Here is a 71,234-nt window from a genome sequence, read left to right on the forward strand (position 1 = left end):
TGGGATCTGTTTTAAAATAATAGTAAAGAGGGGCACCTGGGTGGCTCAGTGGGTTAAGCGTCCGACTCTTGGTTTCAGCTCAGGTCAGGATCTCAGGGTCCTGAGATAGAGCCCCACCTCAGGCTCCATGCTCAGCAGGGAGTCTGCTTAAGATGCTCTCTCTCTCCCTTTCCCTCCCCTGCCACTCGCACTCTCTTCCTCTCTCAAATAAATAGTCTTTAAAAAGTAATAGTAAAGAAATAAATAGATGAAAAATATATGAAGAAAATATGGCAAAATATTGTTAGTATGAGACCCAGGTGAGGGATATACAGGGAATCATTGTGCTATTCTGTTTTTATGTATGTCTGAAATTTTTCATAATAAAATGTAAACATATATGCATATAGATATGTGTGCTTAGAGAGAAAGAGTTCAGTCTTAAATCTCCTTTTCCCTCCCTCTTCCCCTCCTCCTCCTTCTTCATGTTGTTTCCTAATTGTCCCTTTAACTTGTCTCACTTACAAGGGTGTCCCCCTTTGGCCTGCTGTCTTTCTGAAGGATGTACCTATTAAATAATATTTTCAGGGGCGCCTGGGTGGCTCAGTCGGTTAAACGTCTGCCTTCGGCTCAGGTCATTGATCCCAGGGTCCTGGGATCAAGCCCTGCATCGGGCTCCTTGCTCAGCGGGAAGCCGGCTTCTCCCTCTCCCTCTGCTACGCCCCCCTGCTTGTGTTCTCTCTCTCTCTCTCTTTGACAAATCTTTTAAAAATAATACTAAATTAAATAAATAAATAATATTTGCAGAATTCTCTCCTCTTAAAAGAGGGATTTAAGCTGAAGCCCTGTGTGTCACGGAGTCTGGTGAGAGCGGACCCAGAGGCACGGGCACCTCCTTGCAGCAGGTCTGCCTGAGGCCCCGGGGCTGAAGTGTCCTGGAACAATGGCCCTTATTCGCAGCAGGGCTGCCTTTCAGGGGGCTGGGGTGCTCTCCTGGTGCCAACCCCAGCTGTCTTTTTCACCATTCTGAGCTCTCCTCCGCCACCTCGGCCGGGCCTTCATTCTTTCTCAGGAACCCCGCTCCTTGGGCAGAGGTCACGTGCTCCACTCAGGCCCCATCTGACAGCTGTGGCCCCTGCCTGGCCTGGCCCCACAGACGCTCACTGTTCCCTTTCATAGGCTCGGCGGTGCTCCTGCCAGAAAAGTCCACTTCCTTTACGCGTCCCTTTCTCATGGTGTCTCTCTTTTTGGCCTTGAGTGTCGTGCCAATTCCTTGCCCACTTGATGAAAGGATTCAGGGGCAGAGAACTTGAATCAATGGGGTCTTTTTAGTTTTGAACATCAGTAAAGAGCACGAATCAGTTCAATGAGTTCAGACTCCCAATTATTTCCATGCTTGCTGCAGTCTCTACCCAGCATTAAATCCCCCTGAAAATGCCTCTTGTTATCTCCAGCTAATGAAGAATGTCGCTCTTTTTTCTTGGTTTGAACACACTCCAAAACATTGGCCTGAAAGATCAATTTAACGCTGGAGAGCCCTGAATACGAGAATCTTTAACTTTCCCTTTTATACAGCTCACTGGCATTATTCTAATCGTTTTCTTTCCTCTGCATTTTGTTCTGCTCACTGACAGTATTTTTATGTTTGGTTGTGTAAAATGCAATCATTTATTTTAAGACTAATGAAGACATGCCAGATCTTTTCCATGGACTCAGTTACAAATGATTTAATTCGAGATTAAAAACCTCCAGCTCACCTGTTAACTTGTCAAAATGGACTCTGGTCACCGTCGTCATTCTCAATACCCAGGCCCAGGAAGAACACTTCGAAGCTTATCTGTGGCACCAGCAGAGAACATGGCCCTCTACATTTTTTACTTAAAAGTAGTCAGTGGGGGCGCCTGGGTGGCTCAGTTGGTTAGGCGACTGCCTTCGGCTCAAGTCATGATCCTGGAGTCCCAGGATCGAGTCCCGCATCGGGCTCCCTGCTCGGCGGGGGTTCTGCTGCTCCCTCTGACCCTCCCGACCCTCCCCCCTCTCATGCTCTCTCTCTGTCTCTCTCTCTCAAATAAATAAATAAAATCGTAAAAAAAAAAAGTAGTCAGTGGTATATTAATTTACTGAAAAATAAAACCACGGAGCAAACCTTTTTAAAAAAAGACTTAAAGCGAAAAAATCTGTGTATTGTCCCTTGTAATACCGACTGCCTCCATATTTGCAAAACATTAAGCCTTTTATCATTAATCCACTAATACCAGCAGCGTTAGTGGTGCAGGTGATATAGGGTGAAACCCTCAGCGCAGGGAGAGGATTCAGTGACAGATTCTGGAACCAGACTGCGGGAGTTCAAATTCCAGTTCCAGTACTTACTAGTTGTGTGACCTTGGACAAATCACCTCACCTCTCTGTGCCCTAGTCTTCTCTTCTGAAAAATCCGAACAATTAAAGTATCTACCCCAGGGGTGCCTGGGTGGCTCAGCCGGTTAAACCTCCGACTCTCGATTTTGGCTCAGGTCGTGATCTCAGAGTTGTGAGATCGAGCCCCGCATTGGGCTCCGAGCTCAGCGGGGAGTCTGCTTGAGATGCCTTCCCTCTCTCTCTCTCTCTCCCTCCACCCCATCCCCCCTTCCCTCTCTAAAAAGAAGTTTAAAAAACCCACAAAAACAAGCTACCCCAGGCAGGTTGCTATGAGGATGTAAAACACTTAGAATGTGGTCTAGTGTATGGAAAGCAATCAGCATTGTCATATCTGCCAATGTCATCTTGGGTGAATGACGTTCACTCTCTCCATCTGGCCTCACACCCCTGCCAGGATGGTCCTCCCCCAGCACTGCTCCAATCCTTCCTCACACTCTTGCTTCCTAACACCTACCCTGGTCTCACAAAAACCTCCGGCATTTTTTCATTCATCACGTGGTCCGCCGCTCCACCTACGAGGAAGCTGCTTTGCTGCGGCAAGATAAATTAGCAAACTTTCACTTGGAAGGCAGGCATGATCAGGACACCCCAGGTCACAACATGAACCAGATCTGGTTTTTCAAGATGCTCATTACTTTAAAAAATATATATATTAACCTATATGAAGAGAGTTAATTTTATTCCTCCATTTGAGGTTATGTGCCTAGTATTGATCTCCACATGTCTGTTCCCTTGCTTTATTTAGTTATTTCTGTATTCTCTTATTCACTTTCCTCATTACCATATCCCCCCACCCACTGTTCTGTGTTTAAGGTGACTCTCAGTTTCCCAGTGTTTGGTAAAGGGGGTGTGCTGGGGAAAGCATGTGGCCTTCTATTAGGTAAATGTTGCCTGTACATTTTCCCTACAGTCTTTTTTTTTTTTTTTAAAGATTTTATTTATTCATTTGACAGAGAGAGAAACAGCGAGAGCAGGAACACAAGCAGGGGGAGTGGGAGAGTGAGAAGCAGGCTTCCCGCTGAGCAGGGAGCCCGATGCGGGACTCGATCCCAGGACCCTGGGATCGTGACCTGAGCCGAAGGCAGACGCTCAACGACTGAGCCACCCAGGCGCCCATTTTCCCTACAGTCTTAAGACTCCTGTGGCTATGAGGACTTCATATGTACCCTGGGTGCATACCCTGACATTTGACGCTCCCCTTCCCCGGGTGACAGCCAGGCTGCCCCCAACCATCCTCCACAACAATTTGGGGAAAAAAGGGGTTTCTCCAAAGATGATCTTGGGAAATCTTGCTACTATATGGATAAAAATAAAAGGGAATCACCACCTAACACTGCATACGAAGTGAACTGTAGCTCAATTAGAGACCAAAATCCAAAAGCTGAAACGATGGGATTAATAAAAGAAAGTGTGGGTAAATATCTCAGTGGCAGGGGCTGGGGGGAGAGCTTCTTCACCCATACTTCGAGAACATAAAAGTCTTTGAACATTTCTTCCATTCACATGGGTTTCCAGTCCTCTCCTATCTCTTAGCCCTTTTCAACTGCCCAGAGGTTTTCTTTTGTGTCAGGACAAAAGTGGAAGAACAACAAAACTTTAAAGCCTGTCTTTTCCCTACTTTTAGTTTTCCCTTCCTGTAAATCAAAAAGATTTCTTTTTTGTAAGCACCCCCTTTGCACAGCACAGGGGGTAATCTGCAGCCCATGGGCCAAATCCAGCCTATCTTCTAGTTAAGTACAGCCTGCTAAGAAAGGTTTTTTTATATCTTTAAATGGTCGAAGGGGAAAAAAGAACATTCTGTGACACTTGAACAATATGCAAAATACAAGTTTCAGTGTCCACAAAGAACTTGACCTCGTGTGCCCTCCACTTACAGGAGAGGAAAATATTCCCTGAGGCTCCCCAGCAGACCCCCCCCCCCCCATGGTATGAGCCAGAACCGATCACAGGGGCTGGATCTCCTGGTCTTGGAGAACTAGAGATCTCCCCCCAGAACTCAAACCGCATCAGGGAAGGAGGAATCAGAGAATGGCTTTAGGGTAGGCAATAAATAGTGTCTGCCCCAGGGCTAATAGGGAGGCTGATTTTTTACCTTGGCAAGGCAATCCAGAAATTTGAACGATTTGTTTTGAGCAGAACCAAGCAGTAGCTTAATTCCAATCTTTCCTAAGACTATAACTCGTTTTAAAATAGCATAACTTTCCCAGATAGTTTCAGATGGTTTTCAAACCATAGAAGCTCCAGAGTCAGCTGAGTAGCTTTTACAAGCTCTGCTTGGCCTTTTCTTTTCTTTTCTTTTCTTCTCTTTTTCTTTTCTTTTCTTTCCTCTTCTCTTTTCTCTTTTTTAAGATTTATTTATTTGAGAGGGAGAGACAGAGCACGTGAGCAGGAGGCACAGGGGGGTGGGAGGGTGGGGAGGGGCAGAGGGAGAGCTAGGCATGGAGCCTGCTTAAGATTCTCTCTCCGTCTCCCTCTACCCACCCCACCCCCTCGTGCTGAATGAATGAATGAGTGAACAAATGAATGAGTGAATGAATGCTAAGTACACGTGCAAGGGTGTTATTGTGCAAACCCAGTGAACTAAGAAAATGCAGAAGGTAAAGACGGCAAGCTGGGAAACTTCTGCAACGTAGCCTCTTAGAAAAACTGAACTGCTCTAACAAGGAAGAGAGGGTTCTTGTATGTGTGAGCTGTCTCCTTACATCTATGTAAATATTTTCAATGATATCACACTGTAAACATGTTCAGAATTTTCTCATATATAGTAAAATCAGAACAAGCTTGCTGCTTTTTACGTGAATGAAACTTTAATTTGTTTATAAAGTTCATGTGACAATTGGACTGGCCTCTCTTACTGACATAAGGCTTCCAAACCTCAATCAACGATGTTCCAGAGCCTACCCCATGCCTTGCCCTGTGCTAAGAGATTGGATATATCTCTGGTTAAATCATATCCTTTCCAATTTAATGAACTCAAAGTGATCAACAGTTACTGGAAGATGAGATGCACTGGAAAGGGAGTAATATCATTTACGAGGTATCCCTGCTCAAAATGCATAACCCGAACCTAAGTACAAGGAAGCATCGGACAACTCCAAAGTGAGGGGTGCTCCATAAAAAATTGGCCAATAGTCTTCACAAATAATGTGAAAGATAAAGTGGCCTGAGGGAATGTTCCAGATTAAAAGAGACTAAAGAGGCATGACAACTAAATACAAGGCATGATCTTGGATTGGATCCTGAATGGGGGAGGGGCAGGGGGGGAAATTGCTCTAAAGGATGTTATTGGAATAACAGGACAGATTTGAAAATAAACTAGGAATTAGATAGTATATATTATGTTAATGTTAGATTTCCTGATTTTGATAATTGCACTGTACTTATTGTTAACAGATTGCCCTTGATTTCAGGAAATACCGGCTGAAGAGAAGAAGGGTAAAGGAGCATAATGTCTGCAATTTGTTTCATAAAAAAATAATGACATGAAGAAATGTATATATATGTATATACGCCCAAGTATATGTAAATTCGCACACACATGTGGCAAAATGTTAAAATTGGTACATCTGGGTAAAGGGTATATGGGAGTTGTACTCTTCTTGTAACTCTTCTGTGTGTTTGCAATTATTTTGAAATGAAATTAAAGTTGAAGAAAGGTTATGGGAACATACCTTGCACTTCTGAAATCACTTGCCTTGAGAGATTCTGCTCTTGGTTAACACTGAAACATTATCTTGATCAAGACACTGATGATTAAGGTGAGATGAATAAGTTTTACAACCAAGTTTCGCAAGATTTATTTCCACTTTGAAAAGAAAGCTGGAGATGGACAGTCGGGGTGTTGGGGGCGGGGAAGAGTCATTAAATCAATTAAGTGTAATGACAACTCGACCACTTCTTTATCTCCTCTCCTGGGAAATCAGAGGAAAAACATACCAGATGTGCATTAAAACATACTCCCCACAACATTCAGTTTCCATCAGAATCTGGCTGCATGTCACCCTCAGAGCTGGCAGACCGCGCGCCCCTCCGGCCCCTGCTCCCCTCTGGGCCGTGGCCCCCACAAGCCCCAGGCCATGCCTCACCCCCTGGAGAAGCTTCTCCGGTCCCTCCCCAGCGGCACTGTCCCATATACCAGCCACCGGCCCATGGGCCAGTGAGCACTGCAACGTGCTGGGCTAAGTGACACACGGGCTCTAAGTGTGATTTCGAAGACTGCTGAAAAAAAAAACGTAAAAAATCTTGTTAATAATGTTATACAGGGGCACCTGGGTGGCTCCGTCGGTTAAGCAGCTGCCTTCGGCTCAGGTCATGATCCCAGGGTCCTGGAATCGAGCCCCGCATCGGGCTCCCTGCTCGGCGGGGAGCCTGCTTCTCCCTCTCCCTCTGCCTGCCACTCTGCCTACTTGTGTTCTCTCTCTCTGTCAAATAAATAAATAAAATCTTAAAAAAAAAAAAGACTAAGTCAACTCATACTTTCTCCATAAAGACTTCTCTGCATCTTTGTCTTCTCCAAACTCCTTTAGCTCTATCTACAAAACTTAATTTAAATGCCACACATCAGTGATATTTAAGATGGGTTCTAAAATAATCCAGCAGATAATGGTGTGGGGAGGAGGGTGAATGAGACAAGCTTGGTCAGATACTGATGGTCATTGACTGAAGATCTGGAGGTTGATTACGCCATTCCATTTTTGTGGATGTTTAAATGTTTCCAGGATAAAAAATTTCAAATAGCGTCTCACACTATTACCTGTTCTAGGTTAATATCTTACCCTCCCAGTGAGATCATATGCTCCTTTGAGGTCACAGATTGTCATTCATGCCTTGGTGGGTAATGGCCTAGAAAAGTAGACTGCCACCCATGTTTGTTGAATTAAATTCTATCTGAGGTGTTTAAAATTTTCATTGAGAAAAAACTGAATTTAGGTATAAGAATCAAGATACAAGATGCTGTTCTATCTTTAGCCTTCTGGCCTTTCTTCTATAGTCAAAATCCCTTTTGGTTTCTGTTCTAGCGTCTTCTTTCCTGGGCTTACAACTCATCTCTAATGAATGAGCAGAATGCACTTACTCCAGTATTCGGAACCATTTCTAGATAATCCCTAATTATAAAACTGGAAGCCAAGTTTCCATTCAGATTTCTATTTTGGCCCCTCCTTCCTTTCTTTCTCCATAGACCCATTCTGTTTCTCCCTTCTCTGTCCCACTATTCTGTGGGCACCAAAGCAGCATACTTATCTTTGCTTCTGCATTCACACAACAAACTTTCACATTTTATGTTCCTGTCACACTAAAAATACAGAGAAACTAGGACTTCAAAAGTGTGATAACCCATATGTTTCTACACGTACTGCTCTTTTTAATTTCAAATGGAGCCAGTAACTCCCTAAGAAGAGTCATGTCACACATTGTTTGCATGGGGCACCTGGGTGGCTCAATCCAACTCTTGATTTTGGCTCAGGTCATGATCTCAGCGTCATGAGATGGAGCCCCCCACCAGGCTCTGTGCTGGGCATGGAGCCTGCTTGAGATTCTCTCTCTACCTCTCCTTCTGCCCCTACACCCTCCCTCTCTAAAAAAAAAAAAGAAAGAAAGAAAAAAAAAAATATTTGCAGCCAGCGCTCAAGAAGAAAACGTTTTTGACCAAATCTAGTGTCCAATTCCTTCAGGTCGAAAATCAGGCTAAAAATACAACAACCACTGATGCTTTGTGATTTCAGAAGTGACCAGAAAAGAATGCATTGACTTGGTGATTCATTTTCTCTTCTTTCCCTGAAAGGCTAGGAAAAATATTTTGGAGGAAGAATAATTTCAAAATTTAGTAAACCTGGAAATAAGAGAGTTTAATTACTTATTCATGTGGAGAGCACCCAGACAGGAGAGACTAAAGAAGCAGACACAAAACAGAAGCCTCTGAGTCATTTGTTAATGCTTCAATCTGAAAACAATGACTCTGGTTATAACATGTTAAAAGGCCCACATTAGGACAAGGCAGTCACATGGGCTTTCTCTCTTTCTGAACTGATTCCTTTATCTTTAGTTTATTCTTGTTTTTCTGCTCTGCCAAATATCAAAGCCTTTGTTTCAACAAGTCTTGTAATCTTTGAGAGGTATTTCCCATGACTGCTCTCATCACAAACGCTTCTTCATAAACAGAATTTTTGTTAAGTCATCCGCTGTATAACTGTGATAAAGCAGAATCACGGCCCCTAAAGATGTCTGCATCCTAATCCCTGGAATTTGTGAATAGGTTCTATGGCAAGGGGGGATTAAGATTGCAGATGGAATAAGGTTGCTAATCAACTGACTTTGACACAAGGCAATTAATCTGGATCATCCAGATGAGTTTGGTGTAATCATAAGATTCCTTATAAGTGAGAGAGGAAGGAAGGAGAATCAGTGTCAAAATGATTCCCTGGGAGAAAGACTCGACTGGCCGTTGCTGGCTTTAACAATGGATGCAAGTTAGGAACCAGCCAGGAAATACGGGGAGGCCTCTAGAAGCCCGAAAATACAAGAAAACAGATTCTTCTAGAGCTTCCCTACTGACACTTGGATTTGGACCCAGTGAGACGTATTCCAGAATTTTGACTTCCCGAATACAAGGTAATAGACTGTGTTGTTTTAAGCTTCCAAGTTTCTGCAATTTGTTACGGTGGTAATACAACAGTTGTTTGTAAGAGTGGAAGAGAAAAGGACCTGAATTTTTATTATCTTGCTTAAAAACACCAGTCTGAACTGAGAAATTTCTAAAATTAAAAGTGGTGGGGCGCCTGGGTGGCTCAGTCGTTAAGCGGCTGCCTTCGGCTCAGGTCATGATCCCAGGGTCCTAGGATCGAGCCCCGCATCAGGCTCCCTGCTCCGCGGGAAGCCTGCTTCTCCCTCTCCCACTCCCCCTGCTTGTGTTCCCTCTCTCGCTGTCTCTCTCTGTGAAATAAATAAAATCTTTAAAAAAAAAAAAAAAAAAGTGGTAACTCCCTACCGCCTGCCACTGCCCACATTCCCCTTTGGGGGCTGCTATAATCACTACCCGTCAGGGCAGGACTTTGGCTACCATGAGGGGCTGTCAGGAACCAGGACGCTTAGAGGCAATTTAGTCCATTCTTAAAAGTTGACTATTTTTCAGCATCGTTTCCAAACAGAATAATCATGTTGATAATACCAAGTAAATGAGATGGCTCACTTCTTTCAGTGAACAAAACTTAATTCACGGTATGATTTAATTAAAAAAACCCTTGAGAAAATTTCTTATCCAAAATAACCCCGTATCTGAATCCTACAAAGTAAACTACTTTATATGCTCTCAACTGGTGATTATAAAGGCACAGATTCTCCATCCAATGTGTAGTGTTTTGGAATAAACAACTTCTGGTTTCTTTCTCACCTCCATCCAGCTGCCTCCCATTTTGCCTATTGTCCTAAGTCCTCATCATCTGCCGTTGAAGGAGCAGGAAGAAGACCTAAAAGAAAACTTGATCACTGTGTCTCTCTCCCTATTCACTTTTTTTTTTTTAACAGAAGAGTCTGACACTTACGCTCTTTACTTGGACACAGAGGTAGCTAATAATGTGGCCAAACATAAAAGCTAGAATTGAGGGATCCCTCAGTGGCTCAGTCGGTTGGGTGTCTATCTGCAACTCAGGTCATGATCTTAGGGTCCTGGGATCGAGCCCCATGTCAGGCTCCCTGCTCAGCGGGGAGTCTGCTTCTGACCTCTGCTTTCTCGCTCTGAAATAAACCCTTTAAAAAAAAAAGTTTTCCCTAAACTGAAAAGCCTTTATGATGTTACACATGTTGATTGTAAAAACAAAAAAATCCACAGAACTATATAGATTATTCACATTACATACAATAAATACTTCCATTGTTCATTTAACCATCTGAATTTGAAAATAGTTTTGTTTCTGTCATGAATGTTTCCCTGTGCTGTTTTTTTCTCTACATATGTGCTTCAAAGTCTGTAAAAAGAGCTTTAAAGAGCTGCACGTGGCCCTCGGGTAGGGAGCTGGCCACACCTGCTTGGCAGACTGCAGTTTCACAGACTTTCTTCCTATGCCTTGTTAGCACCACCGAAACAAATTAATACCCCAAACTTGACCCTCCCCCCAACTGGGACTTTTATATGCACTGAAGATGGTCATGTGGCTGTGACTTAGAGAAAGATCCCATGTTGTCAAGTGTTCGTGTTGCCACATTTTCTGCACATTCTATAACCAAAACGATTTATTCCAGGCAAGCTTGTTTTTTTCATTTAATGCCTGCTTTCTGTAACATGAAATAAACACGCAGTGTGTTTTATGCAATTGGCCTTGGAAGGTACAACACAGGAATGCTTGCAGAGCAGTTACCAGAAATTAGGCAGGTTGTTCCAAAAGTTGTATGGAACTGCACAGATGTCCTCAATGGGCTTGTAAGTGCATTTCTCAGCAATTGGAGGCCTGTGCGCGTGTTTCAAGCATCTCCAGGCATCACATACGCTATTATTACCCATATATGTAATCCCCAATTGCAAGTGATTGAAGCGCTACCCACCGCCCGCCCCCCCCGCCCCCAGCTGTGTCTCCTCTGGGGGGAAGGGAACGTACAAGCATTAGTTGGCCCTAGGAAGAGCGGGTCATCTAAATGAGCTGGGGGAATGGATGAGTAAAGGAACCGCCTCAAGTTGATAATCAATGAGGTTGGAGATTGAAATTTTATTTGGTGAAGGATATGGGTCCATAGGAAAGGAAATCCCTTTAACTAGAAATGTGGAATCACAACATCGAAACGGTGCGCCTGTAAAAAAAAGAAAATAGATGCTTAGAGTGAGTGAGTCAGAAGCACATGAGTTGTATGAGCTTGAACACCAGAGACCAGATCAGGCAAGACTGCTTAATACCATCACATGATCTGCCCCAGGCGCCCTGTATTTAATTAAAAGAAGGAGTGGGGCAGGGCCGAGCCAGAAGAGCACTGTTGTTCTTAGCGGGGGGAGCCAGAGGAGTTAAAAAGTTAAACCTTGATTGCCTGGGTCTGTGAGAATTCAGCATGGAATGTCTCTACTGTTTCCTGGGATTTCTGCTTCTGGCTGCAAGATTGCCACTTGATGCCGCCAAACGTGAGTACACGAGTCTCTGTTTTAACCCATTCTTTGTCAGCTAAAGTGGTGGGTTGTCTGAAGTATTGCTGTCCACGCCAGAAGGTTGGCTTCATGAAGATCCTCAGGAAGCTTTTGCGCTCACTCATTTCTCCTGGAAACCTTTGGGGATGTTGGAACTACAGCAGAATGCCTCCCATTCCATTCTTGGCTTCAGGCTCTCGGAAAGTGATAACCAGGCAGCCCCTCTCTTAGGGGTTTTTTTCCCATTGCGATCGCCCCCGTCTCTCTTCCCAGACACGGGGAGGGTGCACGTGTGAGGAGAATGGTCTCCGGCCTGAGAACAAAGCAATGCCACCCTCTATACTTCGTCTGGTTTCTGGTAGTAAACCGAGCTGCAGTGAAGCGGAGCCCAAGAGCCAGAGACCAGTTCACTGATCGTCATCCCAGCCCAGAAGCTGTTGCTAGTCCTGTTGGGAAGTTTTCACAGGCCTGTGGGAGCTTGCTGCCACTGGGGTGAGGTTACTGAGAGAAGAGCCAAAGCCCGGGGTCTCTATTCTAGTCCCACATTCGAGGTTGGGGACTTGCTAACAACTGATGCCCCATCGATTAAAGCAGACTCTTGGGAGATCAGTTTGGAACATCCTTGTTTAAAAAGCCCCTCTTGTGGGGCACCTGGGTGGCTCAGAGGGTTAAGCGTCCGACTCTCGATCTCAGCTCAGGTCTTGATCTCGGGGTCATGAGTTCAAGCCCCATGTTGAGCTCCACGCCGGGTGTGGAGCCTACTTTAAAAACAAAACCCTCCTCTAATGCAAAGCAAGGCTTTGGCCCATGTGTCCTGTCCAGGGGATCGGTGGCAATGGTGGGAGAAAGAAGTGAATTACATCACCCAGAAGGTCCACTCCACCTCCAACCGAACAGGGATACTCACTGGATGAAAAGTTTGAGGGTCTTGATTTTACCAGACAACTCCACGGTCGGGGGCGGGGGGGGGGGGGGAGGTGGATAGGTGTAGAGAAGGGGCCGGCATCTACCTCGTGGCCACCATGTACAGTCATTATGCCGGCTCCTGCACTTACATCCCACAGGTAAGCCCCACAACTGCCTTTGTGGGGCAGATGGGCCTCCCACCATTCAACAGGTGTGGAAACCAAGAACCCAGGTCTTGCTTTTCACCTGCTGGGCCCTGACGCTTGGGCCATGCTGGTCCCCAGAGACCCCTGTCCTTCCGTCTCCTGTGACTGGACCTGATGAGGGGGCCCAGACGCAGGGATTTCAGCAGGGGGCCAGGGCTGGGACCCGTTGGCCTCAGAACAGTGCCGGGAGGCTGGCACTGTGATGGTCATGTTTGCCAGACGAGGAAGGCAGCCGCAGACAAGGCAAGCGACTTGGCCCAGGCGACACAGCAATTAAGAGGAAGAAAGCCCAAGCCAACCACTGTCCTTCCTGCAGTTGGACAGACTTGGGTCCCCTGCCAGCTGGAGGGCTGGGCCACAAGCCACTTGGTGCCCTTGAGCTTTCATTTCCTCATTTGATAATGTGGGCGATGGGGTGCTTGTGAGATCAGCTAACAGATGGTGCTTGGGGTGGGAGTCCTACAAGGTAGCAATGGTCTTACCTCAGGGTAGGTCCCAGGACAGATTCCCTGCAGTCCCGGGAGATGGAGGGACAGTCAGTGGAGACCCTGTGCCTAATTCTAGCCGCCTTTCCAGCAGTGCTAATTTGCTCTGCTTAGTGAAACAGATTAGCCTGAGGTTAAATGTTGGCTGTCAGTTTGAGAGGAGTCCCAACCTATTAGGCAAAACGTAACAAAACCCACCATTCCTGTCTTCGCCTTGCCCTAGACTAAATATTCTAACCAGAAAAAATAAAATGGGTAGAATTTACCACCTAACACCAAGGGATTCCTTGCCACTTTCCAATCATAGCCCTGGTGAAAATGACAAGAGCGGGTGTTGACAAAGTAGTTAACAAACAACGTGGCCACTACCCCGCCCCCCTTTGCAGGTGGACGGAGCAGAGATTCTAGAATGGAGAGAGAAAAGCCACAGCAGTGCTGGGTGTGACTCCGTTTCCCTTCACTTCTAACACCCCCCCCCCATACACCTCTTTTTTTCTTCTAAAACCCGCTTACTCTTGGGTGTCTTTTCCGTTTTTTAACTCAAGTTTTTGAAGTCATTGTAGATTCACATGCAGTTTTGAGAAATAATGCAAAAAGGTTCCCCTGTATACCTTTCCCAGTTTCTCCCAATGGTAATATCTGGTAGAATTATCACACACTATCACAGCCAGGATATTGACACTGAAACAGTCAAAGTACCAAATGGTTCCATCCCCACAAGGGTCCTTCATACCCTTTTATAGCCAAACCAACTTCCCCTTCCCACCCCACCTCCTGCCCTGGCAACTACTAATCCATTCTCCATTCTTATAATTTTGTGACTTCAAGAACGTTATCATAAATAGAATCATTACAGTATGTAATTTAGGGGCATTGGCTTTTTTTACTCCACATTATTTAAGTGTTGCATGTATCAGTAGTTCTTTTTTATCACTAGGTAGTATTCCACAGTATGGATATACCACAGTTTGTTTAAACATTCACCCATTGTAAGACATCTGAATTGTTCCAGTTTGCACTACTATGAATAAAGTTGCTATGAACATTCATGTACAGGGTTTTGGGTGACCGTAAGTTTCCATTTCTTTGGGACAAATGTCCAAGAGTACAATGTTTTAGTTGTATATTAATTGCATGTTTAGGTTTTTTTAAAAATATTTGTCAGCACAAGCAGGGGGGAGCGGCAGGCAGGGCAGGCAGAGGGAAAAGAAGACTCCCCACCGAGCAAGGAGCCCGATGTGGGACTCAATCCCAGGACCCTGGGATCATGACCTGAGCTGAAGGCAGACACTTAACTGAGCCACCCAGGCGTCTCGGGAAGCATGTTTAATTTTACAAGAAACTGCCAAACTGTTTTCCAGAGTAGCTGTACCATTTTTCGTTCCCACCATAAATGTATGAGTGATCCAGTGTCTTCATATTCTTGCCTACATTCGATTCATCACTATTTTTTTATTTAGTCATTCTGATAGGTGTAAGTGATATCCCACTGTGGTTTTAATGTGCATTTCCCTACTGGTTAATGATACTGGACATCATTTCATGTGTCTCTTTGCCATCTGTATATCCTCTTCAGTGTAATGTTTGTTCAGGTCTTTTATCCATTTTCTTAATTGGATTGTTTTCTAATGTTGAGTATTGAAAATTCTTTATATATTCTAGATAGCAGTCCTTTACTGGAAATGTGGTTTGCAAATATTCTCTCCCAGTTTGTAATTTGCCTTTTCATCTTCTTCACATGCTGTTTCACAGAACAAACGTTTTTCATTTTAATGAGGTCGAATTTATCATTTTTTCCTTTTATGGATCATGTCTTGGGTGTCAAGTCAAAGAATTCTTGCCTAGCCTAGAGCCTAAAAATTTCTCCTATGCTTTTTACTTTCTGATAGCACCATTTGTTGAAAAGACTACCTTTTGAAACTCCATTGGGTTGTTTTTGCATCTCTGTCAAAAATCAGTAAGGCATATTTGTGCGGGTCTATTTCTACATTATCCATTCTGTTCCATGGACCCATGTAGCTATTCCTTGTCACTCTTTTAAGTTTGTATTTTTCCTTGACTTCTGACATTTAAAATCCGAGGAGAAACCTGTGTTTTGATTGTTTCTGGAACCACTCACTTTCTCTCAGGATCTGTGGAAGAGGAAGACTCTTCAGGACAGCGGAAAAAATCAGTCCTGGGAATCAAAAGATGTGAATCTTCATTCCCACTCCATTAAAAGTGACCCTGAGTAAATTCTGTCACTTCTGTAGGCCTAAATTTCTTCATATATAAAATGAAGTGATTTGAACTAATGTTTTTTCCAAATTGAATATTCTACCACTCTGTGCTCAATTTGAATGAATATCCAGTTATAAACATTTATTGATAAACCTACATTTCCTGCCCTCACTTAGTATCTGTTTCCAAATAAAACTAGTCCCACAGAATCATAAGACATTTGGTTCTTGTCTGATTTGGAGGCCCAGAGAAGACCTGGTCTGAGGGCAACACAGCCTGTTTAGTAACAAAATCAAGACTAGAAACATTCACCCATTTTTGAAACATTCACCCATTGTAGGACATCTAGATTGTTCAGTATTCATTTCAATATTTCCCATTCCATAGGTCTCCCTTATAAGAAGGAAACAACAGGCTTTTGCCTCCTTCTACCAAAAAGGAGAAATAGAAGAAAGATTTTAGTGGCATCCACTCAAAATGTCTTCTCTGAGCACCTGCCAAATACCACACCTTGTGGAAGTCCTCTTCCAGTATTTAAGAGAAGACAGTATTTCTGGCTCTATGGGTCCAGATGACACAAGACCATATGAATTGATGAGAGGACAGTTTATGATAATGTATGATTAGGGGGTGGCTGTGGGTTATAGACAGTTGACTTTTTGGCTGTAGCAGAATACTCAAATAGGTTGAGCAAGACACTTTTTACCTTAACCAGTCCAAAGGTGGGCAAGGCTAGAGCTAGAACTCGACAACATCGAGAACTCTTTCTTTGCATCCTTCCACTCTGACATCCTTGGTGTGTTGGCTGGCTTCTTCAGATTTGTGCCCTCATGGCTAAGTATGGCTATCCCAGCTCTGAGCATCACATCATTACATTGCTATCCCCAAAATCAATTCTTTTTTTTGTTGTTGTTAAAGATTTTATTTATTTATTTGACAGAGACACAGCGAAAGAAGGAACACAAGCAGGGAGAGTGGGAGAGGGAGAAGCAGGCTTCCCGCGGAGCAGGGAGCCCGATGTGGGGCTCGATCCCAGGACCCTGGGATCATGACCTGAGCCGAAGCCAGACGCTTAACAACTGAGCCACCCAGGCGCCCCTCCCCAAAATCAATTCTGATGTGAACAAAAATGGAGTTTGTTCTTTTTATATATATATTTATGAAGGGAGGAAAACTTCCCAGAAGCCCTCAAAAGACTTCCTCTCAGTTCTGATTGGCCAGGTTCTAATCAGCTGCTCCTGCCCATACTGTAAGGAAATCTAGGAAAGTGAGTCTTTGGAATTTTGAACTGTTATAGTAGAAGCTCTGCAATAAGGGGAAAAAAAGAGTAGGGGTGCAGCCTGGAAATGACTGTTAGGTAGGCAGCCAACCAGTCTGCTACAATCCTCAAAGAAAGGAGAGACCATGTGACCATTGGAGTTGTCAGGCAAGGTAAAAAGACATCAACTTGAGATTAGAAAGAATTTCAAAAGAGCAAGAATTTTATAAACCCTGGAGCAACTGCACAAAACAAAAAGATACAGCTAATAAGCCAGAAGTGGAGATAAAATGGACTCCAATAATAACCCCAAAAAAGTACAGGAAAAGAAGAAAAAGGAATAAAGAACAGATGGGACAAACAGAAAAATAACAAGATGGTAGACTTAAATCCCACAATATTAATAAATACTGTAAATGTAAATTATCTAAACACTCCAAACGAAGATTCACATCTTTTTGACTACATTAAAAAAAACAACCAATATACTGTCTACAAGAAACCCACTTCAAATGTAAAAATATATATCCATTTAAAATAATAGGATGGAAAAAGATGTACCAGTTAACCACTAAGCATTACTATCAAGTATTCTTCAGGACAAGGAATATTACCAGAGATAAAAGTCAATTCCTAATGGTAAGAGGATCAATTCATGAAGAAGACTCAGCAATTCTAAACAGAGCTTCAAAATACATTAAGTGAAAACTGAACAGAACCGGAAGAAGAAATTGGCAAATTTCTTTCGGGCAAGGCTCCCTGCTCCGGTGGGGAGTTTGCTTCTCCCTCTGCCTGCCACTCCCCCTGCTTGTGCTTGCATGCTCTCTCTCTCTCTCTCTCTCTCTCTCTCTCTCTCTCAAATAAATATTTTTTTAAGATTTTTGTTTGTTTATTTGACAGAGACACAGCAAGAGAGGGAACACAAGCAGGTGGAGTGGGAGAGGGAGAAACAGGCTTCCCACTGAGCAGGGAGCCCAATGAGGGGCTCGATCCCAGGACCCTGGGACCATGACCTGGGCCGAAGGCAGACGCTTAACAACTGAGCCACCCAGGTGCCCCTAAATAAAATATTTTTTTTTTTTTTTTAAATAGCCTTAGATTTATTTTTTTTTTAAAGATTTTATTTATTTATTTGAGAGAGAGAGTGAGAGAGAGAAAGAGCACAAGAGGGGGGAGTGGGAGATGGAGAAGCAGACTCCCTGCCGAGCAGGGAGCCCGATGCGGGACTCGATCCCGGGACTCCAGGATCATGACCTGAGCCGAAGGCAGTCGCTTAACCAACTGAGCCACCCAGGCGCCCTAAAATATTTTTTTAAAAAAAGATTTACTTAGAGAGAGCAAGCATGGGAGAGGGGGAGGCAGAGGGAAAGAGAGAGACAGTCTCAGGCAGACTCTGCACTGAGCACAGAGCCCAACATGGGGCTCGATCTCATGACTCTGAGATCAGGACCTGAGCAGAAACCAAGAGTCAGATGCTTAACCGCATGCACCACCCAGGTGCCCCTCATTTAAAATACATAAAGAGGGTTTGAATAGTTGTATTTAAGCTATTTCCAGTAGACATTAAAATAAAAACCTATTTGTTCGACTTATTGGAAATATTAAGTGTGACTTTCCAAACTTATGAAACAAGAAGTTGCTTTAACTACTGTTAGGTAAGTACTAAATGAGGAAAGGAGTAGACAAAATAATTTGTTTTTCAAATATTGATATAGGATTTCATGATGTGCTGAGCAATGAAAGAACTTCTGATTATATGAGGGAGCACAACCAACTGGCTGGTTGGTCTTCAGATGAAAATGAATGGAATGAAAAACTGTATCCAGTGTGGAAGAAGGAAGACCCAAGGTGGAAAAACTGCTGGAAAGGTAAATCAAATATTCAAGCCAAACAACTGTCATTTCCTATTTATCTTAGTCTCATAGATTATAGGCTTGGAGATCACATGGCTTATGTTGCTTCTGTGAATGATAGAACTCTAGTTACCAAGTGGGAGGCACTTAGATTTGGCAATCTTTCTTTATCTCAACATTGTCACTTTCTAAGTTACACACACACAACTTTAATCCACTTAGAAATTGACAAGTTTGTAGTTCTTGGAAGATTTTGGAGAGCAAACAGATTTAGCCTCAAACCTATTTATGGGAATGGTCTCTCAGAAGATCTGAGACACTAGCGCTGTTTTGACCACCTCAAAAGTGTGGTTTATCAGAAAGTGAGTATCTTTCCATTTGCATGAAAGAATGAGTCCTTTGGTCATCAGTTTTGAGTTTAAAAATACAAACCTTTAAAACTTGTTTGTTCAGTCCAGTTGAGCAGATTTTTTTTTTTTATTTTAAGTAAATGTTCTTTATCGTCAGAGAATTCTTTAATTGGTCTGACTTTTTTTTTCCTTCTAGAATGTTGTACTCTGAAAGCAAAAGTTAGGAATCCAGAAAATAACTTATTGTTAAGAGGCATAAAGATGGGAGGGCACCTCGCTGGCTCAGTCGGTAGAGCACACAACTCTTGATCTCTGGGTCATGAGTTCAAGCCCCACGCTGGGCATAGTGCTAACTTAAAAAAAAAAAAAAAAAGGCATTGGGATGCTCTGGTCCTTATTGGTGGATTAATTTATCAATGAAAGGAAAAAGATGCTTGATCATTAAACTGCACTATCTTTGTGCTAGGAGGCCATGTGCGGGCGATTCTGACCAGTGATTCACCAGCACTTGTGGGCTCAACTATCACGTTTGTGGTAGACCTGGTATTCCCCAGATGCCAAAAGGAAGATGTCAGTGGCAACATAGTCTATGAGAAGAACTGCAGAAATGGTAAGGAATGTTATTCATGCCACAGGAACAGGCTAGTTCTCCTAACTACTAGAGACCCATCTCATAAACCTAAAGCCTCACAGGTACTTACGTAAATGCAAGATGCCATCACCCGATGTCACCCCCTCCTCAAATTGGATGACAGGGAGGTGTTGCTCCATCCCAGTTCCTATATCAACATTAGCCAAACCCACTTGAGCAAACTGGTGGCTTTCTGCCACTTGGAACCTTCTTCAAGATATTGTCATGCTCAGCTTTTTCTTAGTGTCTAGTTGATTAGCCAGAGAACACCTTGTTGATTCTCAGATTTTGGTTTGATTACTTGGAATTCTTTTGGATACTCAAAGAAGAGCCAATTTGACAGATATTTGCTGATCAGATCAATTTTTGCTTCCAAGTATTGCTTAAGCAAATGTTGTGTAGCTGGTGCAAATACTAAGATGTGTATATTGTGGTTTTGCTTTGCCCTTAAAGCGGGTAAGCTCTTTGTACATGTTAAAGAGCACAAAGGAACACAAATGAGTCAAGGGAAATTATCTTGAGAACTGCACATTCTCAAAAACTTGGAGCTAATTACTGAGATTCTTCAGTGACAAGACTGTTAAATGCACTTATGATCTGATTTTATGACTTAGAACTTCTGTTAAACTGTCAGTGTGTTCATTCCTTATTGATTTATCAGGTCTAGGGCAGGGAAAGTACCAGGTGAGTCTGGCACATCTTAATGTGTCCAAGTAAGTAAATACTCAAGGACCAACGGGGACACATCACAAGGACACAGAAGCCAGCTTGAAGGGACTCCCCCTGGCTATTTGGGACAATTTAAGAACAAAAAATAAAAATGGCTCTAATACATTGATAAATAAAAAGATTCTTCAGAAATGTCAGTGACATAAAAAAACCAAGAGGGTGAGGGAACTGTTATAGATGAAAAGATATTGGTCATGACTTGTTTACAATGAAGTATGTTGGGGCGCCTGGCTGACTCAGTTGGGAGTGTGTGTTAACTCTTGATCTTGGGGTCATGAGTTCGAGCCCCACATTGGGTGTAAAGACTATTTAAAAAGAAAAAATGTCATACGTACAAAAAAGTTGAAATCAGGGTACACTGAGTACACCAAAACCTCCTACCTAGACTCAACAATTTTAACATTTTGCCATAGTTACTTCTATCTATCTGTTTTTTTCTGAATCATTTGAAGAGACAAAATAGCCAAATATAGTATGTGACCCTTGATTAGACGATAGGAAGAGTGGTAATGATATTGTGGTTATGTAGGTTAATGTCCTTATTTGTAGGAGATATATGCCAAAATCTTTAGGAGTTGAGAGTCATTTGATGCCAAATGACTCAGGGTAAAAAAGGGGGGGGGAAAAAGGCTACAGATAGCAGTATCAATGTAAAAAGATAAAGCATCCCTCAGTTTTGGTTTGAATACAGTTGTGATGTGGAGATCCATTATTAAAAATAAATATACTGTGGTATCTCTAGATTGGACCTTTCTGAATAATTGTTTTATATGAAACTTTTACTGAAATGTAATCCATAGGCAGAAAATGGACAGGTCATAAATATACAAAATTTGTATGAATTCTCAAAATTAGGGTTTTAGTTGCCCAACTATGTTTGTATTTATGAAAAATACGAAAAGATGTTTAATTCAATGATGAGCGTTGGGCATTCTGAGCCCAGATGACAAGACTGGCTTGTTTCTTTTTCTGTTTAGATATTGGTCCATCTCCTGACCTGTATGTTTACAACTGGACCGAGGAAGGTGGCTGGGGAAATAGCCCCAACCAACACCATCACCACGTGTACCCTGACGGGAAGCCTTTTCCTCACCACACTGGATGGAAGAGATGCAATTTTGTCTACGTCTTTCACACACTTGGTTGGACTTTTTACAAAACCTCCTTAGCTGCTGCTTTACCTGCCCTTAAAACTTTAACTTTTTTTCACTTTTCTTATTCTATAATCAAGAATGCTAACACTAAGAGTTTAACAACAGTTACTCTGTGAACTTTCCTTAGGTGGGGTGGAGGGTGCAAGTTAAAAAGAAAATCTTGTTTAGCCTTGACAAATCTTCAGAACACCAAAGAATTAGAAGAAGGGGAAAAAATTAATTCAGTTTTCATTTTTAAAAGAAAACTGTTCAATTTCTTTTTGTCTAAAACAGTAATATGAAAAATAGGAATATTTGAGGGGCACACAGATGGGTATTTGATTTTTTCTTTAATTTTTTATTGTCAAAAGATTTGTTAAGGAAGAGACTTATGCTCTTCGAAGGAAATTTAGGAAATGCAGAAAAGTACAAATGAAAAATAAGTCACCCATAATTAACACCAGAGATTATCACTGTTAACACGATGGTATTTTTTTTTTTTGCTAGTATTCCTTGATTAAGATTAGAATGTATACACATTTTTGTTAAATATCATGAGGACTTGACTATAGCATTAAAATTCTTTATGTACATTATTTTAATGACTGCATAATATTCCATTGGGTAGAAATAACATAATCTAACCACTATTCTCCTTTAACAAAACCTACCCTCTTTTTTTTTTTTTAAACACAAATGGTATCCACTTTTGTTTTATTATTGGTGAAGCGGTTATTTTTAGAAGGAGCAACTTTACGTTATGATTAGCAAAGCTGCTAAGTTCTTAAATATGTCACAGATGCCATCTGGCTCTGAATGTTTGAAAACTGCTACCAACCATGCAGGATCCAAACTTCTAAATGTTTTGTCTTTTTTCATAAATTAGAGTTTCTTTGTCCCATTAACTCGCTAATCAATCAAAACAACACACATTAAGCATAGACATCAGTTTAACAAAGTACAAAATAGCAGATAGTATGCCCATCTAGTTAAATCGGGGCTGAAGGCGGCCTTTGTTTCAGTGCCTTCACAGCTCCGTCAGTCAGCACCCCAAATGTCATGATTTCTTTGACCCGACCATTTGCATGGAGTTGTGTATGCTCACTAGCACTCCGATCTCTCTTTAGCCCTCTTTTTAGTTAAGAGATCTATTAAAATCAGCTTTTAGCCCAGAAATTGCTGTTTTTCTAACTAGACTGTTTTGAATTTCCATATTCTGAAGTCTCAGAGTTAACTGATATTCTCCTTCAACTGACAGTTGCTTATGTGGTCTCTCAATGCCAGGACTAACATTTTCCTCCCGTATAACTAACCCCGAGAGACCCCTCTTTCCCCTACAACCTCCAAAAGAACTGCCTCTGCATTTTGAGGTAAAGGGGAATCCAAACCACATATCCCTGAGAAGATTCGTATAATTTTCTGATACCTTTGACCTTGTAATAAACGTGGTCTTTAAACATCCCCACAAGCATCTGTCTCACCATCCGTGTTGTTTCAATCACACATCTGTGCTGGGCGCCTCAATAGGATTAGAAAAATCCTTGGGCCCTGAAGGTTAGGAATCATTTTTACTAGCTATAGCCAGTGGCAGTCAGATTTTGGTTAGGGCTGGAGAAAGAAAAAGAGTGAGTCAAGAATGTCCTAGAAATGTGTTTATAGAACCACTACGTTTCTTTTTACGCCTACCATACCCTACTTCGTTTTCATCACTTGCTGACTGTTTTTTTATATACAAATTCTATTAGAAAATGGAGGATTCTAGTCCCCTAAAAAAAAAAAAAGAAGAAGAAAGAAACTGCTTAATGATATAGCTGAAATGGTAATATTGTTACAACAATAAGGTAGATCTTTGGATAAATTTTTTTTTAACTCCTTTAGACACCTCACCATTGCATTGAATGGGTCTTCTCTGGGAAACACATGTATTTCAAGTGCCAGACCTCTTACTTATAAACATTTTTAATTTGTAAACTAAGGACTAGCGGTATTGTCCCACTAAACTGCTCTTTTCGTTTAACCAACTAACCAAACTATATTTATGTAACAGTGGGTTTGTGTTATAAGGTTTTACATAAAATGAGTACCATCTTCCTTTCTGAAGCGGCCAGGACCACATCCCCATCCTGTTTTTCCTTTTTCCAGAGTGTTCTCTAAGGGGCAGTCACTAGTCGTAAAGAAACAACAACTTCCTATAATGATCACATAATGTGGCCAATAACTAAAAATTTCCATCCTCTCAAAGGTCAGTATTTGCAGAAATTAGGACGGGGTTCAGCAAGAGTTTCTATAAACACAGCCAATGTGACACTTGGCCCTCAACTCATGGAAGTAATTGTTTACAGAAGACACCAACACGCATATGTCCCCGTCGCAAAAGTGAAAGACGTGTACGAGGTAACAGGTGAGTGGCGTGAACTCGAAGTTAACTGATGGTGAGGCACTTCGTTCTGGTGATGTTAGTGGGTTAAGAAAGAGTTAGAACCAAGTGTTCTGGGCTAGGTTAACGATTCATATGGGTTCCTTCCCTCGCTTATGTATTTAATTATATTGTACTCCATCTGTGTTTCCAGAATAACTTGGGAAAACCCTAGAAAACTTGTGTAGGAAAAGGGAAAATGATGCTGAATTATCCCTTGTTTTAATTTTTGAACCTAAAAGCATTATTGAAGTCATCTACTTAAAATCGAGCAATCGTGTGTTCTTTCTATTTTGGGGTATGTCTTTTAGATCACGTTCCTGTATTTGTGACTATGTATCAGAAGAATGATCGAAATTTATCTGATGAAACGTTCCTCAGGGACCTCCCCATTATGTTCAATGTCCTGATTCACGACCCTAGTCACTTCCTCAATGAGTCGGCCATTTACTACAAGTGGAACTTCGGGGATAATACTGGTCTGTTTGTTTCCAACAACCCAACTTTGAATCACACATACGTGCTCAACGGAACCTTCAGCCTTAACCTCACTGTACAGGCTGCGGTACCTGGACCTTGTCCTTCGCCTTCGCCCACACCTCCGAAACCCACCTCTCCTTTATGTAAGTGTTTTCCAAGTGATCTTTGAGGGGGGTTCCTTAACAGCTAAAAAAGGGGGGGGGGGGGCGCCTGGGTGGCTCCATTGGTTAAGCGACCGCCTTCGACTCGGGTCATGATCCTGGGGTCCCGGGATCGAGTCCCACATCGGGCTCCCTGCTCAGCAGGGGGGTCTGCTTCTCCCTCTCCCTCCGCTGCTCCCCCTGCTTGTGCTCTCTTGTGCTCTCTCTCTCTGTCAAATAACTAAATAAATAAAATCTTTAAAAAAAAATAACAAGAGGGGTGCCTGGGTGGCTCCGTTGGTTAAGCGACTGCCTTCGACTCAGGTCATGATCCTGGGGTCCCGGGATCAAGTCCCACATCGGGCTCCCTGCTCAGCAGGGAGTCTGCTTCTCCCTCTGACCCACCCCCCTCATGTGCTCCCTCTCTCTCTCTCATTCTCTCTCTCAAATAAATAAATAAAATCTTTAAAAAAAACCCTAATAATATAGGTTACATAATTAGATCCCTAGTTTAAAGGATTGTATGGAGAGTCTGCAGTGATCCCATTCTGTATCTGTCATTCTTTAGCCACTTTATCACCATTTTAAGCTGTTAGAATATGGAAGAAAGGAGAGTATGTTTAAAGTCACTTTGCAAGTAGAATTTCGTGACTTGAGTGCAGCTCTTTGACCTTCCTAATTTGTACTGGGCCTCCTTATGTGTACAGATGCTTTCCCTGTCTGCCCCATCACATTTCTGTTCCCCATTTTTTCTCATTATGAGAACACACCTTGGCCCTTTATAAGCATTCAGGCCATCCCCACTTTCTTTCTTCCCCCTCCCACATTTCTCCCCACTTCCATTCTCCTCCCTGCTCTGCCCATATCCACCTAGTGTCCTGCGAAAACACAGCCGTACTTGAAAGTAGTTTCCAGATGGCCCAAGAAAGAACGTACCTTGAGAGTATTTTTCGGCAAGCAAGCTGGAAAGACTTCTAGACATTAAGATTGTTCTGGATGTAAGGCATAATAAATTAAATCCCACTCTATACTAATAATATATGAGGCCATTTAAGAAGTTCTTAAGAGTCTACTTTGGAAAGTGTTAGCTTCCATCTGATGCCCCACCCTACCCCACTCTGCCATGAGTACTCAGCACCCCGATGTGAAGGGGATGGTAATAGACTGACATCCTCCCACTGGTCACAAGAGGGCGCCATCACCAAGCCCAGAGGAAATAACTCCAGCACGATGTCCAGACTTGGGGCAATTCTTGTTCTTACCAAAACCCGTTAGAAATAATAAATTGTTATAATAGTGTGTTATTAACAAAATGAGATCTCATTAAATCTGGCATATCTAAATCAAGACACTAAGTTATTACTGATGTTGATTCATTCTTTTTTGAAATGTTTTAAATTACAAAATTAATGCATGTTCCTTAATAAAAATTCAAACAATAGAGAAGCCTAGAATAAAAGTAAAAGTCCCTATTCACATTCTCCTCCCAAGAGTTAAACCTTGTTAAAAGTTGGGAGCGTTTCTTTCCCGATCTTTTTCTATGCCTTTACAAACCGTATAAATATATATAGGTGTTGTTGTTTTGATTTTTAAGTAAATGGGCTCATGCTGTATATATGGTTCTATAATTTGCTTTTCTTAACAAACATCATGGACATCTTTCCCTTGTCAGTACATAAAATTTAACTCACTTTATTCAATGGCTACATAGTATTTCATAGTATTATAAACTTAGTATATAAGTAATACAGTATGTATAAATGTATAATTTATTTAACCGTTCTCTTATTGATGGTTGATTCAGTTAATCCTAATTCCAGTTACAAATATAACTGCACTGAACAACTCTAATCATATAGCTTCATTCTTTCCTTTTATTTTAAGATTTTATTTCTTTATCTGACAGAGAGAGAGATCACAAGTAGGCAGGCAGGCAGTGGGAGCGGGAGAAGCAGGCTCCCTGCTGAGCACGGAGCCCAGTGTAGGGCTGGATCCCAGGACCCTGGGATCATGACCTGAGCTGAAGGCAGATGCTTAACCAACTGAGCCACCCAGGCGCCCCATATAGCTTCATTCTGATATTTCTGTAAGAGAATTTCTTTTTCTAGAAGTATCAACGGTCTTCTTTACAAATAAGGAGACCAGGTGTAAAATTCAAAATAAATTGCAGATGCCTGTAATATCTAGAACTGTCTAGAAATTCCTAAATGGTAAAGGGTTTAATGTTAGTTTATTTAACATTAGTCTATTTTTTAAAAGATTTTATTTATTTATTTGTGAGAGAGAGAGCACGTGAGCGAGAGGGAGAGAGAGAGAGAGAGCGTGTGCATGAGCATGCAAGGGGCTCGGATCATGACCTGAACCAAAACCAGATGCTTAACCAACTGAGCTACCCAGGCGCCCCTAAAATATGATTTTATCTATCACGGCCTGCTTGATTTCTTCATGATTGTTGTATCACACATTTTAATTTGGTTTCTCCCTTTCATTTGATTCCCATGTTTAAAGAAGATACAGGATTGTGTTCACTTACATAGTTTAATAATTATAACACCTCCTAGTTCTCACGTCTCTGTGAATCATTACATATTTAGTTCAAATTTCTGCAGTAACTTAATAGTGTAGGACTCTTGACATTTTTCTAAAGGGCAAGCAGATGTTTAGATTTGGGGTTATCATGTATTACGTACATCTTCTGCATTCTCAGCAACTCATCTAATGTTATTATCCCAACTCTCCAGCATCAGCCGGTGACAACCCCCTGGAGCTGAGGGAGACTCCTGATGAAACCTGCCACATTAACAGATACGGTTACTTTAGAGCCACCATCACGATTGTAGGTAGGAGCAGCAGGGGAAGGATGTTAGGATCTACCCCGGGCCACCCTCTCAGCCTCTTGACTCTGGAGGGGTGGGGGCAGGGGCCCCTACTCTCTGTTCAACGTCATACCGCGTGGGCACAAGCAAACACGCTGCCAGTTTCTAGATTCCGACTGGCCTACCCTAGCCTTCCTTAGACATTCTGGTGGAGATGAGCCCAGTGTGAGGCCCACCTACTGCTGAGCCTGCCCCGGGCCTAGAGCCCCCACCCTGTGCCTTCCAGAAATCTGAATGAATGTGCCTTGAACAAGGCCAGTAGCAAGTTCCCACAATTGCCACTTCCTTCCTCTGATTTCACAAAGTCCCACGTCTAGTGTGTAAGAAAGAGGGATGAACAGGGCTACCACAGATGGCTGTGTGTTGTGGGCACTGCCCACAGGCACCCCAGAGAAGATAGGTGGGGCCCGAAGCCCAGCCGAGGCACCCGGGTTCTGGAGATGGGGCTAAATCCCCAGCTGTGCACCCTGGGGCTGAGAGAAGCCGGCGCCCCCTGAGCCCAAGGGCTGCATCTTCCCTGGGGGCGGGGGGGGTCCCTTTCTCTGAAATTCCTGTCCAGAAGGAATGCAGCCTTCTAACACATAGACAAGCTCCAGAAATGAAGAGCCAGGTTGGAATGAGGAGTAATTCAGTTTGACTTTGAAAGTGCTGCGTAGACACGTATCCATGTTACAGGGTAGACTCCCAGATCTGGTGTGATTCTGGCATGTCAAGAACACCGTGTCTCCGTTCGGTGTGGCTTTCTGATTTATTAAGGAATGGTTGGGTCTGGTTTCTTCTGTGTTTTGATGTGTTTTTCTGTGGGGGGTGTTTTGTTAGACGGAATTCTGGCGGTCAACATCATCCAGATGACGGACGTTCTGGTGCCCGCGCCACAGCCTGACAACTCGCTGATGGATTTGGTCGTGACCTGCCAAGGGATGTGAGTACATCTCAGTCAGAGGACCGGGCCAAGGCCTGAGCAGGGGCCCTAACACCATTTCCCCTTCAAAGTTGATTTAGATTCCAGTTCATCAGTCAGCTGCGACAAGGAAGGGCCGCAGGAGGTGCTCAGAAGCACACTCTTATTTTGCTAGATGGAACAGTGCTCGTTACCTTTAAGCTGATGATGAAATTGAGTAGTAATTATTGATTGAATACTTACCATGTTCTTAACATCTTGCATCTGTTCTCCTATTGAATCCTTACCCAATCCTGAGTCTCCTCATTTTACCGATGGGTCCCCTGAGGCACGCAGTGATTACAGAACTTGCCCCCATAGATGGTGGGTACCTGCAGAGCATGGTTCACAGGCTATGGTCTGGCTCAGAGCCCAGCCCTTAGGCTCCCTGAGGCCCCTCCAAGTGGTGGGAAGCCACTGTGGAATGGCCATGTCCTTGCATGAATTAATATCAATGCCCAATAATCCTCTCTCTCTAAACTTTACAAAGCTTTTTCTTCCTTTTTTTTTTTTTGTTTTCTTTTTTAATTTTTAGATTTTTTTAATGATTTTATTTATTTGAAAGAGAGAGAGAGTGAGCCTGAGAGAGAGAGAGCAAGCACAAGGTGGGCAGAGGGAGAGGGAGAAGAAGGCTCCCCAGTGAGCAAGGAGCCCGATGCGGGGCTCGATCCCAGGACCCCGGGATCATGACCTGAGCCGAAGGCAGTCGCTTAACAACTGAGTCACCCAGGCGCCCCTACAAAGCTTGCATTACATAATTTGACTTCTTACGGTTTGGTTAGAACTATATAATAGACTAAATATAAGTTAATATATAAATTCACAAATTTACGTGTAATAGGTAAATTAAGTAATTAAAATGTATGTGTGTAAATGTGTAAGTTAATCAAGAGAATGAGATGGTATAAAAATGTGGCCTTATCTGATAAAAAGGGATAGCTAAGAAGCTCTCCAGCTTGGGGAGAGGAGAGGGGTGACGATGAGAGAAAATTGAGAAAAACCTGATGGAGGAACAAGGCCAGCTGAGAAGACAGTGTGTCCTGCATGCCACCCCCACCTCACCAGACCCAGCATCAGCGCGGTCGCTCCCTCCAGGAGGTCCACTCACAAGGGAAACAGTGTCTACCACAGTAATGCATGGTCACATCGCCTCGTGGTTGTCAAACCTCATTTATTCAAGTCCCAGCTCCACCCCTAACTGCTTGTGTGACCTTGGGCTAGCTGTCTCCCCTCCCCGAGCTGGCTTGTCACCTGCTACACTAGGCTAATCCTGCTTTCCTCATCGGGTCACTGAGAGGAATAGACCAGACCAAGACCATGTCACACACCTACAGCTTTGTGTCTTGCACGTAGTAAATGCTGGCTAAACAGCCACTGTTCCTGTCACTGTTAGACCTCTGCAGGGACCCAGGTGGGCCAGCTCTGGGATGTGATAGGATCTTTGCCCCACACCTAAGCCGACCACACCTGCAGACATCCTAGGGAGCCCAGGTGTGGAGGAATGACTTGGACTTCACACAGTTTCCAGTAGCCCCTTGCCTTTGGGGCGGGGGGGGGGGGGTGGTGGTGGTGGTGGTAATTTCTTTCTCCTCCACGCCCAGGGCCACACCTTTCTGAGGATACAGGGGAAACAGTAGCTCATACCCAGGCTTGTTGAAGAGTAAGTTATATGTGACAATTTGACATCATATGGTTTGATATTCTTCTATCAGACACAAGAATAATAGAATAAAGTGGAATTCAAGTTAATTCTAGTGAAACTCTAGTCAATTTTAGGGACAGGTAATGATTATGATTGTCCCTTTTAAACTGATATTACATCTCCCTCCCTGGGTGCCGTCTGTCCCCTCAGCATGCCCACAGAGGTCTGTACCGTAGTTTCTGACCCTAGCTGCCAGATCACCTACAACACGGTCTGCGACCCTGTAGATGTGAACACAGGTGATTCGTGCTTACTGACTGTGAGAAGAGCCTTCAGGGGGTCTGGGACGTACTGTCTGAACCTCACTCTGGGTGATGATAGAAGCCTGGCCCTCACGAGTGCCCTCGTCTCTGTCCCTGCAAGAGGTAAGTTTTGTTTTATGCTTGTACGAACATTTCATATTGCAGGGACAGTGTGTGTCCTATACTAAAGCCATTCAAGGCTTCACTATCAATGTTTAACTTTATTTCAGTGCAAAAATCATTGAACTATCCTTAATGTGGATTGGACAACTGGCATTAAAGTCCAGTAGCAAATCTACTTAGAGAAGGGATGAGAGAGAGAGACCCAATGAAATAATGACTAAAGATAAGTCTTCTGATGAAAAAAAATCAGCTGTGATCATGGACCAGTAATGATGGGATATGATTACTGCGTGCTCGAAGAGATTTGTATGTCAAGGGAAAAGTATAAAGCCGAACATCCAAAAGTAACAGTGTTCTCCAATCAAATTATAAAAAGGGGGAGACTGCTACCCTGTTGTCATTAGAATCCACGTAGGCAAAGACAGGAAACCAAGAAGAGAAATGAGAAACCAGGTGGACTGCTGGCTCCTTTCTAATTTGCCGCGTGTCCTCCCTTTCCCTTCCCAAATTCTACCAAGCGTTGCACCGAAACAGTAACAAACCAACTTGCCCAGTCCTCAGATGTTCACCAGTAAATCTACTCTTTGCCCCCCTAGTGCTTGGAGAGGTGAAATGCCAGTGGACTAAGAAATCTCATTGAGAAATTGTCATTTACCGCTTGCTTCCAACTTTCCCGGTCACCAAATTAGGACTCCAGCTGGTGACCCTAGCTGAATTTCACTTAAATCCACCTTGTTGGAAGATACTGCTTTCTCTCTCAGAAGAAACGCTTTGCGGTGGAATGGGAAAGAGGGATTAAATTGTGCACACATTACAACACTTATTTTGCTGCTTAATCTTAGTATTGTTAGGCTCACCCTAATGACTAACTCACAGCTCCTCTGGATTTGGAGCCTATCTCATAAGGTAAAATGTACTAAAACATAGATTTACGTATTAACTGTACAAAAGGCAGCTTTAACCTCATTGAAAGAAAAGCTTAAGTAACCATACATATAATTATGTGTGTGATAGCTTATAGTTGGTGAGATCTGAGGCACAGATTTAAAAACAAAACAAGGAGACATAGGTGCCCTGCTTCCTCCAAGGCCCAGGGTGGGGAGCTGGGAGGCTGGGGCGGAAGGAGGCAGGCTGGGGCCCTTGGACCAAGTGAGTGCGGGTCTTCTGAGCTGTCACCTCCAGGAGCTGCCGTGGTTACTCTTGGGCTGCCGGGGTGGGGGTGGGGGGTCAGAACCGCCTTTTTAGGGTCATAACCTATTCTACGAAGCTTCCTTGGGGCTGGTAAACCACTGTTCTCTTATCTAGATTAGATGTTTAGATATTGGCTTTCCTTTCATTCTTCTTGTGGTGAGTGGTAACTTTAGGGGACCTGAGCCATTTTCAAAATCCAAATAAAGGAAGCTCAGAAAGAGAGCTTTTAATCCAGGGGGGATTGTAACTTGATGGCTTGGGTTTCAAAGTCAGAATTTCAGAAACAGATCTTTGGTCAAAAGCAAACCCATAGACTTCCAGCAGAAATGACTTTTATTCATTGATTCCATGAACGTTCGTGAAGCACCGGCAATTCTTTTTTTTTTTTTTTTTATATTTTTTTTTTTTTTTTTTTTTTTTTTTGCGAGAGAGAGAATGAGAGACAGAGAGCATGAGAGGGAGGAGGGTTAGAGGGAGAAGCAGACTCCCTGCTGAGCAGGGAGCCCGATGCGGGACTCGATCCCGGGACTCCAGGATCATGACCTGAGCTGAAGGCAGTTGCCCAACCAACTGAGCCACCCAGGCGCCCCAGCACCGGCAATTCTTTCAACAAATACTCATTAAGCATCTACTCCGTGCCCAACAGAGCTCTAGGCATGAGATACACAGTTCCAGACAGAGTGGGAAACAAGATGAAGAAGATCCCGCCCTGCCTTTGTGGGTGGAAAGAGACAACACATAAGATGACATTGTGAAGAAAATAAAACCAGGTCCGGGCATGGACAGCGACAAGCATGGGGGAGAGAGGGCACAGAGGTTGGCTGTCTGGATTGGGGAGGTCACTGACAGGCCTGCCCACCCAGCAGCATCTGCTTGTGAAGGGCCTCCTCTGAACTGAAACCTGACTTTCAGGAATGAGCAGTCCATTTAGATGGTTGTAGACCACTGGTAGGGCTTGAGTTTTATTCTGTGTGTAAGGGAATCCTCCGGCAGGTTTAAAGCATGATCTGATTGATGCTTTTAAAGATCATGGGAAGATGAGAGTGGAAGCAGGTAGACAAGATGTCCTCTCAGGGGGAGAAGGCTGATGGCTGGGACTGCAGTGGTGGCAGAGGGGATGGAGAAAAAAGAGATAAATCCCAGTTACACTTTGGCAGTAGTGACGAGACAAGTTAATTTGCTGGTTTCTGGGAATACAGAGAAGATATAATCCCTGCTTTGTGGTTCCCACAGTCTGGGAGGAGAGAAACATGTATAAAGCAGTACTTGCAACACAGTGTGATTGAGGCAGAGGAAGAGAGGCAAGTAGAGGAGTGACACAGGCAGGTGTGGTGACCCGGTGCCCTTGTGAATGTCTGGAAGGCACCCCAAAGGGGTGAACACTTGAAATGAGCCAGGGGAAGGATGTTCCTGGCAGAGGGCATGGAGATTTGAAAGAGCAGGGGGGAGGATAGGCCACTCCCAGGATTTTTAGCACAGCTGGATAGTGGGAGATGGGGCCAAAGGAGCGGCCAGGAGGGTCATGGAGCCCTTCACCATGTGGGTGCTGTTGGGTCAGCTGAGACCTGAGCAGGTGTCTCCAGGACATGACATCTCTCTTCTGAGCCCTTAACACGGTGTTCCAGACATGCTAACTCATTCTCTAAATGGAAGATAAGCTGACCCAAAGACTATGTATTATTTAATGGAAAAGATTACTGAAAACCCGGAGGGAGCCATATATCTTCTGATAGCTCCCTTCCTCATTTATTTAATTGCATTACAAGTAGCATGTCCTCTAGGCGGAAGACGTCGCTAATACCGTCTTGCTTCTGTTTTAAGACCCAGCTTCCCCTTCAAGCATGGCAAATGGTGCCCTGGTCTCCGTTGGCTGCTTAGCCATATTTGTCACTGTGATCACCCTTTTGGTATACAAGTAAGTTGCTGCTTTTAACACTTTAAATCGCTATAGTATATTGTCCAAAATACATTGCATATTTCTGCATAAATGGGCCATTTTCCCTTTTTTGCTTTTAAACCGTCTGTGTAGGGGAGAAAGATCTAACATTGAATGAATACCAAACAAGACTATTAATTTTGCTGTGGGTTTTTTTTTTTTTTAATGCTACCAGACATTGTAACTTTACAAAATTGTGTCAGCTTAGCGTTTAACATGTAATCACAAATTATAGTAGGCAGGCACATTTCTTGCATGAAGAAGGGAAAATAACTATACTTTGATCAGACATCAATGTCTTAAAAGCTGTGGTTTGGGTTAAATGGAATTAACCCTTTTGTACTTGGCATGGAAGAGATTATAGTAACATATTCCAGCTGCAGATCTTTTTTTTTTTAATCTGTCTAACACATTGTTTTCAGAAAACACAAGGAATACAAATACCTGATAGGAAACGGTACTGGGATCGTGATCAAAGGCAAAGGCCTGAATGTCTTCCTCAACCACGCAAAGGCCCTGTTCTGCCCTGGGAACCAGGAACAAGATCCATTGCTCAAACACCAGCCGGGAACTGTTTAAATCTTCAGCTTTCTTTCTGACCAACAGCTCACTCCTCAGGTGAGCTATGCCAGAGTTGATGACTATTAACTTCTGTTCCTAAAGATTATTGTTAAACTCTCTACTGGGGCTTAGGGAGGTCCAAAGGGTTTTTTTATAGGCTAAATGACATCTTAGAGAAGTGGAGAAGAATCACACTGTGCACGACCTCAGCCGTGTTATAGAACTGATAAAACCAGTTAGCACTGCTTTCTTTCATTATGATTTATGTTTCACTTATAATGTCTTAGGTGATCAGTGGGGTAGACACGCTATGTCCAAAGAGTAGGGGGAGAAGGTGCTATCCCTTAGAGTCTGGCCTCAGTTCACTGGAAGGAGAGGCCGGACGCTTTCTAGCTATCCGTGTTCCAAGCTAACTGAACACTACTTCAATGAACATGCACGAGCTCCTAGCAAAACAGTAATGGGCCAAACATTTAGTGTGATGTGCATGCCTCTTACACTAAAACAAAAATGTATATACTAATCTAATACATGGGTGTGAATATTTTCCTGACACCTGCCATGCCCAGCTGTGTAAAGGAATGCTGATCATTCATTTTTTCTGTAGACCTCTACTGAGTACTTTCTGTGTATCAGGCATGCTTGTTAGGTACCTGGCCCTACAATCAGAGTGCTCACAGTCTTGTATATATATATATATCAATTTCTGTGCGCTCAGTGCACGTATTTGAAATTATATATTATGATTTTCCAAAGAAGGAGGCCCCTGCTTTTCCTACTGGTTTCTCTACTTGAATGATATAGGGACTTGATCAGTAAGGGTTTTACTTCCATTTGTAATTAAAACTCTCTACCAGATGTCAGACAGGACATGCTTTTTTTTCTCCTTCCTGAAAAATAAAGTACGAAAAGAGATAAGATCTTGGAATTGTGATTATTTTTCCAATTTATTGTTCACCTTTCTTTTTTTTTTTCTTAAAGATTTTATTTATTTATTTGACAGAGAGAGACACAGTAAGAGAGGGAACACAAGCAGGGGGAGTGGGAGAGGGAGAAGGAGGCTTCCCACGGAGCAGGGAGCCCGATGTGGGGCTCGATCCCAGGATCCTGGGATTGTGACCTGAGCCGAAGGCAGACGCTTAACGACTGAGCCAACCAGGCACCCCTATTGTTCGCCTTTCTATTGCGTTTATAGTTTGGACACATAAAAAGTTGTTTAGCACTGCCCCGTGGAGCAATGATAATTTCATAAGTATTTTATATTTTGAAATATATATAGTATGTTCAATTTCAATAAATGTAATACATAAATGTATATTAATCAGATCGATCTAAAAAAAGGAGTTTCTGTGAGCAAGTGTTCTGGACTCTTTGAACAGTCAGTATTATATTAAAAATAAAGGCAAGAGGAGAGTTCTAGGTCAGAGATCAGCAAACTTTTTCTGTAATGGGCTAGGGAGTCAATACTTTAGGCTTCATGGGCCATACAGTTTCTATGGTAACTACTCACCTCTGCTCTGGTAGCCATATATGTAAATGAAAGAGCATGCTGTGTTCTAGCAGAGCATATTTACAAAGGCAGGTAGTGGGCCAGATTTGGCCCGTGGGTCATAGTTTGTTGACCAATGTTCTGAACTAAAAAAGACCAAAGAGACACAGCAATCAAAAGTAATTTAGGAATCTAGATTGCATGTTAGCATTAAAAAACAAAAACCACTATGAGAGGTATTCTTGTGACAACTGAGGGAAATTTGAATACACACTGGATACTAGATGATATGATGAAATTGTTAATTTTCTTAAGGAGTAGTCAAGATTTTCTTAAGCAGTTGGTGTCCGGACACCAACATTTAGTCTAGTTCTTTCACTTCGTAGATGTCCTGGAGGAGAGGAAGAAGCAGGCTTCCCGCTGGCCTCGGGAAAATAAGCTATTTTTTTCTGAAATCGTCTCCAAAGAGTACAACGTTTGCCAAAAGCAGATTGTTGAAATTTCTCTCTAATTACGTGCTGGCTGTAGGTCAGAGGTTCTCACCACAGATTACGGTGCCCCTTGGGGACACTGGCAACTTTAGGAGACGTTTTTGGTTCTCATAATTCGGGTGGGGGTCCCGCTGGTATCTAATGGGTAGAGGCCGGGGAAGCTGCTGAATAGCCTGCAGTCTACAGAACAGCACCCCACAACTAAGCACCCCATGTTATGTGGCCCCAAATGTCGGAAACCCTGTTGTGGCTAAGTGAAGAGGTCCAGAATATGGATGTGAAGATAGAAGGTTTGGATTTGAATCCTGCCCTGCCATTTGAAGCTGAGTAGCCCTGGGCAAGTTTTTTGGCCTTTCCTGAGCTCTAGTCTCCTCATCTGTAAAGTGGATATGCAATCCTTCCCTAGCGTACTTCACGGGGCTGCTACCGGTCCACCTGAAAGAACGAATGGACATGACAGCACTTTGTATATGGCAAGAGTGGTATATTCTCCATGTGAGGCCCAAGGACACGAGCAAGGTGAAGAGGCGTTATCATTTTCATGAGGATTAGGAGGCCAGGACGTTAGTTCCTAAAGCAGAAATGTAATATCAGGTTACAGCAGAATCACTTGTAGCTTGTTACAGGTCGGCTGAGCCCCACCCCCAGAGTTTCTAATCCAGTGTTCTAGGGTGGGGCCCCATAATCTGGATTTTTTACCAAATCCCAGGTGATGCGGATACTGCTGGTCCACGACCTAACTGAGAAATACTGGTCTTGAGATCCGCTCTTTGCTTATAGTATCAACAGGGGGTAGCAGAGAGCAGCAAATACACAGTCGGTCACCTAGGAAGCCAGTGGAAATCCCCCTCCGTTTAGTCTAACAAAGGGCAGGAGAGAGGGCTGAAATCATGAATTATCTAGATTTATATTCTCCATGTGACCTTGGTAACAAGTCATTTAAATTCGGCTCAGTCGCTCTCTGTGAAATGGGGGAAACAACCTGAAAGATAGTGGGATGACTTGATTAAGGTTTGCTGAGAATTAGAACTTCCAAAGAAAATTGAAATGCGCTGGTAATAAATTATTCTGGGAATTTCTTATTCCTAGGACTTTTTTTTTTATAAATGTCTGCACTTTGAACACTTCCAACTCATTCATAAACATTGGTTGCCACCGTTGAATTTCCAATTGTTTTAAGAGTTTAGAGGGCAATACTTTCAATGCATTCATTACATCCCGAATGGATAATTCTAGACCTAAGCAACAGGCAAAGAGCAGATGAGAAGACAGTCATCCAGGGGATGAAGGTGACCACCTTCTGACGGGGCTCCTGGTGGGGAGGAATCCCTTAAAGTTTTTTACAAAGAAGCATCCCAAAGCTGCTGGAATACGTACCCTAAAAATTCCCAGGTCAGTTCCCAGGAATCACTCTTTGCAGACTGATTTTGATCTTTCAGCCATCATTTACTGATCCCCAGTGTATCCCAGGCTCTAGTCTGGAGGGGACACTGCTTTGAACCAGAGACAAGGACTCTTCTGGCTTGGAGCTTGGTTCCAGATGTTCACTGAAATGAGGGCCCTAATCTCTGGCCTGGATCCGCCCCCCCCCCCCCATCCTGGCCAATCCCCCATGGCCTCAGTCTAATCTGCGGAGGCTATTCCTCTGTTACTTAGAGCTGAACTGCCATTCCTTTTTGAAATTCTGGAATAAAATTTGCTTTGGACAACTTCCATAGGCTATTCGGAATTTGGGTGTCTTAATGGTATTTTAGAATTTAACCAGTTTTAATTCTCTGTATAATTTTCCCAGAGATATCATCATGTCATCTCTCTAATCAAAACTTCTAATTCAGTTGTCACTGTTAATTGCATTGTATAGGTTTTAATGATACAAATTAAATACTAGGGCTGGAGCTTGGTAAATCCTTAATTTTAAGGTGTTTATTAGAATAAATTCCTTTGGGATAAAAAAAAGCTTAACTGCTGTTGAGAAGTGGCAGAAGGATTTTGTGGCTGTGGATCTAGTTTTAAGTTTTAGCTTTTGGAATTGAGGAAGGTAGGTAGGACTTAAATGGAGATACCTGAGCTTCAGCCTGGCCTTGTCACTCGCTAGCTACGTGCCCTGAGGCCAGTGATTTTCTCTCTCTGCACCAAAACCTCCTCAACTGTAAAAGGGAAGAGCGGGAAACTAAACTGGATGAATTCTTTTTTTTTTTTTAAAGATTTTATTTATTTATTGAGAGAGAGAGAATGAGAGACAGAGAGCAGGAGAGGGAGGAGGGTCAGAGGGAGAAGCAGACTCCCTGCCGAGCAGGGAGCCCGATGCGGGACTCGAGCCCGGGACTCCAGGATCATGACCTGAGCCGAAGGCAGTCGTTTAACCAACTGAGCCACCCAGGCGCCCCTAAACTGGATGAATTCTATCTAAAGTCTTTGGGGTTCTAATGCTCTACTGTGCAAAATGGGGAGGATGACATTACCCAGTTTCCTTACACTGATGTCAGGAGGATTGTATTCTAAACCAGGGGTTGGCACACTATGGCTTATGGGTCAAATCTGGCTCTCTGCCTCTTCTTCTATGGCCCATAAGCAAAACTTGGTTTTTATATATATTTTTTAATGTTCAGGAAAGGTCAAAAGAGAATATTATTTTGTGCCACATAAGAATTATATGAAGTTCAAATTTTTGTGTCTATAAATAAAGTTTTATTGGAACATAGCCACACTCACTCATTTATATACTTTCTTTTTTTTTTTTTAAGATTTTATTTATTTGACAGTGAGAGAGGGAACACAAGCAGGGGGAGTGGGAGAGGGAGAAACAGGCCTCACGCGGAGCAGGGAGCCCGATGCGGGGCTTGATCCCAGGACCCTGGGACCATGACCTGAGCCGAAGGCAGACGCTTAACGACTGAGCCACCCAGGCGCCCCACTCATTTATATACTTCCAAAAGCAACTGCTTTTGCATGAAAACAACAGAGCTGAGTAGATGGGACAGAGACCTATGGTCTGCACAGTCTAAAATATTTACTACTTAGTCCTTTATAGAAAAAATGTTTGCTGATCTTTGTTGTAAAGCATTGTTCAACTCCTCTCTGAACTCAGTTGAAAAACAAGAATTCAGAGAATTTCAATTACGTGAAATGTAATTTTCCTAACCAAGGATTTTGAGCTCTTACCCTCAATTTCGTATCACATTATTCTGTAATGACAACAAATGCTGTATTATCAGACACTGTAAGTTAATTGTACCTTGTCTGTGAGCCACTGTGGGAAAAAGAAAAGATCTTTCTGGAAAAAAATATCTAATAATCCTCTCAGGAGAAATTTCAAATAGAAGAATCACAACATGAAGAACCAAGTGATGAAGGATTTCATAAATCCCCAAAACTACCAACCACAAAGAAAAAGATTGCTATATTGGATAATGTTCCAATTTTAAAGTTCTATATGAAAAAGACACCATAAACTTCTTGCTTAAAAAAAAAACAACACAGAATTCTCCTACACTGCTGGCCAAAGTGCAAGATGGAAAACAATTCAGCTGTTTGGAAAAACAGTTTGGCAGTTTCTTATGAAGTTATATATACACATACCATATGACTTGGCCCTTGTACTCCTAGGTATTTACCCAAGAGAAATCAAGACATGTTCGCACAGCAACTTGTACTGAAATGTTCACAATAATGTTATTTGTAACAGCCTACATTTCCATCAGTTGGTGAATAAACAAGCAGATGTGTTATGTCCATACAATGAAATACTACTTGACAATAAAAAGGTATAAACTTTTGATAGATGGAATAACATGGATAAATCTCAAAGCATTATGCTAAAGGAAAGAAGCCAGCCATACTGAATGAGACTGTTGATATGATGTTGGGGAAAAGGCAAACTATAGTGATGGGGAGCAGATCCATGCTTGCCTGGGACTAGGGAGGAGAGGGAGATTGGGGACACAAGAGAACTTTTGGGGCAAGGGACAGGACTAGGGAGGAGAGGGGGATTGACTGGGGGCACAAGGGAACTTTTGGGGCAAGAGACACTCTTTAAACCATAATAGTAGTAATTACATAACTGTATACATTTCTCAAATATCAAATTGTAGGCTTGGTTATCTGTGTTTTATATAACTACACCTCAAAAAAGTTGATTAAAAATGGAAAGATACAGACTGGAAGAACATGTTTGCAATACTTGTAAACTGAAAAAGATTAATACCCAGAGTTTACAAAGAACGGTTAGGAAACTGCAAATCATCATTTCACACCCAGTAGGCATCACACCAGTGAGACATCGTTTCACACCCAGTAGATTGGCAAAGATGAAAAGGTCTGACAAAGTCAAGTGTTGGCAAGAACGAACACCAGAACACTTATACTCTGCTGTTGGGAGTTTAAATCAGAACACTGGTTTTTGGAAACAATCTCGCATCATCTGGTGGAGTTGAAGATGCACATACCTGTGACCCAGCCACCTCATTCCTAGGTATAGAATGTTCCAGAGAAACTCTTGGGCATGTGTTCCTGGGGACAAGACAAGAACATTCAGAGCAGCATGAGAAACAACCCAAATGCTCCTCAACAGGAGAATGCATACATCAGCTGTGCTATACAATGAAATGCTAATCATCAGTGAAGATGAATGAATCTACAGCTATAAATACCAAGAGGAAAGACTAACCAATGTAATAGTGACAGAAAAGAGCAAGTTGCAAAAGAATACATGCAATATGATGCCATTTACATAAAGTTTCCAAAAGCAAGGAAAACTAAATATGGGAAGGTATACAAATATGTCATAAACCTATAGAAAAGAAGCAAAATAATTATTTTTTAAAAGATTTTATTTATTTATTTGACAGAGAGAGACACAGCGAGAGAGGGAACACAAGCAGGGGAGTGGGAGAGGGAGAAGCAGGCTTCCCGCCGAGCAGGGAGCCCGATGCGGGGCTCGATCCCAGGACCCTGGGATCATGACCTGAGCCGAAGGCAGTCGCTTAACAAACTGAGCCACCCAGGCGCCCAGAAGCAAAATAATTATTATATGAAATTGAGCCCAGTGATCGTCCCTGAGGAGGAGGAACAAGGTACTGTCGAGAGGAGTATTCGGGGCTTCAATAGTACTAGCCATGTTTTAGTAGCTGAGCTGACTATAGGTTTGTTTTATTGTTATTTGTTATATTTTATCTACATGTTATATGTATTCTTCAGTAGTTTGCAAATGTTTTCAAGTGGGATAAAATAACTTCTAAAAAAGAATTTGAAGATAAAGACAATTTAGTAGAAAAAAATTGGTTCATGAGCAGACAGTCCACAAGAGGAAATCCAAATGCCCATACATACATGAAAAGATGTTCAGCCACACCAGAAATTGGGGAAATGCAACTGAAAAGAAAGGTATAGCAAAAATAAGCCATTGGTATGGTATGATAATACTGAGGTAAAATTTTAAAAACATTTAAAACAATACTGTAAATTCTGTATGCATACATACGGAGATAAAGAACAGAAAGATGCATGGGAAAGGCGTACATTAAATTCAGGGTAGGGGCGCCTGGGTGGCTCAGTCATTAAGCGTCTGCCTTCAGCTCAGGTCATGATCCTGGGGTCCTGGGATCGAGCCCCACTTCGGGCTCCCTGCTCAGCGGAGCTTCTCCCTCTCCCTCTGCCTGTCACTCCCCCTGCTTGTGCTCTCTGTCTGACAAATAAATAAATAAAAATCTTTTTAAAGAATTCAGGGTAGTGGTTGTCTCTAATAATGGGGAGAGAGACATGGGATTAGGGAGGGGTGTGAAGGGGCTTGAGCTGAATCTGTAACATGTCTAAAGGGGAAAAGAGGGGGCGCCTGGGTGGCTCAGTCGGTTAAGCAGCTGCCTTCAGCTCAGGTCATGATCCCTCAGGTCATCGAGTCCCCCATCGGGCTCCCTGCTCAGCAGGGAGCCTGCTTCTCCGTCTCCCTCTGCCTGCCACTCCCCCTGATTGTGTTCTGTCTCTCTGTCTCTGTCTCTCTCTCTCTCTCTCTAACAAAAAAATAAAATCTTAAAAAAGGGGGGGGGGGGGGGGGGTGATCTGAAACAGAGCAAAATGAAGACCTGGTAAATCTCGGTAGTTCATTTTTCTCTGCACTCTTCTACAGGTTTGAAATACAGCATTATAACTTTTTAAAAGAATGAATTATTAATAATCTTTTCATTCCTCATGTGTAGTCTGGACAACCTTGTAAAAATGAAATTTAAGCCATTCTATTCAAACTTGTCTAGAGTTTTGAAACTCAAAGCCCTGACCTCTTTGCCTTTTCCAACCAAATCTACCCTCCAACTTTTTTTTTTTAAGATTTTATTTATTTGACAGAGAGAGACACAGCGAGAGAGGGAACACAAGCAGGGGGAGTGGGAGAGGGAGAAGCAGGCTTCCCGCAGAGCAGGGAGCCCAATGTGGGGCTCGATCCCAGGACCCTGAGATCATGACCTGAGCCGAAGGCAGACGCTCAATGACTGAGCCACCCAGGCGCCCCTACCCTCCAACTTAAAGACATTATTTCTTATTGGATTCACATTTTGGGGTGGCTAATCCAAAAAACTACCTCACCGCACACAGGCAAACCTCAGAGATACTGCAGGTTTGGTTCCAGACAATGGCAATAAAGTGAAGCAAATGAATGTTTTGGTTTCCCAGTGCATATAAAAGTTATGTTTACACAATAACTGTAGTCTAATAAGTGTGCAATAGCCTTATGTCTAAAAAGTGATGTACATACCTTAATTAAAAGCACTTTGTTGCTAAAAAATGCTAACCATCCTCCAAGCTTTCAGCCATTTTTTGTAATCTTTTCCTGGTGGAGGGTCCTGCCTGGATGTGGATGGCTGCTGACTGGTCAGAGTGGTGGTTGCTGAAAGTTGGAGTGGCTGTGGCAATTTCTTAAAATAAGACAACAATGAGGTTGGCCACATAGATGAACTCTTCCTCCCATGTAGTGCAACGCTGTGTGAAGCACAGAACTTCTTTCAAAATTGGAGTCAACCCCCCAAACTCTGCTGCTGCTTTATCAACTAAGTTTATGGAATATTCTAAATCCTTTCTTGTCATTTCAACCATCTTCACAGCATCTTCACCGAGAGTACATTCCATCTCAAGAAATTTGTGCATCCGTAAGAAGCAACTCCTCATCCATTAAAGTTTAATCATGAGGTTGCAGCCATTCAGCCCATCTTCAGGCTCCACATCTAGTTTTAGTTCTCTTGCTGTTTCCACCACATTTGCAGTTACTTCCTCCACTGAAGCCTTGAACCCCTCCACACCATCCATGAGGGCTGGAGTCGACTTTTGCCAAATTCCTGTTCATGGTGATAATTCTGACCACTTTCAATGAACTACAAATGTTTTTAATGGCATCTAGAATGGTGAATCCTCTCCAGAAGGTTTTCCATTTGCTTTGCTCAGATCCATCAGAGGAATCGCTCTCTGTGGCAGCTGCAACCTTACAAAATATATTTTTTCAATAAGAATACTTGAAAGTCAAAATTACTCCTTGATCCCCAAGCTGCAAAATGGACGTTGTGTTAGCATGCATGAAAACAACATTAACCTCAGTGTCCATCTGCATCAGAGCTCTTGGGTGACCAGGTGCATTATCAATGAGCAGTAATATCTGAAAAGGACCCTTAATACAAAAATACTAATTCAAAGGGATACATGCACCCCAATGTATATAGCAGCAGTATCTATAGTAGCCACATTATGGAAACAGCCCAAGTGTCCATTGATTGATGGATGCATAAAGAAGATGTGAGAGATATATAGTGGAATGTTACTCAGCCATAAAAAAATGAAATCTTGCCATTTGCAATGAAATGGATGGAGCTAAAGAGTATTATGCTAAGCGAAATAAGTCAAAGAAAGACAAATACCATATGATTTCACTCATAGGTAGAACTTAAGAAACAAAACAAATGTGCAGAGAGAGGAGAAAAAAGAGAGAGTGGCAAACCAAGAATCAGACTCTTAATTATAGAGAACAAACTGATGGTTACCAAAAGGGAGGTTGCAGGGGAGAGAAATAGGTGATGGGGATTCAGTTGCTATGATGAGCATGGGTGATGTATTGAAGTGTTGAATCACTATATTGTATACCTGAAACTAATATTACACTGTGTTAACTAACTGGAATTTAAATAAAAACTTTTTAAAAAAAGGAATCCTTTTTCCTGAGCACTAGGTCTCAACAGTGGGCTTAAAATATTCAGTAAACCATGTTGTGAAGAGTTGTGCTGTCATCCAGCCTTTGTTGTTCCATTTAGAGAGCACAGGCAGAGATTTAGCATAATTCTGAAGGGCCCGAGGATCTTCAGAATGGTAGATGAGCGCTGGCTTCAACTTAAAGTCACCCACTGCATTAGCCCCTAACCAGAGACTCAGCCTGTCCTTTGAAGCCTTGAAGCCAGGCACTGACTTCTCTCTGGCTATGGCAGTCCTAGGTGGCATGTTCTTCCAATATAAGGCTGTTTTGTTTAGATTAAAGATCACTTGTTTAGGGCAGCCACCTTCTTGGATTATCCAAGCTACAGCTTCTAGAGAACTTGCTGCAGCTTCTAATCAGCACCTGCTGCTCCCCCTTGCACTGTCCTGTTCTGGAGATGGCCTCTTTCCTTAAACCCCACGAACCAACCTCTGCTAGCTTCAGACTCGTCTTCGGCAGCTTCCTCACCTCCCCCAGCCGTCACGGATTTGAGGAGCGTTAGGACCTTGCTCTGGATTAGGCTTTGGTTTAAGGGAATATTGTGGCTGGTGTGATCTTCTTTCTAACTATCTAACTACAACTTTCTCCACGTCAGCAATGAGGCTATTTTGCTTTCTTTTTTTTTTTTTTTTTAAGATTTTATTTATTTATTTATTAGAGAGCGAGCGAGAGAGAAACAGCATGAGAGAGGAGAGGGTCAGAGGGAGAAGCAGGCTCCCCGCTGAGCCGGGAGCCCGATGTGGGACTCGATCCCAGGACCCTGGGATCATGACCTGAGCCGAAGGCAGACGCTTAACCAACTGAGCCACCCAGGCGCCCGCTATTTTGCTTTCTTATCATTCCTGTGTTCACTGGAATAGCGTCTTTAATTTCTTCTAGGAACTTTTCCGTTGCATTCACAACTTTACTATTTGGCACAAGAGACCTAGCTTCCGGCCAACCTCAGCTTTTGACGTGCCTTCCTCACTAAGCATAATCAATTCTAGCTTTTGATTTAAAGTGAGAGATGTGTAACTCTTCCTTTCACCTGAACACTTGGAGGCCATTGCAGGGTCACTAATTGGCCTAACTTCAATGTTGTCATATATCAGGGAATAGGGAGGCCCAAGGAAAGGGAGAGAGACAGGGGGGCAGGGTGGGGGCGGGGCACCTCCAGCCAGCGAAACAGTCAGAAGGCACATTTATTAAGTTTGCCAATGCGTATGGGTGTGTTTTGTGGCACCTAAAAACAGTACAGTAGTAAAATCGAAGATCACCGATCACAGATCACCATAACAAATATAATAATAATGGAAAAAGTCTGAAATATTTTAAGAATACCAAAATGTGACCCAGAGATGTGAAGCGAGCAAATGCTGTTGGGAAAATGGTGCTGATAGCCTTGCTCAACTCAGGGCTGCCCCAGACCTTCAATCTGTGAAAAATGCAGAATCTGTGAAGTGCAATGAAGGGAAGCACAATAAAATGAGGTGTGCCTTTATAATAAAACCACTGAACGCTCCCAGGGTTATTGGTGCCGAAAGTAACTGTGCCTTTGATGTTATCACCTTGCTCCAGACAGCAGCTTCTTGCGTCAGCATCAGGAAATGGCCAAAAGAGCCTGGAGGAGATGCAGTGTCCCCAGAAGCCACTCATCTCAGGGCTAGACTGGGCCTCGGACCTTTCCCCAGGGAGCTAAGAAAGCCTCTCTGTATTTTAAGACGCTTGAATGGACCAGCCTGCAGTGCTCCTAATAGTTGTATATATAATATTTCTCAGAATTTCTATTTGGCGTGGATTTGTGAAGCCCCGGGGGAGACAGGAGAATGGATGTGTCACCACCGTGGGCCTGAATGTCTGTGGTCCCTTGCCCCAAACTGTGAAGTTGTAAAGAGGAGGTCCCAGGTTCAAATTTGGCCACTTGCCGCCTCCGGGCACCCTCCTGTGGTGGTGACCTGACGCGGGGCTGGAAAGGAGCCACAGCCGGGACCTGATCAGGGGACGGGAGCTGCAGCTGAGGAGCCGGCTGGTTTGCTCTGCAGCAGCCTGCTGGAGCTCAGCCATCAGGGCTGACGCTCATTTGCTCTTCAGAATTACTCGTGCCATCATCATTCGGAGATAGAGGAAAGTCATAAAACTGGGATTATAAAAAGGAAAAGCAAACAGAATCTTTACTCAACTGTCAACAGATCGGAATAGAAGAAATCAGAGGCCAGTCAGAAACCGGGTTTTGATGGCAAGAAAACAGCCCCAGGTATTGTTGGTGGGGAGTGGAGCTCTGATTAGCCTTTTGGGTCAGGAGGGCCACAGAGCTCCGCCATCGTTCTGTAATACCACAGGAGAAAGCTCATGACTCAGCAGCGGTGTGGGGTCTGTGGAGAAACATGTCCTGGGGGTAACATTGTTGCCCATGCTGTTAGGGACGCCAGAGTCTGACTACCAGCCGAGCTGAAATGGAGACTCAGGGACCTTGCTCCTTAGGAAGACAAAGTCGAGATAAATGTGGAGAGTTGGGTCTGAAACCCCTTTATCTGAAGTGTGTGTGGAGGGCGAGCGTTATCAAAACTGCTTCTCAGTGTGAAATGACTCACGTGCTTCTGATGCTTCAGGCAAGAGTAAGATGTTCCATTCTCATCGAAATAATTCCCAGCGGCAGTTTCTCATAATCTATGATTTCAGAGACAAGGTTTGTCAGCACTGTGTCTTTCATGTTAATTAACAAAACGTTTTTGTTTGTTTGTTTGTTTTCACGGATTTTCCTTCCTACCTGAAGTAAAGACTTGGTGGGGGGATGTTACCCATTAGTGGGGTCCACAGAAAAGCAAAATGTCCCGCACTTGAAGGGACCATCTGCTGTTAGATTTGGATTTTGTTTTCAGTCTGTGTTGCTTTTGAAAGGCAGAATCAGAAGAGGATGATGGTTTGATAATCTCAACCTTCGGGATGCTGAGAACAGAGGGTTGAAACAACTCACTGGGGGATTTGGGAATTATGTATGAACCAAGGTCCATGACTAAAAGGACTTCCTAAGATTATGGACCCCAGTAACAACCCGGGTGTGTTCATTCAGGAGCCTCCTGTTTGCTCTGTTTGCAGCAGTCAGAAGGCTCCCAAACTTGTTTCCTGGGGCTTCAGGGGAAGCTAGGAAGGTGGGAAGCTGCCGTCACAGAGGTGTGTGCAGCTAGCCCCAGCGACTGGGGAGAGGGTAAGAGCGCTACTGGGGGAGATGACACCAGAGGAGCCTCAGGGACCTGCTTCGAAGAGAATAGAGAGGAAGGAAGACCAGAGCAAGTTGGGACAGAGCAGAGCCCAGGGGTTAAACTAGAGAAAGGCTGAGCAAGCTTCCCTGATGTACCCACATTTGACCATGGAGCACTTAACATCACGTCTGGCATATAAATGTTTAATAAATTAATGACTGAATTCATATAGTTTGGGGACTCAGAAATCTATCAAGTCCAACCTTTGCTGAGTCTGTGCATCAATTTCTTACATGTTTGTGTGTCCTAATCTGTAAACCCACGAACCTCCTTTTGGTTGCAAAGGAGCCTCAAATCCATATATGGATCACACATTGTCTTTGGACAGAATAAACATGTCTCCCACAGCAAATGGATGTAGATGCTAAATGTAAGTCAATATAATTCTATTTAAAAGCATTGCTTTTTGTCATGCATGTGTGGAAAGAGCCACAATTTTTAAAACAAAAGCTCGTTAAAATTAAAACGGTTGGGACCACTCCTTTCCAGCCTCAGCTAATGTTCCTCACTCATTTAAGTTTCATCCTTTTCCCCAGATTCCCACTCTTTGTACTGTTTCTGCCCTCAGGAAACCACATAGAGAGAAGGGTTAAGATTAAAATTGCCTCCCTTACAAAGCCCATTAGTTATAGATACTCTAAGTATATTTCTATTTAAAAATTCTTTTTTTTTTTTAAGATTTTATTTATTTATTTGAGACAGAGAGAATGAGAGAGAGAGAGCACATGAGAGGGGGGAGGGTCAGAGGCAGAAGCAGACTCCCTGCCGAGCAGGGAGCCCGATGCGGGACTCGATCCAGGGACTCCAGGATCATGACCTGAGCTGAAGGCAGTCGCTTAACCAACTGAGCCACCCAGGCGCCCCTCTATTTAAAAATTCTTTTGTCCTGTTTGCAAACCTCCTAATCAGAAGAGGGGGAGCTCCTTTTAAAGAGAAGAGGAGCAGAGATGGATCTGGCTCCTGTGAAGTGTGAGGCACAGGTCCTGACTTGGGGGATGCTAGGTAGGTGGTTCTCGTGGCCTGCTTTGTTAACACCCGGGAACAAGCACCTGGCCCTGTCTCAGCCATTCAGCTTCACCCAGCAGGACGTGCCCAAACTTCGCTGACAGATCTACAAGGAGCTGTGTCACTGCAAATTCACCGTGTGAGCCTCGTATCCCAGACCTCAAGCCCATTCATTAATGGGCATGGTGACATGGGGGACCCTTCCTTCCCAAGAAACTCCAGTTCCTTTTCTCTCTTGCCTCTTCCCACCCAATTTCCTTTGGTTTTTCATATTTAAATGTTTTAATTGATTTCTGTATTTTTTTTCTTTAAAAAAAAATAAAGAGAAGAGGAGCAACAAGGACTCATTATTTTACAAATGTAGGGGTAAGGCACTGTCTTTCTTCACCCTGAGCTGACTGAGGAGGTGAGAATGAAGACAAGAAGTTGAATTTTTTTTTTAAATATTTTTATTTAAATATTTTATTTTTTGACAGAGAGAGACAGCGAGAGAGGGAACACAAGTGGGGGGAGTGGGAGAGGGAGAAACAGGCTTCCTGCGGAGCAGGGAGCCCGATGTGGGGCTTGATCCCGGACCCTGGAACCATGACCTGAGCCGAAGGCAGACGCTTAACAACTGAGCCACCCAGGCACCCCAAGAAGTTGAATTTTTAAAAAATCCTTTGGAGGTAGCATAAGCAGGATTTGACAATGGATTAGTTATTGCCAGGAGATCCTGGAGTGAATGCAACCCAGAGTTTAGGATATGAGGATGATGATCCATTAAATGGGATGGCAAATACAGATGGTAAATCAGGTTTGCGATGTTCAGAGAAAAGGGTAGTAACACGGAGCTGATGGCAAAAGCTAGGAGAAACACCAAATCCAAGCGTATGTTCTGGGAAATGGAAGTGAAGAGGATGAGACTTAACTTTTATCTGTAATACTGTATTCTTATTTTCAAAACTAACTCATATTTGGGGTGGTACACACAGGTACTTATATTAGTTTCTGTAGTTTATAATTTCCCCAAAATTAGTGCTTGGAGTTTTTTTCTGTAAGAGAAATTAAATAATGTGTCAAGAATTTGGAGTACCTACTGTGTGCTTGGTACTGTTCCAGACATTTGCGATATTTGCCCCCTTCCTGGTTTCTTGCTTTCAGAAATTACCAGGCCTGGATTTCAGAAATTGCTTCTAGTTTTGGCTTGGCCAGAGGCAAGTCGCTTTTCTTCCCTGGGTCTCTTTCGGCTCTCAAATCCTATGGTTTAATAGTGTAACTGGACCTCAGCATTCTTTGCTCTCACATAGGTGGGCCCCACAATGCAGGCTCTTGGCCTAAACAACACCATACAGAGAGTGTACACGAAGAAAGTTTTCCAAATGGTCCTTTACACCTCTGCCTCCCAACCCACCCCACCCCGGCTCAGAATAACAGATTTTCTTCATGGGATTTCAAATTTGCAAGGGAATCTTGATAATCTTCTTGGTAATAGGCAATGAGTAGGGAATTTCATGTCCTAATTCCAGTAATTATTGCAGGATTTATAAGCATAATGGCCAAGAAAGAACTCTTGAGACATTTTACAGTGCGACTTACTAAGCTTATTTAAGTAGCACGGGGACAGGACTCGGGGGTAGAAAGAGCGGCCCTTTTGCTGTATGAAGCTGGTCCTTAAACGCATAATGCTCAAGGGGGAGGGGAGGGAGGGGACGTGCGGGGAGTATTCGATCCTAAATATCTTCTTCGAACTTCTTCTACTCATAAAACTACTTTCACAAGATTTCTTCGGTGCTTATCATTCAGCTAGATACTAACTATTGGTGAGAAGTATAGGCAGTGATGAGACCCTTTAAGAATGTAGCAACCAGTACTATTTGATCCTTATCAGAACTATGCAGGCTGTAAGTCAGCCCTCTGGGCTAAAGGTGAACATTTTTTTGCTTCTATCCCTGATCATAATCAACAGCAGCAACTTCCATACATTCAGTACCAGCTCTTTTAGGTTCCGTGGAGACCAGTTCAAAACAAACCAAACTGCTTTCGTGCAGTTTACATTCCATTGGAGGAAGACATTTAGAGAAGAGAGTGAACACCTTAGCGCACTGCACCACGACGTAGAGCAAAGCAAGGGGTGGGCAGTCAAACACCACCCCTCCGACTCCTGCAGAACCTCAACCCAAATCAGCCCTTCCGGGTCACCGCCCGGCCCACTGGCCTTCAGACTCCGCCCACCTCCGGGCTCTGGCCCCGCCCACGCCCCTTACGTCAATTTTCTAGGCCTTGACGCATTGGCCTGGCCAATGGAAAGCCGACCTGCTCGGGCTCCATTAAGGCCCGCCCCGTGAGTCGTCGCTCGCCGAAGCCGATGGGTTCCGGAGGCTGTGTGGCGCGGCGGCTCGCGTCGCTGCTGTGGCGTAGGGCTCTATCCGCGGGAGCGGGGCCCTCGGTGGGCTCCGGGCCGCGGCTTGGGCTGCTGGCCGCGCTTAAGGCGGGACCGGCGCTGGGCCGGGCCTGCCTGACCCCGGACCGCGCGCGCGGCCTGCACGGCGGACCGGGCCTGGAGGAGCGGGCGGAGGGGGCAGCCGGTCGGGGGCGCCCGGAGTCAGGCACTGCAGGTACGAGCCTGGAGGAGGGCGGCGGCGGCGGCGACCCCTCCGGGCAGCCGGGAGCCAGGTCTCTGTCGAGGAGCCTCTCAGTTCCCCTATTTATGCATTTTCTGTTGGAGTCACAAAGCTCCTACAGCTCAAGAGCTGGAAGGGACCTCAGAGATGTTGGCCTCAACTTTGCGTTTAACGGGCCAAGAGAGAAACTGACGTCTTCAAAACCCCAGACATCCGAATGGCCGCATCGGACCCTTGGCATCACAGCCTCACTGTCCTCAGCTCCCTTCATACTCTTCCTAGAGTCCCGAGAAGTGGACTTGGCAAAAGTGTGAGGGTGTGAGGATTCTGAGGAATAGCTAGGGCTGGAGTCCAAGAGATGCATAATCGCTAATAGGAGACGGGTCCAATTGAAGGTCCTCTAATTATTGCAAGTTTTTAGAAATTTGAGAGATTGTAAACAGATCTCATCTGTGAAAGGTTGGGGTGTGAGAGGGAGAGGTCTTAGTGGACTTAGCCACCGGGTTCTTGGGAATCAGTTTTAGAACGTAAGAGAGCTACAGTTTATAGGTTCTAATACTCCAAGGTAAAGAACAGAATATGCAAATCTCTACAGAAAAAAGAAAGGTAAGTTTTCACAGATAACAGTTGCTACATAACCCAAATGGCTTCATAAGAAAACCTTGAGGATTCAAAATGAAAATCACTGTTAAAGTTTAGCTCTCACTGTTAAAGTTTTAGCTCTCCCCAAGGTTGGCTTGGGGCCTACTCATTTATTCTGCTAGGCCTAATTTTCTTCATCTCTCAAGTGTTAAGATTGTGGACCAGATACTAACTAAGAGCCTTTTGAGGTCACAGTTGTAGTTCTGTGTATGTTGGAGGTGTGTCGCTCATTTCCTCAAGTATTAGTAAACAGAAAGCCATTTGTTGTGGATGTATGGTTTTACTTGCATGTGGTAATAGCAAAGGATGTATGGTGGCTCTGTGTAACCTGAACATTCACTCTTCCCATAAAAGTTGAGTGATGCTGTATGAAATCACTGCCCAGGTTTAGCTTCCAGGAGGCCTGGACGCTGCTGTCTTTCAAAACATTTTAGATCTAAACACCCTCATGGAGGAGCTGTTTCATTGTTAGCTGCTGCATCTGGATGCATACAGAATCTTCTGCTTGGCCACCTGACACAAGTGAATCTTTGTGCATTTCAGATCATACCGGTCCCAAGTTTGACATCGATATGCTGGTTTCACTCCTGAGGCAAGAAAATGCAAGAGACCTTTGTGTGATCAAGGTTCCTCCAGAATTGAAATATACAGATTACTTTGTGATTGGTAGTGGAACTTCCACCCGACACTTGCACGCGATGGCCCACTACATTGTGAAAATGGTAGGATGCTTTCTTTTCTCTTTGGAATCATTTGGAGGTGATGTAAGAAGCCCAGATTCTCAGTATTTGCATGAGTGTTTGATGTTCGTTGATAGTGAAAGTTATGGGGACAAATGAGTCAGGATATTTCTAATTCTGTCTCTTGTGGTCATTGAATGAATGAATTAATTAAAAATATAAATAAAAATATAAAAATAAATAATTTGAGGCAGGCTAGAAGACAGTATAACCCAAAGGAATTTCTAGAGCAGCACTGTTCATTGTGGTAGCCACTAGCCACATGTGACTAATTATAAAATAAAAATTCAGTTCTACAGTTGTACTAGCCATATTTCAGGTACTGAGTGGCCACATGTGGCTAATGGCTACCATATTGTACAGCATAACTATAAAACGTTTCCATAATTGCAAAAAGTTCTATTGGACCATGTTGGCCTGTAGTTTAATTCAAATGTTTGAATGTGTCCAGTGTTTCCAAGCACTGTGCTGGGTATTGGAAGGATGGAAAAGATCTAGTCCTCACCCTCCAAATTCATAGGTCTAGTTGAGGAAAGGGAAGGCAGTTCATTTTCTAATTAGACTGAATAGGAATCAGAGTGAGGAATATACTTGGAGGCCTTTAGCTGATTCTGGTAACACTCTAAAGGGGAGCATAAACTCTCTCAGCTAGTAGAAAATTAGTCAGACGGTTAAGACCAAAACAAAGTTAGATTTGCCTAGAGAAGGGTGGTAAAACAAGAAGGGGACTGAATACAGAACCCTGGTGCAATATTGCAAAGCAAAGGAAGATTCCAAAAAGTAGTTGGAGAGACAGAAAGAGAACCAAGAGGGCATAGAGTTTTAAGAGTTATAAGACAGGGTCCCAGGATCTCTGTTAGATGTTCTAGTGGGACAGAGTAAGATGAAGACTTAGAAGTGACCATTGCACTTGGAGATATAAAAGGAATGAGAGGTTTTACATTTTAACCATTTTACCATTTTTTAAAGTGTGCAGTTAAGTGGCATTAGTTACATTCACATCATTGTGCAGTCATTTACCACCATCCATCTCCAGAATGTTTTTCATCTTGCAAAACTGAAACTCTGTACACATTGAACAGTAATTTTCCATTCTCCCTCTCGATCCTGGCAACCACCATTCTGCTTTGTCTCTCTGAATTCAACTACTCTTAAGTACCTCATGTGAGTAGAACCATACCCTATTTAATCATTTATGACTGGCTTATTTCACTTAGCATAATGTTTTCAGGGTTCATCCATGTTGTGGCTTGTGTCAGAATTTCATCTTTTGAAGGCTGAGCATTTTATTATATGTATAGATCACATTTTATCGATTCATCCATTTGGGTTGCTTCCGCCTTTTGGAGATTATGAATATTGCTGCTATAAAGGTGAATGTAGAAATGTCTATTCGTGTCCCTGCTTTTAATTTTAGGATTGGAATTGCTGGATCATGGTAATTCTGCTTTTAATTTTTTGAGGAACCACCATGCTCTTTTCCTTAGTGGCCGCACCACTTTACGTTCCCACCAGCAGTTCACAAGGCTTCCAGTTTCTCTGTATCTTTGCCAACACTTCTTATTTTCTGGGTTTTTGATCACAGTAATCCTAATGGGTGGAAGTGGCATCTCATTGTGGTTTTGATTTGCACTTCCCTGATGATTAGTGATGTTGAGCATCCTCTTACATGTTACTGGCCATTTGTATGTCTTTGGGAAAAAGCCTAATGAAGTCTTTTGTCTATGTTTTAATCACATTGGTTTTTTTTTGTTGTGAAGTTGTAGGAGTTCTGTATATATTCTGGATATTAATCCCAAAACAAGATGTGATTTACAAATATTTTCTTTCATTCTTTAGGTTGTCTTACTATTGGTAGTGTCCTTGGATGCACAAAAGCTTTTAATTATGATAAAGCCCAGTTTATCTGTTGTTGGGCCTGTGCCTTTGGTGTCCTATCCAAGCAGTCATTGCCAAATTCAGTGTCATGTGTCAGGAAGCCTTTCCGCTGCGTTTTCTGCTAAAAGTTTTAGGTCATATGTTTAGGTCTTTGATTGGTTTTAAGTTTTTTTTTGTAGATGGTGTAAAGTACAGGTCCAACTTTGTTGTCTTGCACGGAGATGTGTAGTTTTCCCTGCTCCATTTGTTGAAAGGACTGCCCTTTTCCCATTGAATGAACTTGGCACCCCTGTTGAAAATCGTTTGATTGTATGGGCTCTTTCTTTTATTCCACTGGTGTCCCTTGCTCACTGGTTTTGTTTTTAAGATTTTATTTATTTATTAGAGCACAAGCAGAGAGGGGTGGGGCAGAGGGAGAAGCAAGCTCCTCACTGAGCGGGGAGCCTGAGGCGGGGCTTGATCCCAGGATCCCTGGATCATGATTTGAGCCTAAAGCAGATGCTTAACTGACTGAGCCACCCAGGTGTCCTGCTTGCTCACTGTTTTGATTATGAAAGCTTTGTAGTTAGTTTTGAAATCAGTAAGTTGAGAGCTCCAACTGTGTTCTAACTTTTCAAGATTGTTTTGGCTATTTGGGGTCCTTTTAGATTACATACAAATTTTAGGATGGGATTTTCTACTTTTGCAAAAAAAAAAAAAGTCACTGGGATTTTGGTAGGGATTGCATTGAATTAGCTTTGGGTAGTACTAACATTTTAACAATATTAGGTTTTCCAGTCCATGAATAGAGTGCCTGTTTGTTGATGTCATCTTTAATTTCTTTAGCAACATCTTGTAGTTTTCAGTGTACAAGTCTTTTGTCTCCATGGTTAAATTTATTGGTAAGTATTTTATTCTTTATGATTCCATCGTAAATGAAATTGTTAATTTCCTTTTCAGGTTGTTGATTAGGTAGTGTATAGAAACACAGCTGATTGGGCATGTTAATTTTGTATCCTACAACTTTGCTGAATTCATTTATTTTAACATGTGATTTTGTGGCATCTTTGGGGTTTTATACATATGTCGTGTTGTCTGTAAACCATGATAATTTTATTATTTCTTTTCCAATTTGGTTACCTTTTTTTTTTTTCCCCTCCCTTGCTCTAATTTCTCTGGCCAGAACTTCCAGCACTGTGTTGAATAGAAGTGGCAAAAGTGGGCATTCTTGGCTTGTTCCTGACCTTAGAGGAAAAACTTTCAATCTTTCACCATTGAGTAGGATAATAGCTGTAGGCTTTTCATGTATGACCTTTATTATCTTGAGTTTTATCTTTTATCTTTTCATCTTTTAGTTTGTTGAGTATTTTTATCATGAAAGGGTGTTGAATTTTGTAAAATACTTTTCTGCATAAATTTGAGATGATCCTGTGGCTTTTGTTTTTCATTTTGTTGATGTGGTTTATTATATTGATTGATTTTCATGTGGAACCATCCTTCCATTCCAGGAATAAATCCCACTCAGTCATGGCGTATAATCCTCTTAATATGCTGTTGAATTGGGCTTGCTAGTAATTTATTGAGGATTTTTGCATCAGTGTTCAAGGATATTGGTCTGTAGTTTTCTTTTTTCTTTTTTGTAGTGTCTTTTGGCCTTGGTTTCATGGTAATGGTAGTTTCATAGAATGAGTTATGAAGTGTTGCCTTTTCAATTTTTTGGAAGAGTTTGAGAAGAATTTGTGTTAGCTTTTGTTTAAATGGTAGAATTCACCAGTGAAACCATCTGGTCAGGGCTTTTCTTTGTTGGGAGATCGTTTTTTTTTCCTTTTCTTTTTTTCTTTCTTTCTTTCTTCTTTCTTAATTGAGATATAATAGTGTTTGGAGGTTTTCTTTTTTTTTTTTTTTTAAAGATTTTATTTATTTATTTGAGAGCGAGAATGAGAGAGAGAGAGAGCGAGCATGAGAGGGGGAGGGTCAGAGGGAGAAGCAGACTCCCTGCGAAGCAGGGAGCCCGATGCGGGACTCGATCCCGGGACTCCAGGATCATGACCTGAGCCGAAGGCAGTCGCTTAACCAACTGAGCCACCCAGGCGCCCCTGTTTGGAGGTTTTCAATTTCATCCCAATTCAATCTTGGTAAGTTGTGTGTTTGTAGGAATTTGTCCATTTTGTCTAAATTATCCAGTTTGCTGATGTGTAGTTGTTCATAGCACTCACAGTGCTTTTTTTTAAGAAGTCATGTCCCCTTGCTTATTTCTCATTTTAATTATTCCGGTCGTCTGTTTTCTCTTAGTCAGCCTAGCTAAAGATTTGTCTTTTTTTTTTTTTTTTAAAGATTTTACCTATTTATTTGACAGAGACAGAGATAGCGAGAGCAGGAACACAAGCAGCGGGAGTGGGAGAGGGAGAGGGAGAGGGAGAGCAGGCTTCTGCCGAGCAGGGAGCCCGATGTGGGACTCGATCCCAGGACCCTGGGATCATGACCTGAGCCGAAGGCAGACGCTTAACGACTGAGCCACCCAGGCGCCCTAAAGATTTGTCATTTTTGTTTATCTTTTTCAAGGCCCAAATCTTGGTTTCATGGATTTTTATCAGTTTTGGTTTTCTCTAATCTTTGTTGCCTTCCTTCTACCAGCTTTAATTTGTTCCTCATTTCCTAGTTCCCTAAGGTGTAAATTTAGGTTGTTGATTTGGGAACTTTTTTTTTTTTCATGGAAGCATTTATAACTATAAATTTCCCTCTTAACACTACTTGCTCTGTATCCCATTGTTTTGGTATGTTGTAATTTAATCTCATTTGTCTCAAGATATTTTCTGATTTCCCTTGTGGTTTCTTCGACTCATTGTTTTTATGGCTTTTTGGTTTTCCTTCTGTTCTAGTTTCATTTCATTGTGATCAGAAAATATACTTTGCAATTTCAGTCTTTTTAAATTTATTGAGAGTTGTTTTGTAGCCTACATATGATCTTTCCTAGAGAATGTTACATGTACACTTTCGAAAAATGTGTATTCTGCTTTTGGGTGGAATGTTCTATTAATGTCTGTTAGCTCCATTTAGCCTGTAGTGTTGTTCAGGTCATCTATTTCCTTATTGATCTTGTCTGTTTTTTTTATCCATTATTGAAAATGAAGTATTAAGTCTTCTATATTGTTGTGTTGTCATCTGTTTCTCCCTTCAGTTCTGTCAGTGTTTCCGTATGTTTAGGAGTTCTGATTTTTGGTGCATATGTTTATAATCATTATATCATCTGGGGTATTTGACCCTCTTATCATTGTATTAGTATCCTTCTTTGTCTCTTGTAATAGTTTTTGACTTAAAGTCTATTTGTCTGGTACTAGTATATCTGTTGTTTTGGACCATTCATAAGACCTGTTGGGAATAGAGACATGGGATGATAAAATCCCATGAACATTGTCCTGAAGGTGGTTGATGTACATGAGGACCAGATGTTAGAGCTTGGTCCTCTCTGCCTCAGAGACACCTTGGTGGATATGAGTAGGATGGCCCTTTCAGAAGGGTTTGGGCAGGGGCACCTGGGTGGCTCAGTTGGTTAAGCGACTGCCTTGGGCTCAGGTCATGATCCTGGAGTCCCGGGATCGGGTCCTGTGTTGGGCTCCCTGCTCAGCGGGGAGTCTGCTTCTCCCTCTGACCCTCTCATGCTCTCTCTCTCCATCTCATTCTCTCTCTCAAATAAATAAATAAAATCTTTAAAAAAAAAACAACTCATGCTCCTAGTCTGTGGTGCTTTTAAAAAAAAAAAAAAAAAAGAAGGGTTTGGGCAGGAGGATTCAGTAGAGAGAGGACAGGAGGTAGGTAGGATTTAGGGGGGGAATAGTGTCCTCAACTTGTTTATTATGGGGTGTAGTTAATTTGAGAACTAGCCTGCTCATTCCTCTTAAGATCAAGAAAAATACCCCCACAGACCATCCTCAGTGAGAACAGAGACTTCCTCCACCCTCCCCCCGCCTAATATATAATCTGGCTTTTTCAGTATAAATACCTGAAATGTAAAAGTGAGCCTCATGTTAAGATTGAAGGGAAGGACACTGATGACTGGCTGTGCGTGGACTTTGGTAAGTTATTTTGACATATTTTACAGATAAATACTTGTTTTATCCTAATCTTGAACTATTTTCAGTTGCAAAAGGATTTGAGATTCAGATTGCTTTTTTTCATGTGAAATTTTTATTATTTGTTTACAGTAAGTTTTAATTATAACCCAAGAGGTCTTACTAGCATGTGAAATCCTCACCTAATGTGATACGCATATAACTAGCCATGCAGGTCAGAAAGGTGGTGGAGAGCAGAGTGGATAACATGGGAGAGGTCCCACAGTGGTGGTAGAAGGCTTGGCGTGTACATAACATTGGCCCAGAATGACTCTGATGAGGTGAAGGTTAAAGGGCATTCCAGGTAATGAGAAGGATAAGAGCAGAGGACTGGAGTTTTGAAAAGACTTAATAAATTTGGGTATTAATATATACATAGTTTCAGAGTATTTCCCCCACAAGATACTTATTAAAAAGGAAAAAACAGTAATTGTTAAGAACTCTGAAGGGTCTGAGATTTTATCTTATAACAAGTTAGCTGCCCAGTTTCATGGGTATTAGTCAAAGACTCCAAGCTATTCCTGGGTTAGAGATGAAGGACAGTTTTATTACTCATCACAGTAACAGTAGCAGCATTTTTTTTCCTCACCAGCTTCCCTGAGCCCCCATTTCTAATAGAGAAACAGGGCCAGATGACATCTGCAAAGTTCTGAGAGGAACCCGGTTTATAATGGGCAGGAAACAGACCCACACTTGCTGTGGTGCAAGACACTTTTTCTACTAAGGCTAAGGACCACGTGATTCAGGTGGGAGTGGGGAGATATAGCCTGTGCATTGTAGGATGTTTAGCAGTCTCCCTTCTCTTCTCCAGCCCCATTTGTGAAAATCAAAAATGTCCTGAGAACCCCTGCTATAAGTAAACCTGTCCTTTGCTCCGGAGGGAGATGGCCTCTGAGACTGTTCACTACACGGTCGTCCTTGAAAAGATAGTCTAGAACAAAAGGCAATCCATGCTTTGCTCATAGGATATGCAGAAATGTGATACCCATGGAGAGTGAAGTCAGCATCACCAGGAATGTTACATATTGCTCTCATGTACCTCCTGTATGATGCACTTAGAAAAGCAGAACGTCATTTCTATGGTATTTTTGTAGGAAAGGTATCCATAATTTGCATTTCTAGTAAATGCCCAGGTAATCCTAATCTGGGGTCCATACTTTGACAACCACTGTTCTATCACCGAGGTTTGTGAGAGCACAAAAATAAAAGCTAATGAACTGCTTCTTTATTTTTAACTCTTATCTGTCCTTGATTGATAGGCAGCATGGTGATTCACTTGATGCTTCCAGAAACCAGAGAAACCTATGAATTAGAGAAATTATGGACCCTACGTTCTTATGATGACCAGTTAGCACAGATAGCACCTGAGACTTTACCTGAAGACTTCATTCTTGGAATAGAAGAGGACACTTCATCCCTGACTCCAGTGGAGTTCAAATGAGAATAAAAGGATATGAATTGTTTTAGTCATTATCAGAGTTGGATTGAGTTACTTCTTAAAAATACAGCTCTCAAACTCCACCTGATCGGTCAGGTTGTTGTCAAAACAAGCCTTATCTGTGGGCACTCATGCTAAATAAATGAATGTGGAAATTGTAGGTAAGTGAGCTGATTGTCACACCAAGAATCAGTACATTTAAACTAAAATTTTAATATATTGTTTTTACTCCTGAGATCCCAGCAGGATTTCCCAGAGTTAACATTGGCCCCTGTACTCTGCCCACAGTTTGATTTTGCCTAAGTGTAAATCTTATTCTGGAACAGCCATTTTTTTTTTTAAATAAAGCAAAAAATATAACCACCCCATTGGTCTTATTACTTAAAACTTACAGTTCTTACTTCATAGGCACCAGTAGTATCAAGATCCACAGTAAGTACTACAGAATGAAGAGAATAAGGTAAGCACCAATATCTTAGTGGTAAATTGAGATTGACATAGTATTACTAAAAATCTGAGTTTATAGCTTGATTAAATTTGAACATTCACATTTTTTCGAAAAACCAGAAATAAAACATACCATACACCAGGCTGCACCTACTGATGAAAAACTTTATTCTGCATCAAGGTATCTGGAAAACGAAGCTGCATTTGGGGCACATTACAGATGAGGAATGATCCATGTGCGGTGAGTACAAAACTCAATTACATAATTAGATACTCCATTACCATTGCTTAATTAAAGGTAAAACATGATTTGCTAAAGGCTAGAAGTGAAATATGATAGAATTTTAAACCAGCAGATATAAATGCAGCACCTATCTGTATATATATATATAAAAAAAACAACAAACATGGGAAAAATTAAACACTGAGGAAGAGCTCTGGCCTAAGCACATCTCACCTGAAATCCAACCAGAAAGCCAGTCTATGATTTTATTTTTGCAATTCATTATATGAAAAAATTATGAATGCTAGGTGAATTGTGTGACAAAGGGCACTTTTTGGCTAAAACTACAAAATAAACTGGTTTTCTGAAAACATTAAGGAAAACATTTCAAGTCATTTTGAAAATGTTTAATTGATAACAGTGATCTTCAGAAAAACATTATCTAGTCTGTAGAAATTCATCTTGAAATACAAAGGAGCCCATATTTTTCAAAGGCTTATTATATATGCCCTTCAGATCAGTGTGATAATGATGACTGATCATTCAATGAACAAAAGCAAACAATTCTGAGAGCACTGTGGCCTTGGAGACCACCCACACCCACATAATTGTACATACTAGGCTCTGCCATCAAGTTAAGGAATGGGCACATGAATTCAGTATCCTGTATCAAAGGTCAAATGTGTTCTCACAGTCAAATTATATTCCAAATATTGTTTTCTGGTATCCTCTACTTTTTGACTTTTCAAATAATTGCTTGCAGAGAATACAGAAATCCTGCTGTATTTTATGTAATATTTTAGGTGGCCTTATATTTTTCTTGATTGATCATTGTTTAAAAATCTTCAAAATAGCTTAGTGAGGCTCATGACAGTGCCTGGCACATGGAGATGTAGCCTTGATACTGCCCTTAAACACTGTCCCACCGTCTGAGTACCCCATTGGTCTTCACGAAGCAGTTCTGTCGGGGTCTGCTCAAAGTGTAGACCAACTGGTCTGAAGCGTGTTGGCAAACTAAGCATCCTGTAGGACAAGCTGAAGCTTGCTTTTTGCCAGAGTCCACAGGGGCTGCATCTCTTCATGGATGCACTTTAGGTAGTGATAGTCTAAAGCACAAAGCATTTTTATGCATTTAATCACGTACCCAAACAAAAAAACTGAAGTCTCCTGAAGCCATTTAAACTAGCCGTTCCAAAACCTCCTGCAACCACTTTGCTCTGTTAGTACCATCAAAAGAGTTCCCTACCATAAACGAAAAACTAAATGGTATTGCTGCTCTCCAAATATAGGCACTGCTCCATATCACTGAACATTTATTGGACTTTCCAACTAATGGTGTCAAAAGCCTCAAAAACCTGAAATTAATTTTCCAGCTTTATGGTCACCAGCCAGAAGTAAAATTTTTCTGTTATTTTCCTGTTAGCTAATTAAAGTTTTTTAAAAAACTGTTGGACTTTTATCTTTATAAAGTATATAAAATTTTCAAAAAAAAAAAAACAAAAACAATTTGCTTTCATTGCATTACTGAATACCTGAGGTAGTTGAGTAAAAATGCACGTTTAATACCCCTGCCAACACCATTCAGCACTTCCCTTAGGTTATTCATGTTAGTGTTAGATAAAAATAAAACTGAGAACAGTTTTTCTATGCTAATAGCTTAAGTTCCTGTAATCATTGCATTCTGATCCAATTTTAACAATTGGACTTGGGAGCAATCTATATTTTATGAATTTAGCCGATTTCTGGCATTAGGGGGGTATATTAAGAAAAATTAGAATATTTGTTACACCGAGAATACAACAAAAGGGAAGTGCAGAGCTCCTCTCTTTCCCTCCCTCCCCCCACTTATTTATTTTTTTAAAGCTGGGTGTCATACATTTCAGAGAGCATAAAGTATACATTCTCACAGAGACAGGAGTTCAAAAGTTGCCTGGTCCTCAGAAACAACTGGCTAGGTAAAAACTTGTGCATGTAATTCTGGATATTAGGGGTTCAGCGCCCGTCTGTTGGTTAAGCAATCTGTCTTTGGTTTGGCATCTGCCTCTGTGGTGGGCTGTTTCCTGAGCCTTTACTTCCGTCTTGACTGAGGTGGTCCACTTTGCAGAGCTTTCTGCTGTTGGTGCTGTTTTACCTGAGTCAAAATTTCCTGAATTTTTCTCTGGGCAACCTGCAAAAGGAGAGAGATTTGAAATTTCTACCTAATCAACGGTTACTAAAAGTGATTTTACTCTTCCATTTTAACAACTCCAGATTTGAAGGTTAAAGATACATACTAGTTTAGTTTCCTAGTAGTCTGAAATTACCTGCTAAAAAGGGATTAAGTGTGTTAAGCACCAAACAACGTTGAAGATTTATATGGGGTGGGGGCACACCCACAGGAGAATTGCTTCCATTTGGGAAAGCAGCAAAAGAGCTTGCTTATCACATTAGAGCCCACTTGCCTGGCAAGCATAGAAGTGACCAGTTATTTTCACAACCACTTGGTCATTCTCATCAGGTGTCTGGTCACGAGGGACAACTACTTCTGCACTTGACAAATTCTGGAGCTCATTCACCTGAACAAGATAAACACAGATCATGTTAAATTGAGGTTTTAAAAAAATTACCATTTGCTGAGCACTTACTATGTGCCAAACACTAAACTGTGGCTTTACAAATTTCATCTAAACCACCGATAATTCTATCAGGTTATCAGTACTGTGCCCATTTCAAGATGATAGTAAACTAAGACTTAGCCAAAAAAATTGATTTGACCCATTACACAAGTGAATGGCAGAATGAGACTGAATCCCTGAAAGTCTGATTCCAAAGTGGATGCACTCGATTACTTCAAAATTATAAATAGCTTTGAAAACACCTTAGAAGTTATATGTGCTAAAGAGAAACTGGCAACCATTTGCTTTTTTGTTACAGAGGTAGGTTATAAAGGTAGATGACATTTTAAGAAGTTTTCTTTCCATCAAGTGTGCAAAAATCAAAAGCTGAAGTTACGTCAACCAAAAATGCTAAATGCCCCTTGTACATGAGAGTCCTCCCACACAAAGTGGGCTCGAAGCAAGACATTACTTCGACTAGTGCTGACACCAACAGGAAGAACGAAAGGCAGTCTTCTCCAAACCTTGGCCCAGATGATCCTGCTTTTTACAAGTTAGCCCAAATTCAGGGACTTGGAACTCCTAAGTACCTTTCAACGCTTTCCCTTTCATACCACTGCACAGGTTTTGCTGAAGTACTTGCCGTTTTGCCTCCTTTTCCAATAACTCTGCCAGCAGCAAAGGACGGCACTCTGATATGAGCTTCAAGTTTCACCTCTTCTTTAGGACTAACAAAGTTTTCTTCTTTAATTTTTCCATAAATTCTTCCCTGAGCCTACAGATGAGAACATAGTCTATCAGTGTCATTCATGAAGGTCCATTAACTTCAGAGATGGCCCAAATCCACTGGAATGGCTCTTGGTAGGGACATCTGCAGGGGACAGACTGTTGCAGATGGCTTAAGAGGCAAAGTTAGGAAGGTTCACAGTAACAACCAGGCACCACAGAGGTGGCAACTGAATGACTGACCGAAGAATACGATCTGTTCTTTGAACAGAAAGAATTAAAGCCAATTAGTACTCGGCCTAACTAAAAATGAATCCTTTTTGTGGGCAAATGGCCATTTGCCCTCAGATTGTAAAAGGTAAAATCTTTCCTGCTTTCAGCAAGAAAGTAATTGCGTTTTTCTTGAGGCTAAGAGACGGGGAAGAACTGCAGAGGCAGCTGTGGCAGGCTCACACCTGCTGAAAGGATATTTTCTACTGAAGGGTTTCTTCATCTTAGCCGAGTGGCTTCTACTTTTAATAAAGCGACAAAATCAGATTGACACACACTTATGATACTTACAGTCAACACATCCTGATACCTACTGCATACAATGAGACATTATACTTAAACTTCTATTATGTACAGCCATTAATTTGCTCTAGTATGTACCAAAGGATAAAGAAGTCAGAGTTGGTTTAATCTGACAAGTTACCAGGGTATCATAAAAACGAAAGTCCCCAACACATTTTACATTTTCATTGGTGCAGAAATAAGCTCATTAGAGGGGGTTACAGAAAAAACAAAATCCATCTTGGTACCCTAGATTCCATTCATTTTCAAAGTCTCAGGCCACAGATCTAGGTATTAACACAGTCAAAGGACATAGGGATATACATCTCTCTTCCAAAACAAAAGCTCTCGAATTCATCAGAAAAAATATGGGATAGGAGGTTTACCACTCCTTAGATCTCTAAAATAATTCACTTGTAATTATCACTGATCACATAAATATTTAAGCATTACAGCTTTTCTTAAATATTCCATTTAAGATGACTATACCATACCACATGGGCATTGAAGGATACAGGGAAACAAACCGAGTTTCCCAGCATACAATTATAGGAATTATAAGATAGTTCCATTTATAAAAAAGAGATCAGCACCAAGAAGAAACACAGTAATTGATGTCTATGTTTATCTTTTAAGATTTCAAACTAAAAGTGACTAATCCTGTAGGTTTGGGATAGGAAACAGTTTGCAACATTTCTGAGTTAGGATTTCAACTGCCTGGACCAGAAGGCTGGTGTGAGACTAAATTTCTTCACCTGAGTTAGAGCCTAGCCAACTGCACCCACATCTCAAAGCACCTCCTTTTGTTTCCTGTTCTTCCTGTAAATGAAATGAAAAAAGCTTTGGATTTTTACTGAAAAATGGCCCATAGAAAAGAGAGATCTATGACAGTGATATTTTAATAGGGGGGGGAATTGGGGAGAAGTAGGCACTATTACTAGCCACGTTTTAGAGCTAAGGGAACGTAAGGTTCAAGAGTTGTCCTGTTACACAGGTGCTAAGAATAAGACACGGGTTTGGGATAAAGTAGTTAAATTCGAATGCAGTAGTTATTTTTACAACACTTGTACTAAGTTTTATGGGAGAAATCATGTACTTGAAAGTATGTGCTTGAGAATTTGGCAGTCAGTCTGATTCACCCCGAGTCTGCTGAACACCACTACCAGCTTATTTATATTGTGCTTCCTATGTGGCAAGGAATATTCTAAGCACTTTATATATTCTTTATACCTTATAACCTTGTTTCAACCTTGTGGGTGTTCTAATCCTCATTTTACAGCTGAGTAGCCAGAGAAAGGTTAAGTAATTTGCCCAAGGTCACACAGCAGATAAATGATAGAGCTGGGATTTGAACGGGCAGCCTGGATGTTCAGTCTTTGCTCATCAACTCTCAGTATACAACGAAGGGCATTCCAGCTGCAAAGGTCCCAAACCCCAATAAATATAAACAATGGTTCACACCAGAACAAATGCCAGAAGAGTTCCTACCATTTCTGCTTGTAAAATTGGAAGTATTAGAGTGATTTGTGGTCAGACTATGGACAAGGGCTCAGAGTTAATACAAGGGTAAGAGAAAGGGGGGCATTTTAATTCAAGGTTAAGGCCTCTCAAGGACAAGAGGGAAATCTGGGGAACAAGCGTTCCACGGCATAATAACTGGACAGTTTGTAAATGTCAGTCTTAAAGGTCTCACCTTCGCATAGTAAGAAGGCACTGAGTAAATTCTCCTTTGGGAGATAGGTAAACCCAGCAACCATTACAAAACTCTCAAAATTGAAACAAAGTCTGGTTTTTTGTTTGTTTTTTTTGAAGGGTAACTCTGGGTATGTTTCTACTCTGTTCTTAGCCTTACGATTTTCCATTGGGAGATTGTTTTTACTGAGTTTTATTTATTTATTTTTTTTAAATCTTTTTAAGATTTTATTTATTTATATGAGAGAGAGAGAATGAGAGACAGAGAGCATGAGAGGGAGGAGGGTCAGAGGGAGAAGCAGACTCCCTGCCGAGCAGGGAGCCCGATGCGGGACTCGATCCCGGGACTCCAGGATCATGACCTGAGCCGAAGGCAGTCGCTTAACCAACTGAGCCACCCAGGCGCCCTACTAAGTTTTATTAAGGGAGAAGCCAGGATATGGAGTTCCTGAAAAGAAAGCATTAACATTCTTTGAATCCATTCATTTGTTACATGTGCACACACTCTGGAACACATACCTTGAACTGAGCCTCTGGTGGCCCGGTGATAATCACCATCCTCACTTTAGCATCTGGTGCTTCAGCTGGAGCAATCTGTAACAGACACATCAAGGGGGGATGACACGTTCAGGTGCCACTGACAGAAATGTTAACACACACCAGCCTGACATTTGGGCACAACTTACTGAAATGTAAAATGAAAGCCTTCTGGAAGAAAGCTACAGAGCAGCAGTGATTAATGTGGGTTCATTATTTCTGGCTCCTGCCATGAACTGAGCACTTACACTGTGCCCTGCCCTGATGTAAATGTCCACATGCAATCTGAGCTAATCCTCACTGGGTTCTAATGAGGTGGTACCTGTACTTTACAGAGGGGAAACAAGGCTGAAGAAGTTGAGTTACCTGGGCCATCCATGATCACATAGCTAATCCAGCTGGAGGGAGAACTGGATCTGTCTCCACTGCCCATGTTCCTCATCATTACACCAATGGTGCTCGAAGTGTGGTCTTTGGCCCATATGCATCAGAACCCCAGGTCTGTATGTGCAAGAAACTGCTATGTTCACAAATCTAAGACTATTGGTAAATTCCCCTGAAGTACGCTCGTTAGAATAACATGGAATAAACTAGCACTAACTTGGCAGAAGGAAAGTAAATGGCTTTTCTATTTTTGCAGAATATATGAAATCACACAAAAAGCCTGGGCCAGGGGAACTGTTGCAGAGGCTATTGAAGGGAGAGGAAACCAGCATTCTTATGCAGTCACAGGATTTGGGGACCCAGCTGGTGGTTTTAAAAGAAAAAAATCTGCTAGACATATGGTGTATAAGAAGCAAATTCTTACTATTTACCAAATATATGATTATTATGTAAGAACAGGAAGCAAAAAAATGATAAAAACTACCCCAAATTCTACCATTATGATCCCTGTCAGTTACTAATGTAGTCTACTAGATCTCTTCCCACACGTTTACAATAAAGAATGTTTTTATTTTTAATGGAGTCATCTTTTCTCTCTTCCTCTGTCACCTACAGCCACGCTAATACTATTCCTACTTTATGCTGGGCACTAATTTTGAGTCTATAACACAAGCAAATAATTACTTCCCTTTAGTCTAGGCTCTTAGAATTATTCACAGGAAACCCCTGGAACAAAAATATCATTCTTTATCTTTCTGACTAGATCTGTCAATACTGGTGGGGGGAGGGCTGGGGCTAAGGGCACTCATACATGGAGGTTAAGAGTATAAATTGCTATAGTCTCTGAAAAGCCTGAAAACACATGCCCTTCGACTCACCAAATCTACTTTTATAGACTTACCTTAAAGAATAAGTTTGTATGTAACATTTTGGCTAAAAGAACTCTGTCCATCACGGCACTATTTGTGCGGAGTAAGGAACAGTCTAAATGTCCAGTAAGTGAACACAAATAATTAGCAAATACCAAATATATGCCTATTAAGTACATATATGAAATTTATATGTAAGTCTAGCAAAGTGTTAAGAATGGTGGTGCATCTTTCAGATTATGCATGTTTCAGACTTTCTTGGAAACAAAACATTTTACCCTCATCGTAAAACCTCGAAAGCCTGAAAGAGAGAACACTGAATACCTAAATATGCAGTTTTTCCAAAGCCAATCTACTAGGTTCTTCTTGCACGTGTCAAAGACTTATTTTTAACTCCATCAGGAAACTTGTAGCACAGTGAAGTTGGTTCACCCCTCAGTCTTTTACCTTCTCTTTCCCTTTACCTGTTTATCTTGGCTGCATTTCCTGTTCATGTATTTTGTTATCTTTTGCTACAAGAGAGCGCATGAGGGCTATTTCTGTGTTTTGCTTTTTTATTAACTATTTACTTTACATACAGTAAAATTCATTCTTTCGTAACAAATACATAGGCAGATAACCACCACCGCAATCAAAAATAGTTCAGTCACTCTCCACAATTCTTCCTGGTATCTCTCTTTGTATTCAAGCCTATCTTCCACCTCCAGTTCCTAGCAACCACTGAATTTTTTCTCTATCCCTATAGTTCTGCTTTTTCCAGATTTTACATACAATTGGATCATAGAATATGCGACCTTTTGGGTCTGATTTCTTTCCCTTAGCATGTAACATGAGATCCAGCCAACATGTATCTATCAATAGTTTGTTCTTAATATCCTCTGTATAGGTGGACCACAGTTTATCTGTTTGCCCTTTGCTGAACATGTGCTGCTTCCCCTTGGGCGATAGCTGCAAATAAAGATGCTATAAACATTTGAGTCCAACTTTTTTGTGTACTATTTTTTTTTTAAGATTTTCTTTAGACATTATTTATTATGAAAGAGTGCACATGTAGAGGGGAGGGGCAGACTCCCCACTGAGCTTGGAACCCTACATGGGGCTCAATTCCAGGATCCTGAGATAATGACCTGAGCCGAAATCAAGAGTCAGAGGCTCAACTGACTGAGCCACCCAGGCGCCCCAGTACCGTATTCCTTTAAATAAAAAAATTTTAGGGGCGCCTGGGTGGCTCAGTCATTAAACGTCTGCCTTTGGCTCAGGTCATGATCCCAGGGTCCTGGGATCGAGCCCCGCGTCGGGCTCCCTGCTTGGTGGGAAGCCTGCCTCTCCCTCTCCGTTTGTGTTCCCTCTCTCGCTGTCTCTCTCTCTGTCAAATAAATAAAAATTAAAAAGTCTTCAAAAAAAATTTTAAGTTTTTTATAAAACATTAACAACAAAAAACACCCCACTAGACTGATATTTTCCTGAAGAAAAATTTCACTGCATCAAGCCATTATCAGTTTGTGCATACCTTAAAACACAGTGAGCTATCTCTGTTATCATATTGTTTCTCAGCATATCAAAATACAGAATCTTCAGAGCACACAATCCTCTAGTTGGTGGATACCATTAACTATCCTCTGATGCTTATTATCCCACTTTCCGTAATAATAAAATATTTAGCTTAACATTTCCCTATTGCTCTTTCAGCTGTGTCTGGCCTTGTGATGCAGTTTCTTAGCAATGAAATGGAGATAAAAATATCTTATGGTGGTAGTAAGAAATCTCTGTAAGAGGAAGGTTCTTCATGTTCTCCAACTGGCTGGACCCCAGATTTGTGAGAGCACAGAATTTTTTTTTTTTAAAGATTTTATTTATTTGACAGAGACACAGTGAGAGAGGGAACACAAGTGGGGCGAGTGGGAGAGGGAGAAGCAGGCTCCCCGCCTAGCAGGGAGCCCGATGTGGGACTCGATCCCAGGACCCTGAGATCATGACCTGAGCCGAAGGCAGACGGACGCCTAACGACTGAGCCACGCAGGCACCCCGAGAGCATAGAATATTGTCATTTGGGGCCAAGAGGGACCAAGGCCATGCCTGGGGAAGATAAGCTAGAACTAACCTAGGTCCAGGGACTTAGTGGGCCAAAACTACCACACCAGCGCTGGACTGCTTACCTCCAGACTACTTTTTTCTGAGAAGGCAACTTACTTTGTTGAAGCTGTTGTTCAGGGTTTTCTGTTACACCCTATGTAGCTGCAGTATGGACTGCCACATTCAGTTCGATTATTAAGTGGCAGGATGCCTCGTGTTCCTGTGACCTACTGTCGTTAAAGCACTAACAGCCACGGTTGGCAGAACAGTACCTTAATAGAAGCTCCTGCAAAGCGAGAAAGCTGCTTGATGTGCTGCCCCTGCTTGCCGATAATGGCGCCAACAGATAGGGCTGGGATAAACAGATGAACAGTCTCCGTTTCTGACTGCTGCTGTAAAGACAGGACATATGTGTGTATTTGGTAAAATTAGGCTATTATCATTGGCAGAGGGGTGGGGCATTCTCATACGGTAGTGTGGTAAGAGTTTACCTGCAGTTGAGAACATCTATTCATCCTGAAAGCATCTGAATTTAAAAGGTCACTTTTCTCTACACAGTTTTCTTCAACTTTAGGATGTCACTGATTTACAGATTTAAAAGGTAAGTCAGAGTCATAAAGTTTAGATTCTTGACAAGTGAAATTCTGGGCCACACATCACTGAACACAACTGCATCCAAGGACACCAAGTCTACACTTTATCGGTGTAGGTTTTGCTTCATAAACACATACCCGATGAACTAGTCTCAAAGGGAAGAACTCCTGAGGCTCGTTACATAGACTGAATTGTGTAAAACCTTACTACCACCATTCAGTACACAACCACACCCAAACATAGGACAGGATTAGAAGAGAACTCTCACTTTAGTGGCAAAATGCCTAAGATTTTTTCCCATATAGTTCGTTATTCCTCCCATCTCTGCCCTTCCTTTGCCACTTAACATATGGACAAATTGGAAAACATTTTTAAGGCTAACTCCTCAAAGGTTCTTCAAATATGGATTTTATCTATACACTTCTCAACTTCCCACTTCAAGCCAACTATGTCCTTCCTGAATCATTTCCCTTCAAACAGTCATTCTTGTAGGGCTAACAGACACTCAAGAGAACACAGTGACTGGGTTCAAAAAAAAAAAAAGCTAATCCAAGATTCAGTGATGTTACTGGTGAGCTACAGGTTCTAAAATGCAGAAGCAGTGCACGTGTTCATATATTAATACTTGCCTACTTTTTTTTTTTTAAGTAGACTCCATGCCTAGTTGTGGAGCCCACCATGGGGCCCAAACTTAGACCCTGAGATCAAGACCTGAGCTGAAATCAAGAGTGGGACGCTTAACTGAGCCATCCAGTTGCCTCAATACCTGCTTACTTTCTAACAACATTAAGAAAAACATACTTTCCAGGATAAGTCAATTCTAAGAAATTT

At 42.3% G+C, this 71,234-nt stretch overlaps 3 protein-coding genes across 6 annotated transcripts in view; 2 read left to right on the top strand and 1 right to left on the bottom strand.

Annotated features, from left to right (window-relative positions):
• The first annotated feature begins 11,343 nt into the window (after positions 1 to 11,343).
• GPNMB (glycoprotein nmb) lies at positions 11,344 to 34,796 on the top strand. Of its 2 annotated transcripts, none has more exons than XM_044920097.1 (11): positions 11,344 to 11,497; positions 18,291 to 18,443; positions 19,245 to 19,388; positions 21,116 to 21,280; positions 23,514 to 23,672; positions 23,999 to 24,325; positions 27,055 to 27,147; positions 28,003 to 28,105; positions 29,976 to 30,190; positions 33,203 to 33,296; positions 33,740 to 34,796. In XM_044920097.1, exons 1-11 carry the CDS (start codon positions 11,428 to 11,430, stop codon positions 33,894 to 33,896), a joined length of 1,680 nt encoding a protein of 559 aa, XP_044776032.1. In that variant the 5' UTR covers positions 11,344 to 11,427; the 3' UTR covers positions 33,897 to 34,796. The 2 variants fall into 2 exon arrangements, with proteins under 2 accessions (XP_044776032.1, XP_021545360.1); XM_021689685.1 differs by having other exon boundaries at positions 23,999 to 24,310; positions 27,049 to 27,147.
• Positions 34,797 to 50,649: 15,853 nt separating this feature from the next.
• MALSU1 (mitochondrial assembly of ribosomal large subunit 1) lies at positions 50,650 to 60,076 on the top strand. The gene is made up of 4 exons (XM_021689682.2): positions 50,650 to 50,920; positions 52,112 to 52,290; positions 58,157 to 58,238; positions 59,534 to 60,076. Exons 1-4 carry the CDS (start codon positions 50,671 to 50,673, stop codon positions 59,713 to 59,715), a joined length of 693 nt encoding a protein of 230 aa, XP_021545357.1. The 5' UTR covers positions 50,650 to 50,670; the 3' UTR covers positions 59,716 to 60,076.
• Positions 60,077 to 62,105: 2,029 nt separating this feature from the next.
• IGF2BP3 (insulin like growth factor 2 mRNA binding protein 3) overlaps positions 62,106 to 71,234 on the bottom strand; it is a 151,701-nt gene continuing 142,572 nt past the window's right edge. For 2 of the 3 annotated variants that reach the window (XM_021689681.1, XM_021689680.1), the window contains 5 exons: positions 70,082 to 70,201; positions 66,466 to 66,540; positions 63,620 to 63,751; positions 62,824 to 62,937; positions 62,106 to 62,549 (listed from right to left, as the gene is read on the bottom strand). In XM_021689681.1, the coding sequence (XP_021545356.1) occupies positions 62,451 to 62,549; positions 62,824 to 62,937; positions 63,620 to 63,751; positions 66,466 to 66,540; positions 70,082 to 70,201 (540 nt within the window). In that variant the 3' untranslated portion in view covers positions 62,106 to 62,450. The remainder of the gene's footprint in view (positions 62,550 to 62,823; positions 62,938 to 63,619; positions 63,752 to 66,465; positions 66,541 to 70,081; positions 70,202 to 71,234) is intronic. The other variant, XM_021689679.1, reaches the window with a different exon arrangement.

This window comes from Neomonachus schauinslandi, chromosome 12, assembly GCF_002201575.2.
Source record: "Neomonachus schauinslandi chromosome 12, ASM220157v2, whole genome shotgun sequence".
NCBI lineage: Eukaryota > Metazoa > Chordata > Mammalia > Carnivora > Phocidae > Neomonachus > Neomonachus schauinslandi.

Bases quoted from the DNA above. Each gene is read 5' to 3' on its own strand.
- GPNMB (XM_044920097.1), top strand. From the start codon at position 11,428: ATGGAATGTCTCTACTGTTTCCTGGGATTTCTGCTTCTGGCTGCAAGA. The intron at 18,444-19,244 runs GTAAATCAAATA...TCTTTGTGCTAG, and splicing joins GTGGAAAAACTGCTGGAAAG to GAGGCCATGTGCGGGCGATT. The intron at 23,673-23,998 runs GTGAGTGGCGTG...TATGTCTTTTAG, and splicing joins AGACGTGTACGAGGTAACAG to ATCACGTTCCTGTATTTGTG.
- MALSU1 (XM_021689682.2), top strand. From the start codon at position 50,671: ATGGGTTCCGGAGGCTGTGTGGCGCGGCGGCTCGCGTCGCTGCTGTGG. The intron at 50,921-52,111 runs GTACGAGCCTGG...TGTGCATTTCAG, and splicing joins CCCGGAGTCAGGCACTGCAG to ATCATACCGGTCCCAAGTTT. The intron at 52,291-58,156 runs GTAGGATGCTTT...TGGCTTTTTCAG, and splicing joins CCCACTACATTGTGAAAATG to TATAAATACCTGAAATGTAA.